Source organism: Cucumis melo, chromosome 4 (assembly GCF_025177605.1).
Source record: "Cucumis melo cultivar AY chromosome 4, USDA_Cmelo_AY_1.0, whole genome shotgun sequence".
NCBI classification, from domain to species: domain Eukaryota; kingdom Viridiplantae; phylum Streptophyta; class Magnoliopsida; order Cucurbitales; family Cucurbitaceae; genus Cucumis; species Cucumis melo.
In genome coordinates this window covers 11,088,726-11,160,814 of record NC_066860.1, presented here as the reverse complement: position 1 = coordinate 11,160,814, position 72,089 = coordinate 11,088,726, and the positions used below count along the sequence as shown (strand labels likewise).

Sequence of the window (72,089 nt, the reverse complement as noted above, 5' to 3'; positions counted from 1 at the left end):
TTAAACGATCAGTGTCTTTAAACGATCGTTTAATTTATTATATACGATCGTGTATTTGTGTTAAACGATCGTTTAGTATTTATTAACTTCTTTGCACGATCGTTTAGTATTCTCTTATTACATCTAGCTACTTAATTATATTTTCTTTTTTTCCATATTAGAATGTTTATTTCTATTGTTGTTTTTTATGGAGGTCAATGGAATGGCTGCAATGTTTATGAGAATTACTCAGTGTCTGGAATTTTAGTAGATATACAAGTCAGCTTTAATTCTTTGGTTTCTTTGATATATGAACAACTTGAATTGGATGAATCAGTATAATTATTTGTTCTATTTGATTTTGGTAAAAGTAATGTTCAAACTATGCTGTCGATAAAGAAGAACAATGATGTTGTTTGATATTTAGCTTTGTTAAAGATGCAACTAGTAGACATCGATTAGTTGTGCATGTAAGTGTTGATTGTTTGGGAACGTCTTCTTCATCTAGTAGTGTACGGGAGAATGTTGATATGTCACTGAATATAGGTTTTTCTTCTTCTGTTTCAATGATGAAATTATAAGAGACATCTCTTATTATTCTGATTTGAAGGAAAAAAGTTTATTTGAAAGTAAAGAAGTGCTTTTAAAGTGTTTTTTGCATAATAGCAGTGAAGAACAACTTTCAATTTAGGACTACAGTATCAAATTTGATATCTTTTGAATTTAGATGTCTGTAAGAAGGATGCAAATGGTATGTAAGGGCATCTCGTTATAAGAAGAGTGATTTATGGATGCTACGAAAATACACTTATGAGCATGATTGTTCATTGAGTACTACCCAAAGTTCTCACATGCAAGCTTCTTCAACAGTAATTGACAATTGTTTGATAGATGATTTTAGATTCATGTCTATTGATCATTTCATACCTAAAGAGATTGTGCATAAGGCTCGTACAAATCTAGGAGTTAATATAAGTTACCAGAAAGCTTGGAGGGCAAAAGAACATACGGTAAAGATATTACATGGTGACACAGTTGGATCGTATGCATTGATTCCAAGATTCTTTGATAAATTGGTTGAATCTAACCCAGGTATGATCAATTTTTTATATCAAAATTTAATTGATTTGCAGATAGATGTGGTTAGACTAATATAACAGTCTATCTAGATAGACCAATATTGGCATCTTTGATATTCTTTATGTTCTTTTTTGTTTGTGCTAATAGAAATGTGTTTTTAATTATTATAGGTACATGCACTGCTTTAGAAATGGATGATAGTGGTCATTTCAAGTTTTGTTTTATGGCTTTTGGTGCATCAATTGAGGGGTAGAAATATTGTAGACCTATTATTTCTGTTGATGGGACATTTTTGAAGTGTAAGTTTGGTGGCATTCTATTAACAGCTTCATCATGAGATGGTAACAATCAAATCTTCCCTCTTGCTTTTGCTATTGTAGATTCTGAAAATGATGCGTCATGGACATGGTTTTTTGAGAAGATACGAAGTAGTTTTTCATAGCGAGCTAATTTAGTCATTGTTTCTGATAGGCATCTTAGCATCTCCAAAGGAGTTTTAAGAGTGTTTCCTAATGTTGAGTATTGTGTGTGCACAAAACATCTTTTAAGTAACTTCATTTTAAGGATCTACTACTTGATAAATATTTCTTTAACTGTGCTTATGCTTACACTATTGAAGAATTTGAGTACCACATGAGATGCATGGAGTCTGTTTGTTCAAATATTAGAGATTATCTTAGTAGTGTTGGTTTTGAGAAGTGGTCTAAGACATATTCACGTAGACGAAGGTATAGAATGATGACATCAAATTGTGCAGAAGTGTAAATTCTTTGTTTAAAGATCTTAGAGAACTACCTGTGGCAACGATGCTTTGTTCAATTAGGGATGTATTGCAAAAGTGGTTTTATGAACGAAGTAAAGCTGCTTCTACAATGAAGAGTCATTTGACTTCTTGGGCCGAGAACATTCTACATTTAGAACATGAAAAGTTGAAAAGATTATTGGTAAGATTATTTATTTATTTATTTATTTTTTATCTCGAACAGTTAGAGATATATTGCTATCTTTGTCTATCCCATAGATAAAGATAGCAATTTATCTGTTCCTGTCTCAGATAGGTACTGATAGATTAATATCTATATATATCTGATGTATACAGAGATTGGAATCTATTTATTCTGATGTTATTAATTGTCTTTATTTGTGTTATGTATTAGGTTGATCCAATAAGTACAACTGAATAGCGAGTAACGGATGAAAATCAACAGTTTATTGTGAAGTTAAAGGTAGGATGTTGTAGTTGCCAAGTATGGGATGTTGAAGAAATTCCTTGTGCACATGCTTTTGTTGTTCTACGAATGCTTAATTTAGATACCTATTCTCATTTTGATTGGAGAGTTGTAGATTTTGTCATGAAAATATTACCTCCAGTTTTTAAACGACAGACTGAAAGACCAAGAAAACAAAGAATTCCATCTGTTGGGGAATTTAGTAGTTCAACCAGATGTTCCAATTGTAATTATAAAAGACATAATAGTAGGACTTGTAAGCAAGGCAATGTTTGAACAATTAATGAAAATACGTAATATCTTTCTTTCATTATTATGTATACACGTTTGATATTAAATTTGATGGAGAGTTGTTATCATTTAGACATTAGATATATAAACGATCGCTTAATATTTTTTATGTTTATTAAGAAGATCGTTTAGACTTTGCTAAACGATCGCTTAAAGATATATGCACGATCTTTTACATTAGTGTGATATATATAAACGATCGCTTAATATTTTTCACCTGTACTTTAGGAAATCGCTTAATATTCTTTTAGATATTAGTGTGGTTTATATAAACGATCGCTTAATATTTTTTTATGTTTATTAAGAAGATCGTTCAGACTTTACTAAACGATCTCTTAAAGATATATGTGCGATGAGTATTTCTGTACGCGAATGTTTTTATATTTTTATACAATTGTTTTGTGATATGTATCTAAACAAATACAAACATTAACTCTAAAGTACAAGAACGAAATATATATTTATTTACCAAAAGTATTTATTTGCCCAAAGTTTCAGTACATACTGTTGTCTGAACAGTTTCATGTTTTTGACAGTTAGATAATCATGGTCAGCAATTGTTGGAAGGCATTCAATAAATTTAGAACATAAAATGGCACAATCCAATGAACGCCCTTTCTATAATGTGGTAGTTGATCTGAGTACTAGCCAAGGGCCATATTTGAATCGTTTTGAATGGAGGTCCACTCCAATTGCAATTGCGAGTGAGGCAATGCATGCTGCAGGCATTTCAAGAGCTTGATCAACAAGTTTCTTATCAACATAATTTGACATCGAGTCGAACACGTAGATCTTGTATTTCCTCATATCAGCTGCAACAGCCAACCAATGTTCTTTTATGTTGATGCAGCCAATCACATGGTTGACATCTCCCCACCCTGGCTTTTCTTGGAAATCACCAACAGCTGTTTTAAAATAGTATTCCAAATCTTTTTCTGTCCATAGATTTAAGTGTGCTGTTGTGTCTTTCCAATAAGCTTTCTTATTGTCCGCTATCAGCAGATGAGTATAAAAAAGACGTTGCCAAACTATGCAGTGTGGCTTATTGATTCCAGTCTTGAAGAACAAGTAAAAAAATTTCGTCAGAATATAATTATGCAGTATAACTTCTATACAAAAAAATAAAATAAAATAAAGAATAACAACTTACTATAAACGCGGAATCTATTGCTCTAAAAGTATACTTGCAAAGTTTCTTGATATACAACATTTTTTTTCTGCAAGTGGGATAATAGCAAATCCATGATCTACAAAGAAAATTAAACGATTGTTTAGTGAATGAAAGAAGAGTATAAGCGATCGTTTAGAAAATACAAGTGATCGTTTACTTACTAAGCGATCGTTTAATATATATAAACGATCTTTTAGTGAATAGAAGCGATTGTTTAGAATATACGAGTGATCGTTTACAACATTTTTTTTCCTTACTAAGCGATTGTGTAATATATATAAACGATCGTTGGTTTAGATAAAGTATGTTGTACTTGATCATGTATTTTTATATATAAAATAAAATTTGAAAAGAGTACTTACGTCTCCTATTATCCATGTGTTTTCTTCAAGTTTTTTGAAAAAATCTTTCTTTCTGGTTATGGAGACTACTTTCCTTTCTTCATGAGTTGTTTTTCTTGATCTTTTCCATCCCAAGTATTCGTTCCATAATTTTTCATCCACTTGCCACATGGGATATATGTATCTATATCAATGATTTCGACATCTAGTACAGGTATTGTCGGTTTTGATATGATCTCAGTAGATGTTGTGGGTGGATTAACTTGTTGATCTTGATCAGACACGTTTTTATTTGCTATTTTACATAGCTTTCTTCTCTTCATTGGTTTTTGTTGATCTTCATTTGTTTTTTATAATGCACAATGTTGTTAACTAAGAAAAAAATAAAAATCAATAATAATTGATGCAAAGTACTTCAGAGTTCTTTTATATACATACCAATATAAGTTTTAAATCAATTATAGAACTTTCTTTCTACATTATTGGTTCATTTTTAACCAAAGTAACCGCTTCATTATTTTTTTGAATCTCAACCTGTTGTTTTGTTGTTTCCTGCAATGTATGATATTAGACAAGTAACAAATTATTAATTTAAAGGACTACACATTTTGTTGTGTATACATACCAATTGAGATTCTATTTTTTCAGTTGAGGTAGATTGCTGCACATTTTCAATTGTTTGATCCTCAGTTACTTGTTCATTTCCATTTTTTTTTCTTTTTCTATCTCAGCCAAAGTAACTGCTTGATCATTTTTTTGTATTTCCTACAGTGCATAATATTAGATAAGAAACAAACTTTTAATTCAAAGAACTACATAGTTGTTGTGTATACATACCAGTTGAGATTCTTCATTTACAATCGAAATTGATGGTGGCACCTCATGAATTTGTACATTTTGATCCATGGAACCATTGCAGGTTGGTTGAGAGTACTACTTGATGATAGTAGTATCTCACAAAGCGGAAGAGGTTGGCTCCCAAGTGGAAGGGTAGTAATCATTTCTGGCAGGTATTTTTCTTTCTGACTTTGAGCATTTAGATTATCCGATATATCTCTTATAGTTAGTAGCAAGTCTACATCCCAGCCGTCTATGCTTATATCACTACCAGATTCCTCTTGATGTTCCCTAAACAAAATGAGAAAAAAAATGAGAATAAGAAAAAAATACAATTGTTACTTATTCAGAATGTAAGCAAATTTGGACATTATAAAGCAGTAAACAATGAATGAAATGTTAACCTTTGAGTTTCCATGTTATGATCTTGAGTATGTTGTTCTTCAACATATGGTTGGTCATTGCTCATCATATTTTCTCTATTCTGATGATCATCATTTTTGTCCATATTGTCTTGATTAATTCCATCATGAAGATCATCTTGGAAGTGATGAGTATCATCATTGCCTTGATTTTGATTTTGATTTTGATTCTAATAAATAAATAAAAATAAAAATAAAATTAAAAAAATGATTGCTAAACGATCGTGTAACTATGATAAACGATCGTTGAAATTTGATAAGCGGTCGGATATTTTAGTTACACGATCGTTTATTTAAACAACTGATAAACGAAATACTTTCTGAAAACGAAGTTTACCTGGAGCAATCTCTCCAGTATTTGCTTCATTTCAGACAGCTTCAATGACTGCTTTCTTATTGTGTCATCCATCCTACAAACTATAGAAGTTAATGCGGATACATCCTTATGAACTTCTTTGATCTTCTTTTTCAGTCTTTTGTAGGATTTTGAATGACTTTGTTGTTCTTGGTCATTGGATCTACGACTTTTCTTCTTGGTCATTGGAAGATTTCGGACTCATCAGCCATTGTTTGTCTATTTTTCTTTCGTGGTGACAGTTGTGGAGATGAGGTTGACTGCAAGTTATTGTTGTCCAATGATTAATTATTTATTGTATAATCAGGAGTAGTGTTATCACTGTTGTTAATATCTGGCATGGATTCATCGTCCTTCATTTCCATGTTATCATCCCCTTGAATTCAACTTTCCATGAAAGCTTTCTCTTGGGTTGATAGCTTGAGCTTAGCTTAACAGTCTGCAATGTGAAAATAAAAGAATTGTTAATACGTTGTATATCAAACAAGCTAGTAAACAATCGTTTATAAAATAATATGATACTCAATATGGTATTTGACATAAACGATATTGCATTAAGCTAAACGATCGTTTAACAAATGTAAACGATTCTGTAATTGGTTTACACGATTGTGTAATTTTTTGTTAAAGGATCGTGCAATTGTTTTAAACGATCGTTGAAAAGTTTTACTTACATTCTTATTGTCGAATATATTCTTCTGCAACATTTTGTAAGATGAAGCTTGTGTGCAATTCCATCTTAATATTCTAGGGATTGATCTCTTGCTGTTTTTTGTGGCTAGGTGCTCACTTGCAGTTGAGAGTATTTCATAAGCCCACACCTAAAACATTTAAACAAATATGTTAAACTTTAACGTTTAATTTGAATTTAATTAAAGTGTATAAACAAATAAAAATTACCTGAAAAGCAAGTATGTAGCCTTTTATGTTGTAGTATGCCACGACTTTGGAACTTTTTGCCCTCCTTAACTCGTATGCTTCTTTTTTCCTTGTAGAATTGTCCTCAAATTGTTGAGCAAACGAGTGTAGAAGAAAGTTGACCAATCAAAGTTCTTGAAAACTTCTTCATATCATCATCAACTTTTCTCAGAATATCCATATCAAACTGTGTTTTTTTATCCTTCCCGACCATCACAATTTCTATAAAAAGGGCCAGGGCAACCTTCACAGCATCTTCATCATTTGTAAACTCAAAGTTTTTGAAAATTTCTTCAAGTTCCAAGCACATTATTTTTTTGTTCTCTGATCCAAATAGAAGGGTCTGTAGGCGCTTATTATCACAGTCTTTCTCCAATGTTACTCTGGTTGGCCACAACCCGATTATGATGTTGAATTCATTTTGGGTGAAACATACATTCTTTCCCAAAACAGGAAAACAGATTCCATTTACGTTGGCTTCTTCAGGTATCTGCATCAGCAAGAAGTGATGGATCAACTGGCTATCAAAGACCATGTTGACATTTAGTAGTTGACCGAAAATTGATTTGTGGAACATCTGCAGCTGTTCCTTGGTTAGTTTATCTTTAATAAGACAACCAATCTTGTGCACTTGGCATGAGACAGTGGCAGGAAAGTATTTGTTGATAGGTACTTTCGTTATGTACTTTCGTTAATATACTTTCGTTATATATATGATCTTTATAAAAAACTAAACCATAAACCCTAAAATTAAACTATCGTTTACTTGATGTAATAGATTGTTTAATCCAAACAGAAAGTAATAATAAATTGAAACATTTATCAATCTGGAGAATAGAAGTTTAAACGAATTTGAAAACCTGAAACGATAGTAAGAACAGAATGATAGTTTTTCAAGACAGAAGTCGAAATGTTTGAAATATAAAGAAGGAAAAGTGTAACGTTATAGTAGGAAAAGTTCGGCAAAATACCTTTTGACGTTGAAGAGAAAAATGTACTGATAGAAGAATAGAATTGGAAATCCTTGAGACGATATGCTGAGTGATTAGTGCATTTGTGTATTGCAAAGTGACGGAAAATGAAGAAGGCGGAACATATATATTGGTTGTTTTTACCAAAGGGGTAATATTGTAAATTTGCGTACATTTTTTAAAATGTTTAATCGCATTCTTTAGTGTTAATATATATATATATATATATATATATATATATATATATATATATATATTATAAACAATCGTTTAGTTAAGTCAAAACGATCTTTTAAAAAATTTAATTGATGGCATTGTTAAACGATTGGAAAAACATATAATGTTAAACGATGATGTTGTACAACTAAACGATTGTGTAGGATATCATTTATAAGATGTACGATTTACGCGATTGTCTAGTATATTATTTAAGCGAATATGTATATATGCGGTTAAACGATGGTATTGTTGAATATGAACGATCGTGATAATAAATGTAATTGATCCCTTTGTATGTTTTAAAAAATAATGTAGGATATAAAGAGTGAAATGGAATACAGATTTCTCGAGTATAAAATAAAGAAGTTTTTGAAAGTTAAATTTAATGATTTGAAGCTTTACAAAGATTATAAATTATCTCTATAATATTGAGAAATTTGTAGGTCGAAGGATGAAGCAGTATCAATGTATTCTTGGGTTGACATTCTTCTTTCGTTTCTCTTGCTGCTTTCTCCTTGTGTTGAGACTTTTGTCTTTTTTTGCTAACTAACATTATTTTCCTTTTGCATTTCTTTAATTTCTCTCTTGTTTCAACTTGATCTTCTGGTTCTTTACTGCTATCAGTGTCAATTTCTTCTTGTGGTTCTTGACTGCTATCAGTGTCAATTTCTTCTTCAGTTTCAGTTTCATTATTATCAAATTCATCTTCATCAATCAATTTTTGTTTTCCTTTTGTTGTATCTTTTATATTTTTTCCCCTTGTTTTTCTATATTTTTTCTTCAACGATTACAATATTTCCCAATTGAATCTGGCTTCGTTTTGTTTTGTCTTCCTGGCTCCTTCTATTTTCAACTTCTTCTTCTTTTTCTCCATCTTTAAATTCAATTATCTGAATGTAAAAAAAGAATGTGCTGTCAAAATGATTGTGCAAAAAAATGTAGACAATCATTTTGACAGGCATGCAATATAAAGATCGTTTAGTTATATTAAACGATCGTTTAGTTATGTCAAACGATCGTTTAATTATGTCAAACGATCGTTTAATTATGTCAAACGATCGTTTAGTTATGTCTCGTTTAATTATGTCAAAAAATCGTCTAGTTGTGTTAAACGATCGTTTAATTATATTTAAACGATCATGAAACCAATTGTATATTAAACAAATTAAAACCTGTGTCAATACGTGTGTTTTTGGTGTTCCTAAATGAATAAGCCAATTGTTGTTTTTGTCTTCTTCATCTATCTGCAAGCACATAAAGTAAGAATGTTCAGATACATCATGAAGCAACACACATCCAGACAGATAAATTGTATTTGTCTATACGAGTTATTTTTATTGTTTGGAAAAGAGTTAAACCTACGACAATATTTGTTTTGGGTTTTTCTAAATTTGTAGTTGCTATTGTTTCCAAGCTACTTTGTGTTTCCAAAACAACAGTTTCCTGTAAAAAAAATAAATAAACAACATAATCGTGTTTTATTTTATTTGGAAAGTGAGGAACATTAAACAAAACAAATGAGTGGAAAATGAATAAGGCATTAATCGTAGGGCAATTTGTTGTTGCATACTTCACCATTGTATTAACTTCTTCATCATCATCAAGAAGATCAAGGCTACAAGTAGGTGGTTTATTTTTCTCCATGACTTTTGTATATGCAACTTCTTTCTCTTTCTCATTCTATTGTTGTTGAAGTTTGGTTGATGGTGGTGCTACATTCAAGCTTGTCATAACCATTGTCAACATGCATTTTATTTCTTTTATTCCTTGTCTTAATAATATTTGTTATATTTCTATTTTTTCTTGATTTTTTATGATTTCACTTATTTCATTTTAAGATTTTATTTGTTTCATTGTTTTTTCCATTTCTTTCTCTTTTTTTTTTTTGTCGTTGCTCTGCTTTTTCTTTTCTTTCTTGCTTCTCAATATTTTTTAAATATCTCAAAATTGTTTGAGACTTTTCTTCTGATGAGTCTAGAGGTGTCATGGAGAACTACAAATAAAATGATATTACCTTATTAGTGAAAAAGTAGTAGCAGCAAAGGTATTGGTAAACAGTGATATATTTATATCATCATCTATTCAAGATAGAGATGGATAGAAAATCTTTCATTGTCTATCTGGATAGACATATATATAAGCATGCTCTAAGTTTACTTAAATTTTTAGATTAAAAAATGTCGATGTTTAGAGTCCTCCAGTCCTCCAGTCACTTGTTTCCAAACATTCCCATGTTACAATTGGTGGCCCTTCCTTTGCAAGCTTTCTTCCAAACCCGACATCTAAATTGAAAGTCTTAGTATTTTCTCAAAAGCCCAATAGACTAAAGCTAGGGGATCCTTGAAGGTATACAACATCCTTTTGTAGGATGCTTTTTTCAAGAAATGATATGTTAGGATGTATGATAACCTCCCCCATGGATAACCTTTAAAGATTTCTTCATTATCCAATATGTCTAGATGTAGGAGATTTATGTGGTTGTGTTGCTGTTTGGGAATTAAAAATGCTTCCAAGATATAGAGATTAACTAGTTTTTCTTTCAACGAGTCTTCCTCATTGCACAACGCTTTGAAAGTTCTTTCTATATCTCTTCTTGTTATAAAGTCATCATGATGGAAAAACGCATTTTTCAGACCATTTTCTTTTCTTTCTCCTAGATTTAACTCAGGAAATTTTTGACCTTTTAGTCCAGTCACAAAACAAAAGTCTTTCAGCCCAAATTCTGCTATATGTCCATTGAAGTTGAAAGCAAGGACATTAGTTTTTTTTGTATGGCATTGTTTTCTTAATAAAAAAATTCAGGAATTGTGTTGGTATTTGGCCATTTTAATGTTAAGGAACTGGCCAAAAGGGTTGTTTGTCAAAACTCGAGACAGAATCCTTTTGTCTATTTTTGACTTGATCTAATTCAATGTTTCTAAGCTGTAGTATAAAGTAATTCTAAGGTTTTTTTTGTTTATCTTCCATAATAATGTCATTTGGATACTGTTTCACCTGTTGAATGACATAATAAATAGTATATTTCAAACAAGGGCAAGTTTAAACAAACTTACAAATGCAGAACACTATAAAGAAAAAGATACAGAAATATACAATGCTATACCGATAGATATTCACATTCTAGCTTGTTACCTTTTTTTATTTTTCTTTCTTTATTTTTCTTTCTTCTGTCTTTGCTTTACACCTTATTAATTTGCTACACGATGCTTGTTGATTCGTGCTCACCATCTATTTGTAAAAAAGAAAACTAATATAGAAACAAACATGTTTGTATGTGGCATAGATCGCGATAGATATAGATTGAACGAAATGAATATAGATTAAGGCATGTTTGTATGCGATATAAATCGTGGTACATATATGTGGATGATGGAGATAGATCGAAATGAATATAGACTCAAACTTTTTTGTATGCAATATAGATGGTGCTCGATATATATGGATGATGGAGATAGATCGAAATGAATATAAATTTAAATCTTTTTGTATGTAAGGAAGATCGTCGATCGGAACAGTTCCGTTGAAGTAGTTACCAGAATGTAAACGATTGACGACGAAGACGATGAAAGAAAAAGTCTGAGCAAGTTCCTGTTGGAATTTATGTCCTAAAACTCGTACTTTGTTATTTGATTCAATAAAATTTTTTATTGAATGCTATAATCTTAAAACCAATAAATTAAGGTCCTGAGGCTATTTTACTAAGTTTGTCAAGACACTTGAACTTTATGTAGAGACATAAACATAGATTAAGTTCGAGTTAATAACCCAAATAGAGTATAGTGTATGAATAAGGTTGGGCGCCTTATTCTAGAAAAACATTATGGATGCGTCCTGCTCCATAGTTAGTACAAACGATGTAATCCTGAATCGTTCATGTAGAAACATGGGAGTGGGGGCGTCCTATGTAAATGGTTTGCATAAGACTGGAATCACAAAATAGTCACTTTTATTTATAATGCCGTAAACTATAAACTCACTATTTTACTTTTAATGACTTAGGCAACTTGATCTTAATCTTGAGCTAACTATGAAGTTTTGTTCATTCGGTAGTATCCTTAGATCTACATAGGTGAGGCAGCTCATTATCGCTAGCCCAATAAGCCTCCCATTTCAGGGATACGACCGAGTGGATAGCTAGGGACATAGGGTGCAAGACGAAATTCACTCTTACCCACTTTTGGGATAGTAGATAGGTTGTTCCCTTAAGGACTGAATCCAAGTCTTGAACAAGGGGCCCTACCTTCTCATTGGCCCGAGAAGGATTCAAGTTTATAGGTTAGACCTTAAACCAATTGTTCAATAGTGGACCAGTGGGTCTTAAGGAGCAAGATGTAATCTCGAGGGTAAAATGATATTTTGACCCAACCAAGATTACAAACAACTTGTGGAGGATCAACTTACTCATCATGGTTATATCAGGTGGACAGAAATATATCTATAGTGAAAGGAGTGCAACTAAGAGTCTTTAGTGGAATATGACTTTTTAGTAAACGAATGTTGATTAAGCTTGGTCTAAAAGAGTTAGTTAATCTTGAATCGTTGGAGCCCATGATCTATAGGTCCATTAGGTTCCCCTACTAGCTCATATGGATTCAACTAAGAACAATATGTTGGAATAACTCGAATTGTTCGAATTAGGTAAAAGAGAGAGAAACCGACAAGAGTATATGATATAAGTCGGTAAATATAAACTTCAAGTTTTATGTTTAAATATGATTTAAATAAATAATATAAATAATAAAAATATGAATATGGATTCATATTTAGAAGCTTGGAAAGTTTTGAAACGATCAAAGTTGTAAAAGTCAACATGTTGACTTTTCACTTTGAAAGACAAAAATTTGACCGGATTTATATTCAAATATGATTTGAATTTTAGAAAAATGAATGCGAATTTATACTTGAGAGGTTGAAATTAGTCAAGACGGATAAAATAGCAAAAAGTCAAAAAGTTGACTTTTGACTAAGAAAAGTCAAAGTTTGATTTTGACTTAATTGGTCAAATGACCAAATTGTCCTTTGACTAATATATTTATTACTAAATGTTAGTGGGAAATGTGGCAGCTTGTAATGAACTTATAAGCCACTAATTCCATTAATGGTTAATGGATTAATTAGGTGTAGAGATTATATAAAAGAAAATTGCATGTATTTTGCATGTAATTTTCTATATAAACTTTCATTTACAGAATGAGAATATGATGATGAAAATCTCATGAAAAACCTCTAAACGATACACCTTCCTCCTTCGATCTCTCTAAGATATCCTGCATAAAAATGAATCCCACAACTCGGTTCTTAGTCCTGAGATTAGTAGGTCAACATAATCTTTGTCCTTTGCTCGTGATCTTCAGGCAAAGAAGAAGTTTTGGAATGAAGAAGAAGTTGAGAACTACAAAAGTAAGCTCATCGTTTACCTTCTACATTCTTCGTTTAGGTCTGTCGTTTAGTTACAGACCATCATGTTGACAACCATCATGTTGGATATCCGCAAGTGGTGCCTCTATTTATTGAGTAGATATTTGTTTTATTTGTATTAAAACAAAGGGTGATCACAAGGGAATATCAAAAAGGGATTGCAAAGCTTCTAGGATATGATTTTAGTATTAAATTTAAACGTGGTTCTCAAAACTCACTCGCTAATTCTTTATCAAGATTACCTTTAGCCTTGGAATTTGGATTATTAAAAGTGGTCGAATGGTTGAATATTGTCGTCTTTGTGAATCAAGTAAATGTTGATCATGATCTAAAAGCTATTAAGTAGTCATTGTCGCTTGGGCAAGCCAGTCCTAATGAGTATTCCTTTACAAGGGCTGTTTGGTTTTTCCAAATACCTCCTCCACTATTCCACTTTTATTGGGCGAATTTCATAGAGTTCAATTGGAGGGCACCAAGATGCTTTGAAAACCTATCAATGTTTAGCTCTCAAAGTGTTTTGGAAAGCCTAAACGGTCTATTACATGAATAAGCACCTTATTCTAGGATACTATGACTGCGACCTGCTTTGTAGTTAGTACAAATGATGTAATCCTAAATCGTTAATGTAGAGAGATGAAAATGAGGCATCTTATATAAATAGATTACATAAGTCTGGAACCATGAAATAGTTTCTTTTACGTTATAACACCTTTTATTGTATAAAACTAACTATTTTGTTTATGGATGACCTATATAACTTAATCTTAATTATGAGTTAATTAGGAACTTCTATTCACACGAGATTATCTTTAAATCTACATAAGTAAAGGTAGCTCATTAGTGCTAGCCCAATAAGCCTCCTATTTCAAGAGTAAGACTGCGTGAATAGTTGGAGACATAGGATGAAAGACAAAATTCAATCCATCCTATTACAAGGTTAGTAGATAGGTTGTTTCCTTAAGAACTGAATCCATGTCTTGAACAAGGGGCCCTACCCTTTCATTGGCCCGAGAGAGATTTGGTTTATAGATTGAACCTTAAACCAATTGTTCAGTAGTGGATTAGTGGGACCTAAGGAATAAGATGTAATCTTAGGGGTAAAATGGTAATTTTGACTCAAGAAAGATTATAAACAACCTATAAAGGATTAACGTACTAACTATGGTTATATCAGATGGACACAAATATATCTATAGTGAAAGGAATGCAACTACGAGACTTTAATGGAATGACTCGTTAGTTAACAAATGTTGATTAGCTCGGTTTAAAAGAGTTTAACCAGTTAATCTCATATCATTGATGTTGGGTTGTATGTCCTAAAGCTCGTCGATAATAAATGTAATCCTTCGATCGTCATTAATAAAGTGTTATTTTTGTAATTTCAATAAAGTATTAGTATGATTATTAATTTTTTTCTTAATAACCTAAATTCAATAAACTAACATCCTAAGCTATTTGATGAGTCTTGAGCTGTACGAAGAGACATAAAGGGTCTATAGGCTAAGTTGGGTATCTTTGGGTACCTTATTCTGGTAACACTATGAATACGACTCACTTTGTATTTTTGTATTTGATACAAATACATTGATCCAACACATTCTTGTAGGTGACATGTGAGTGAGGGTATCCTATGCAATGAGTTTACATAAGACTAGACCATGAAATAGTAACCATTAGATGTAACTTCGTTAACTAGTTAGGTTTCTATTTCATTAGGATGATATAAGTAACTTCTTTGTCTTAATCCTGAGTATATAGTTAGGTTTCTATTTCTCACCCGTACAAATCAAAGGACACTGCAAACAAAAGTTCATAATACACTCAGAATTAAGACTAAGTTACCTAGGTCATCCTAATGAAATAGAAACCTAACTAGTTAACGGAGTTACATCTAGTGGTCACTATTTCATGGTCCAATCTTATGCAAACTCATTGCATAGGATACCTTCACTCTCATGTCACCTACACGAACACGTTGGATCATTACATTTGTATCAAATACAAAGTGAGTAGTATCCATAGTGTTATTAGGATAAGGTACCTAACCTTATCTCTATACCATAGACCTTTTAAGTTGTATCATGAACATTTGGTTCCTATATGTCTCTACATTCTGTTCAAGACTCATCAAACAAATTAGAATGTTAGTTTATTGGATTTAGGTTATTAATAAAAAATTAATAATATAATCAATAATGACTTATTGAACTTTTAATAATAATACTTTATTAATAACAGTCAACGAATTACATTTACTATCTACAAGTTTTAGAACATAGAACCCAACTGGTTAAGGGCTCGATAGTTGACACAAGATTACCAACTACCATCTTTCTTATTGACCAATAACACATGACTAGAGAATGGTTTTTAGCTAGGTTGAAAAATTTAAGGCATCAACATTTCTCGAATCATTCTTTCAATCATGTCTTTTTGAAATTAAGAATATCGATATTGTTGAACACTGATAAGTCTCGTTCCAAGTTCCAACTCTATCAAATGATCATGGTCTATTTCGAGAGGTAGTGTAGTCGTAGCAAAAAAAAAAAAACTTATTCACGCTGCTGAAGCACAACACGAATTGGCTCTGAAATTCCAGACATTTGTTTATGAAACTCAACATTGATGTCTTTCTTTATCTCCATATCCAAAGCACTAAGTTCAAATCAGCACATCTTGATCATCCTCCCCGTTTTCATTATAGACTTTAAGGAAAATTGGGATTTCTTAAACTACGATCACCTGTAGTTGAACCAGCCATTCCCATACCTAAAATTTCATAATTGACAATTGATATCTATTTCAATTGTTCCCAAGGTCTCCAATCATGTTACACCTAAAATCACATGCACACTTTCGAGAGGCAGATCAAGGGAATTATGAATTATGGATAAATCAGAAATAGAAAGAAAAACACCTCTTCAAAATCATGTCGCTTGAATAAATCTACTCGTTCTAACACCACGCTATATTCACCCGTGTGTGATATAAGAAGCTACAAATTTGAAACTAATTCCTCATCAATAAAGTTGTGGGTGGCTCTTCGATAAAAATTAATACAACCATCTCTTTTCCTTGAATGCTTCCCTTGATCTCACCGTCTTAGGGAAGTGGACTCCAACCATTGAACTTAGAGAAAAAATTGCCATCTTCGTTGCAATGGGATCATTTTCGTCCTCATCGCTTTCTTCTGTATTGTTAAGTCCAACCATTTTGCTTTCATCATCGAGCGATATGTCTTCTCCCTTATGAACGAACATAAACTACAAATCTTTCTTCTTACACTAATGATCGAAATTAAGTTTTCCATCACAGTTAAAGTAGATTTTCTTTTCTTTTTTTGCTCTCATATGTTTTTCTATTAATCACCAATAAGGATGGTTGTTTCTACCTCTAGCCGTTGAATCATGATTAAGCATGATTGGGTTGATGATATAGAAGTGCTACGACTAGGTCTAGAAGAAAAAGATAGTGAATACGATTCGCTTGCACTTGACTCGCTACCACTTGCCAAACTTGACACAACAATTCAGGATGTTAGTTTCAAATTTTGACTGATGCTCGTTCAAGCCCTTGAAATCTCTTTTGTTGGATTAGCTCGATTTTCTTTAATCAATTGGACCATTATCATTTTTGTTGGGTTTTATGTCCTAAAACTCCTAGATAATGTAATCCGTAGACCGTTATTAATAAAATGTTATTATTATAATTTTAATAAAGCGTTATTGATTATATTATTAGTTTTCTCTTAATAACCTAAATCCAACGGTCTAACATTCTAAGTTGTTTGATGAGTCTTGAACAGTATGTAGAGATATACATGGATCAATTTTCAAAATACAACTTAAAGGGTCTATAGTATAGGGATAGGATTTGCTACCTTATATTCTGGTAACACTAGGGATACGACTCACTTTATATTTGATACACACGCAATGAACTTATGTTTACGAGGGATTGTCCTTTAATTTGTATGATGAGAGTGGCTGAATTGTCAACTCAATATGCTAATCATTTTGAGCACAAGATCGAGTGGGGAGCTGAGAACATAATCACACAAGATGGAATTCACACTTTAGAGTAAGTAGATGAGTGTTTCCTTAAATGATGTCTTCGGGACTTGAAAAAAGGGCTCTACTCTCTCTATGGTACAAGATGAGTTCTTTTTATTGTTTGAAAAATAAACAGGTTCTTCATTAGAGGAGCACTAGTATTTAAGAACTAAAAGTAACCAAAGGGTAAAACAATAATTTGACCCAACTAGTGTTACGAACACTTGCGAGAAGGATTAACGTATTGTTATTGGTTTATATCCATGGACAAAAAAATATATCTATAGTGAGACGAGTTCAACTGTGAGTCTTTAGTGGAGTGTACACATAGTTAACGAATATTGATTAATGTGGTTAATGAGTTTAGCTAATTAATCTCATATTGTTGTAATTTCTTCTAATCTGTAGGTCCATTAGGTCCCGTTCCTAGGGGAACTGAGGTTTATATATATTGGTTGTAATTTGAAATGTTCGAATTTACTTTGGAAATTAATAGAAATATGGTGATATATTAAGTTTATATTTTAATTAAACTTTATTATATAAATTTAATTTTGTATATGATTCAAAATTAATTTATGAGAGAATAAAATATTTGAATGAGTTCAAATATTAATTTAATGTGAATTAGATTTATATTAAAACTATAGGTTAAAATCTAATATGTATATGGTACACATTAAACTATAGGTTAGGAAAGAAATTTATATTTGGATATGATTCAAATTTAGATTAAATTAAATACATGATATTTAATTTATCAATTAATTAATTAAAAAATTAATTAATAGTTTAATTTATTTATTTAATTAAGTTTGATTCAATTAAATTAAATCTATAGGTTATGTGAGAGGTATTGATTTAAATGAAATATTAATTAAATTAAAACTATAGGTTATTTGAGAGGTATTGATTTAAATAAAATATTAACTAAATTAATTAAATTAAAACTATAGGTTATGTGAGAGGAATTCAGTTAAATGAAATATTAATTAAATATGATTTAATTAATTATTTTAATATTAATTAAATTTAATTAATAGAGAATATGGGTTGTTCCAAAATCTCACTAACTCCTGATGAAGAGGAGGGGGCAAGGGTGTCATAGAATATATAGTGGTTTTGAATATTTTGCATTTTCTTTAAAAAGAAAAAAAAATTCCTCTACAAAATTTTTATTCCAATTTTGGTTTCCACAAATCGAATAGGAGGTTTTTAAGTGGTGGTGTCCAAAATTGGTGATCGGTAGATACAAAATTGAGACGTAAGTAAGTTCCAACTTTATGTAATTTCCAATGCAATGATATTTTTAATTAAATTAAATTTAGGGTTGTATTGAATTAAGGACTTTGGGAAATTGTCAAAAATAGGTTACTACTAATTGAAATGCCAATTGATACTAATTGAAATGCAACATAGAGAATAATTGAAAAGAAAATTGATACTTGTGATTTATGTAAATATTTCAATATATAGAAGTGTTGGTCCATAATTGAAATGCTAATTGTTTTCTGAAGTAGGACATGTTTTCTTGACATAATGTATCTAAACCAACACCAGCAGCTATGTACTCAAAATACTTAATTGTGAATACGCCACAATCACTATTATTTCGTTAAAGTGGAATTGAGTCAACAATGACAACTGGCCAAGGTTCCTTGTATGTCGATGATCTACCTCTCCTATCAAAGAAGCCAGTGCTATCTAACAACTTTGACACCAACTCTCGAATGGGCAGTAATATGTTTGTCATCTCTTCGGCAGTTGTAAGTGACGGAAACGAATCCCATACCTTGACTTGACAACTTACCAAATCGAAGCATAATAGAACCCAATGGTTGGTATGGACATTGAATGGAGAGTAAACGTAATCAACACTTGCCCAAGGATCTTGGAAGTCCTCTTTTGACCCGACAACATAGTCAACCAACCTATACTCTTCCTCCCAGTCAAACGGGCGATTCTCTTTAATACATTCTTTGTATAAGGGCCACTTCGCAACTAAAATGCGCTGCAAAGAAAAACATACAAACGCAAATATCAGAGCGAAAGACAAATATCAAACGCAAATACATACATAAAGTAACGTGACGATTCCAAACCATAAAGATTATGTCTGCAGTTGTGAAGTTCTGAGAAGAAGGTATCCCGGCTGCCTTAATCTTCAAGCGAATGAAAAGAAAAAGTGCATCTAAATGCTAATAGAAACAAAAGTAAGCAGTAAATGTATAGAACCATTACAATAAAAAAAAATTATAATGGCATAAATGATAAGATAATCCCTTACCTCATCTGCCAACCACGGCGACACATAAACAAGTATCTGAAAAAAAACCTTCGATTTTTTCCCATGAAAGGTTTCACGTACCTCATCGTCTGTACACTTGTCTGTAATCCAAGCTCGAAGTCTATCTAAATGGACGTCAAGTATTTTGTGCATAGGATCATAAATAATTGGTTCAGACTGAGAGGTGGTGGTGGTTGATGTCACAGACCGTTTAGGTAGAGTTGTGAATGGGGTTGATAGGTAAACACTTGCATGCTTCCTATGGGCGAGCCGAACGTGTGTTCGTTGAGTGGGAAATGGTTCTACCTCTGTGACGTCTTCATCAAAATGAGTACGAAGTTTTTTCCCACTGTCCTCAATTTCAACCTAATCGTCAACGACATCTATTGGCTCCTCTAAACCAATATCAACCTTCTTCTCCAACATATCGATTGGCTTCTCTAACTCAATATTAAACCTCAACCAAGGAGGTGTACCGACGATGTGAACATCTTCGTCGCCCTATGGAAGCTCATAATGCATTAATCTGGATAATGATAGAAATTAAACATCAATATTAGCAAGAACATGGAACCAAACCTTCTTTTTAAGTTCAACGTGTTCATCCTCCTTTGGCATCCTCAACGAATTAGGGGTACCGCCTGTGTCAACATCTTCGGTCTTAGCATTATCCACTTCTTTACTTTCTAATGTATGATCTACTAAGCCTTCAGACACCTTGCGGTCTCCTTCGTCACCCTATGGAACCTCAAAATGAATTAGCGAGAACATGCAACTTAACGTATGAGTAATTACCAAATATGAAACAACTAACGTCAATACACTTAACAGTTTCATTCCTAACCTTTCTTTGAAGTCCAATGTGCTTCAATATGGTTGACATCATGCCTTTCAATTCATCAATATCTGATTTTATACTAGTAAGTTGCCCTTCAACAACTGCTACTCGATCTTGGAGATTCCGAATAGCCTTTTTCATCTTAGTCTTGGACTTCTGTTTCTTACTCTTTTTGAAGTCATCTTCACAACTTCTCTTCCTCTTTTTGAACCACCATTCTTCGACTGAACAATGGTAGATGAGCGGAGGTTTTCAAAAAGTTCACCTGAAGCAATTTTCAACTGCTCCTCTTCAGGTGTCATCTCAATGACCGCCTTAATTATCAACTACAAATAGAAAAAGGCAAATTTATTCAGGACAAAGAAATAAGCACAAAATCATGCGATCCTTAAGTTAGTTACTATTGCTTGCTACTTACCATTGGCGAGTCAAACACCTGGCTTATAGTTTGGGACTTTGGTGATTGTTGGCACACCCGCCTCAGCATTCGTGGTATGGCATGATCGTTTACTTTATCTACACCACATCCAATGATGGTTGATATAGACTCATATGCCCAAACCTATTCGACATTTGACAAACAAATTTAGGAAGTGCCACAAAATATATATAGATATATAAACAAGTGGTTTTACAATCATTTGAAAACACCTAAACGATTGTTTAACATAACTAAACGATCGTTAAAAAACAACTAAACGATTGTTTAAAATAACTAAACGATCGTTTAAAACAACTAAACGATCGTTTAGAGATCGTTTAATTTTAAATGTATGCATAAGTTTTAAAGTAAGAAGTAAGAAGTCACATACCTGTAATGCATGTGGAAATCCATTGATAGTATATTTTTTTGTCTGTGTTGATTTCTTCTTTCCCTTGATATATTGCTTGTCCAAGGCTCTTTTCAAGGCACTTAGCGTGCGTCCAAAAACAATTCGACCCCAATCATAATTATTAAATGTATTCCAATCATCAGCAATCTTGAAAAAACCAATGTCGACTTTGCTTCGCCTATCGTTTCCCAACAAATATATCTCTATAAAGTAGACTAAAGCTAATTTCACAATATCATCGTCATCACCCTCGTATTCCAAAAATATATCCTCTAAGTCGCTAACATAAATACACTTCTTGTCTTTGAAAAACTTCTCCAACAGTCGACTATTCCCAACCAACTGAATATAGTCCTCTTTAGGACCCCATAGTCCAGTTATGATGTTAAACTCTCTCCTACCGAAAGTACAAACAACGCCCCCTAGTAAGAAACTTATAGAATCCTTTCCTTCATCTTCCACCTCCCTTAACAGTAAGTAGTGGATGAGTGGCCCATTAAAGACAATATTTAGGTCCAAAAAGTGCCCAAACTTTATTTTCCTAAATAAGGCTAATTGATCCGGTTTGAGTTTGGCCTTAATATTAGGGGCAACAAGAAAAATAGCAAAATCTAAGTTTTACTTTGGATAAATGACAAATTTATTTTTAAATTGTCAAAATAGCAAAACAGTTAATTTCCACATATTAAATGGGATAACTATGTCTTAAATGTCCCTACCTACTTTACAATATAGACTCCTAAATACAATAGTAAGAAAAACCACAAATACCCTGTAATTAATACATACTATGCACTCCCTTCAATTTCCTAATTTTCCCTCCCAAAAAAATAAACCATCTTCTGTAAAGGCTTTCCGGCGCATTTCCACCGTCGCTTTTCCACTGTAACTTTCTCTTCCATTTTTCCACCGTCACTTTCTCTTCCGTCACTTTTCCACCGTTTGCACTCCCTTCCTTTTTAATTGATTTGCACCACCCAAAGTATGGGTGAGTTGTTTCGTTTCACGCTTCTGTTTCTTCTTCAACCTTTGGATTTTTCCTCTGTTTTCTGCATGTATCGGTAAAAAATACCGAGTTCTCAAAATTTTCTTCAAATTTTCTCCGGTTCTAACATTCTTCAAATTTTCAAATGGCTTTCCACCCGCATTTGTTTTCCACCCGCACCGTCGCTTTCCACCTTCTTCTTTTAGTACAAATTTTCGTTTCCCTTAATTCCGGTTGGTTGGCAAAATTAAAGATGAATCACATTTTATTTGGCATGAATTTAGGGAGGGTTGGGATTTGATTCTAAACTTAAGTATTTCCATTATATTTGCCATAATTAAATCACATTTTATTTGGTATGATTTTAGGGAGGGTTGCGATTTGATTCTAAACTTAATAGCTAAAATTTGAATATATAATTATTGAAGGTAAAAATCAGAATAATTAGAGAATATTAAAACCAATTGAATATATTTAGGGATCTTTGAAAGAATATAATAATTTTTTGATTTAGTTAATAATTATCATAAATGGGTGTGTTCACAAATACACTGTAATCAAATATGTGATATTTTATTTGATTTTTGGATCTCCTTAAATATACCGTTTCTCATCCGTTGAGGGGTAATTTCGGACAAAAAAAGTGGAAAACTATTTCAGGCAGTTAGTTTTACCATAAATAAAAAAATAACAGTTTGCTATTTTTATAATTTTTATTCTTATATTTGTCATTTACACGAATTCCCCTAAAAATAATATTGTAGATGAAAAATTTAGTTTTATTTTTATAAAAAATATAAAGGAAGGATGAATATTAAATTAAATTATTGTTTCATATATTATACGGGTAACATTTGTAGGGATCACGTTTTAATTTGATGTAATGGTCGGATATTACGAAAATATGGTAGACAAGGGCAAAGAAATAAAATGTATATAGCATAATCTTATGAATATAATGTTGGGAAGACAATATTAGTTATTTTTCTAAAGTAGTTTAGAATATAAAGATGTTAAAATTTCAAAAAGAATATGTTTTGCTCCGTTCTTCGTTGAAATTTATGTTTTAATGGCCATGAACGTTCCGTTGAATTTTGTATTTTCCTAATATATTCAAATTTGAGATTGTCTTTAGGTGAATCTTGTGTTTTTGGTTTCTATTAATTCCAGTTTGTTGGCAACATTAAAGATAGATCACAATTTATTTGGCATGATTTTAGGGATAGTTGAGATTTGAATCTAAACTTAAGTATTCCCATTATATTTGCCATAATCTTAGGGAATGGTTGGAATTTAAATTTGAATTTTAGAGATCTGAATTTTGAATGTTTTAAATGCTTTTCCGTTACTTTTTTTTAATATTTTTGTATATGGTTAATTATTGCATCATGTTTATCATTATTTTAGGAAGGAAGAATTCATTGCATTAAAATTTTAGAACCTATTCATTGCGTGAATAGCTATTGCAGGAAAAAGTCGGTAGCTAAAGTTTGAATATATAATTATTGAAGGGAAAAATGGGAATAATTAGAGGATATTGAGGTCAATTGAATATGGTTAGGGATTTTTGAAATAATATAATAATTATTTGATTTGGTTAATAATTATCATAAGTGGGTGTGTTTACAGATACACTGTAATCGACTATGAGATAATGTTTTGTTTGATTTTCCGGGTTCCTTAAATATACTGTATTTGATTATGGACAGTTTTCATCCATTGAGGGGCATTTTCGGTCGAAAAAAGTTGAAAATTATTTCAGACAGTTAGTTTTGCCATAAAAAAAAATAACAGTTTGCTATTTTGACAATTTCCATTCTTATATTTGTCATTTTCACGGATTCCTCTTAATATTATGTGTTGTCTTTTCTAAATGAGACAAACAACTTACTAGGGAATAAAAATGATGGGAAGGATTAATCTTGTACAAGGGTCCGTCGGTCGATGTCGATGTGATGATTGAAACCTGAAGAAAAAGGAACAAATTCCAGCAAATAAGTCGATTCCAAAACCAAACATTTACAGAAAATATATTGAAAAAGGGTTACAGATAAAACTCACTGAAATAAGAGAAAACACTCAAAGTTGATTGAATGGTTCAAAAAGGAGAAGCGACGAAATGCACTAGAGGACCGACGAACAGTCTGAGTATCTTCGAAGAGCAGAGCGGGAAATTTCAAAAGCCAATGAAAGGAGATGTTTTTTTTTTTTACTTCAGGTGTTCTACGCGAAAGAGAAGGAAAAGCGAATGTGGGTAGTCGAAAAATTCAATGAAGAGGGATAGAAATTTAATGAAGGGCATTTTTGTCAATTCACACCTAAGTTGTCCTAAAAGTCTTTATTTTGAAAACTTGTCCCAAAAGTCATTTAAACCTCTTTTTTAACCTATTTTTGGCAATTTTCGAAGGACTTTTGTCTCATCAATAGCCTTAACCGTTGTGTTCAATTTTCTCATTTCACTTCGAGTCTCTCTTTTAACTCACGGACATATTTGCTTTAGAGGGATTTTTTCCAAGCTACTTTTTAACATAACTGAATGTTGCTCAAACTAGCGTCGACACTCCCTCACTGTCGTTTTTTGTTGCAGCCTCATTAGTCGCAGATATTGGTTGTGTTTATTCGTTGGACAAAATTGATTCAACAACAGCTCACGACCAAAGTTACCCACTGGCTGCCAATCTTTTTCCCTTTTGGTAATTTGATCACCTTTCTTTCCATACACAACATTGTCACATCCAACATGTCCTTCTCCGTTAAGCAATTTACGACAAATAATGTTCTACACGGTGCCAACCGTCAGGGTTCTCACTAATATTGCTCAGCTTCATGTCAAACTACGATATCTCTTTATTTCCAGATGCATTAATTTCACACTTACCTTCTCCCTCATTCTTCGAATCGTCGGTGTTGAATTCATAAGTTTTTTTTTCCTTTGTTTGACCCTTTCTTTTCCGGTGATGTCGATCCACGTTCACCCATTAAAACATCCAAACGCGATAACACTACACTTATCGGTTTATTCTAATGAACCCGTCCTTTGCTTCCTTGAATCAAGCCTTCACCTTCGTATCCAATGCTGATTGCTTCTCTCTGGTTTCCTTCATCTCTCCTCCAACGCACTTACTTTACTTTTCATCTTAACCACCACGCTCAAATCTTACGCTTCGATACCAAATTGATAGGTCTCAACCTCTACAATTTCTTTATCAGCACAGTGGAAAATTTGAGAGCCCCAATCTCTTGTCAGCCTCTTACAGAGAGCTATTACAAATTTACAACCAAGAGAAAATAGCAAAAAGATGATTGATTCAAACCCTACAACCACACGACATATATATACTCCTCTCATCGGCCCCTTACCAAGAATATTCCTCTGGGCCCATACCACTCAACAATTTCCTTACATGTATGACACCCCCTCTCTTTCCTATTACATACATGCACCTTGGTGATCCGAAGTCTATCGGTTATGTGCCCATCAATATAAGAAAATCTAAAAATTTAGGATCTACCCCTAAAAAAACCATAAATTAAATTTTTGGATATTATTTGTTATCCACGAGTAGGGGCAAATTTATTAAGGGCCAACGAGGACACTATTGGCTATGAATATTTTTTATAATCTATTTTTATCAATGGCTTTATTTCTCTTTCTAACTTCATCAATATCATTTTATTATTATTACTCCGATTTCTATTATTTCTATTTTCTTTCTGTTTCTTTTGTTAAACATAGAGAGTGAATGAATTTGAATCTCCACATTTTGATACATACCAATACATACCTCAACCAGTTGATCTATGAGTATGGTTATTCCAATCTCACATTGCTCTCATACTTCTTCCTAATATAATTCATATAACCAATTATCACATGCATCTAACGATTAAGTTCTACCTTCCTCTGAAAATCCTTTTTCGGGAAAAAAGAACTAAATAAAAAGATTATAGAGAATAAAGCTTTTTTCTAAAGCTAAAAGCAAAGTAAAGAAATGATGACAACAGACTTCCCACCATATTTGAGACTGGTTTAAATAAAGCATTAATTAGCGATTAAATCAGCGTGCTCAACAACACGGATAGCACAGCAGAACCACTACTTGAAATAGAGTTCTAGTAGCTTTTTGAAAGTATCAAATACACTTGTGAAAGGGTTGAGTTCAATAGGAGCCTTTAGCCCTAAATCTGGAAACTGATTTGTCAAAGCCTGTTGCATTCCACTCATTGACATCATTGCAGCTAGCTGGCTATTTGACATTACTTCACAATCTTGAGGTGTGTCCTTGATTTTGCTTGGATCGTACCCGAAGTTCGCCAAGTATGATTTATACTTCTCTATGAAATCACGTCCCGGGTTTGGCGTTCTTGAGTAGATCTGTTAGATTTCATGATCAAAATAATCAAAATAATCAATCAGAAGAGTTGCAGATGGGCAGACAATGGCGTTACAAGTTAGTATTAGTAGGCCAGTTGTTGCTGCTCTGTAGTTTATCATTCACCAAAGCAACAATTTCAGCAAAAGGAGTGTCCATTTATCCATTTGAAGTTTAAAACTTGATAATTCCAAGCTGAATGGGGTTCGAAGAGCTAAAAACTCTTAAAAAACAAATGCCATTCTAACCCTTATTCAGGGATCAAATACATATGTTGTTCACCTTTCTGTAATTTGCACCAATGTATGCCAAAAATGGTCTCAAACATCTTTATAGTTTGCAAATCATACTCTCCTGTTTGCTAGTTTTAGTGTAGTCAGTACACGCGTTGCAGACATAGAACAAGTCACAGCTATCATTTCCATTGAAGATACACTAAAACTAGCAAACAGGAGAGTATGATTTGCAACACGTGTACCGACTACACTAAAATCTAAAAGAAAAGTATGGCTTAATAAAACCTTGCTTATTAAAAAAAAATAATAAGAACATATAATAAGAAAACGAAGGAAAAATCAATTTATACTTCCAAGCTTTAAATGTTGTATTAGTTAAAATCCTAAACCAATAATTATATCAATTTAAATTCAAATTTTTTACAAGTGTATCAGTTTACTCCTTCCTCTGGATTTCTTTCAACCAATATCATGAAAATTCTAAGAGTGTAAATTGATTAACTTATGAATATTTAGGGATTTAATTAATACAATTAAGAGTTCCACGTGATGTTTCCCAAAGGCATCTTAATGGAGGGTTTACATTGATAAACTACAAAAGTTCAAGGTTTAAAACTTTAAACTAATACAATAAGTTTAGAAATATATATTGATACATGTTTCTTCCTTTTTACAAGTTTGAATGTCAAATCAATAGAATAGAAAAGGACAGTAAAATTGAGAAATCTCGTTTATACGTTTTCATTCAACAATCTCTAAAATTGAACTTAAGGATTTTGCGACAGAAAAAAAAAAAGAAAAAATCCTATCATTGGAGTTCTAAGCCGTTTTAATTGAGCAAATGGTTTGAAAACTAAACTAAATATTAGTAATTAGTCCATCTGTACATACGTATAGCTGTTGGAACGTTTTAAAACTGCAAGTTATAGCATCAGCCACCAGGATCAAAATGGTATTTAAACCAAACTAAATGTGCACTGAATCTTTGAATTTACCTGAACAAAGCTAAGGTCTTTGGCTCCAGAAACTATAGCAAAGTTGTCATAATCAGTTGCAATGACATCATATGGCTCCTTAGGGATAAATGGCAATGTAGGAAAACGCAGGTAACATTTCTCCTTGATCATCTCCTGCTTCTCCAGCTCAGTTGCGTTTTTCTGTAAATCTTCCTCTGCAAGACACTGAACTCTTCCTCTTATCCCAGTTATATATCCGTTGGGGCTTCCATGAACACAAAAGGTATCTACTTGAATTGCTGGTGTCGCCATATCAAATGTGTAAACACCCTACATATTGGTACAGTGTAATATCTTATTCGTCAGATACATTAACTCAGTCATATGGCTGTTGGACTGTAAATGATTAATAATTAACATCATTGGAGTAAATGATTAAGCTTGCCCAGGCCATTTTTGCTCTACTACGCAAAAGGCATGCAGGACTGGTTGGCGGTTTGAAATATATGGAGTAATTGTTCAGATTCCAAGAGACAAACGAAACTATAAGCTACACCAACCAGTCAGGTTCACCTGGGTGCAGTGGCAGTCTTCCTGACCTTGGCCAGCAAATCCTCTTTTAAGTGATGCAACTTCGAACCATCTTCCTGAGTATCGAACAGGATCAAAATTTTTGGCTGTCATCCCTCTCATCATCATCAACCTGCCCCCTCCATCAGAATCATTGACAAAAGGAAGGCTTGCAGCATTCTCTGCATTTGCAAGCTGACACAAGTTTTCGTGGCGAGGTATATCTACTGAGATAGCCTGATCAAGAAACTAGTGTAAGACAGGAAGCTCTGCTTGTATTCATAAAGTTTGTCACGTAATCCTGTATACGTCCTCTCCTATGACATGAACTAATTAATCCCAAATACCATCGGATCTTAGGAAGAAACTCTATATTCATTCAGTGTAACGTTATGAACAGAGAGCTAATTGCATAACACAAAACATATCATATGCTTCTCAGAGCATTTGAACCTATTATTTGCAAATAAATGATGGGATCCAAGCTTTTCAATGCAATCTGAACTGCCGGCAGTCTGATGCCATTATGCAAGTTAAATGCACACCAAACGAGTCAACATTGGATTGGATACTACTCGAAGTTGACTACTTAGCTATCTTTAGAAATGTTCTTACATTAACGTCTAGCAGTAATCAATAGACCCACTAACCTGGTTTGTTTGAGTGAGAAATATCAATGAAGCAGCAAATCCAGAGAGCACATGCTGGGACACAAGCTTTCTAAGAGCAGATTGCTCAAAACTATTCTTCAACATTACTTTGCCAGGCATTCCCCTGATTATGAAAAAGAACAAAATAATAATAATAATAATAATAAAAAAAAAAAAAAAAAGTCAGGCTGATAAAATGGACCATCAGTTTGTTTGAACCAACAGTTGTGAGAGAATAGAAATAAACATAAACAAAGAAGCACTAAACATTGATACTGAGGTCTAGCCATCTCATCACTATCATAAGTAGTTGTTCATTATATCGATTACTACTTTCAATATCATGTGTCCAATTCAACCACTGATGTCAATTGCACATCAAACTCAAGTGCCCAGCCACTTTCAATCCATGAACTCGGTCACCCAACTGAATGCAACCTCAGTTCAAATGCAAATTCATTTCTCCATTTTTCAAAACCTAAGAAAAGACTCTTGAATTAAACCCACGGATCCCATTTTGAATATACAGTCCAACAACGCACAACCTAGTTATGAAATTTCCTAATGCCAACGCAAATACCCGGAAACTACAGCAGAAATCGCGAGTTTGATCACAAATTGACATGAACACAGAAAAATATAAGTAGAATTAAACAAAAAGAAAAAAAAAAGAAAGTGTAGGGACTAATGGAGAAAGAATAATGAAATGGAAAATTGTGATACCGGGAGGAAGTAGGAGGAGGAGGAGGAGGAGGAGGAGGAGGAGGAGAGCATTGGAGAAGAATCTGCACCATTTTTCAATAGGAAAACCCTTCCTTCTAGGAGTTTCAAACGTCCTCAGAGATGGATTTACAGAGCATCGCCATTTTAGGTTGCTTGGTTCAGCTTCGAGCCTTCTTCAACCATATACTACGCTACTCATTAGTCAATTGTCGATCAAATATCTCTACTAGCAAACGGCGACGTATCAGAGTTGCATCTCGTATTATTGTTTTCAACCTTTTCAACACGACATTTACCGAATTGAGTTTTGAAACGGCGAGTTATTTTAAAAACTGTCTAAAAGTTTTTTATTTCCCTTTCAAAAAGAACCATTTTGCATCAAAATTAACTTTTATTATTTCATATGATGTTTTATTATTTAAAACAATTTATACTACAAACGTATGTTATTATAATTTAAACTTATAAACTATTTATAGATATAATATTAGATAGTGATAGAATTTGAGTGTATAAATGAAGGGTTAAAAGTTTAATTAAAAAGGTTATCATTTAGTTAATCTGTTAGGACTTGTTATTAATTTTGTTATTTTTTTAATGCCCTATTCACTTTCTCTGACATACATATAAATACTACTAGGTAACACCATTAATAAAGTGAGAAAGTCTTATTATTTGTTTTCCTCTAATATGGTATCAATTGCAGCTTCATTCGAAACACAAAAAAATTCCAATCCTTCCCCTCACCCGAAGATGCTTCTCCTCAACCCTCGGTATCTTAATCTCTCTTAACTACATCTCAACAACAACACTAACATTGTGTTAATCACTAAGCTATTGACTGAAGAGAACTACGTTTCTTAGAGCCAATGATGGTTATTGGACTATTAGTCAATTAAACTTGGTTTTGTTGATGGATTTGTACCTCGTCCGAATGGTGATCTTCTCTATCATTGGGTTTGGAATAACAACATTGCTATCTCTTAGATCGTAAACTCAGTCTCTAAATTGATATTGACAGGTATCTTGTTTTCAAACTTTGCAAGAAGCATCTGGTTCGATCTCAGATAACGTTTTTCAATGAAAGAATGCTACAAGGATCTTCTAGTTGAAACACTCTATCATGGCACTGGCACAAAATAAAGACTCAATCAATATGCACTTTATGAAGTTAATGCTTATTGATGAGTTTAACATATATTGTTCTGCTGCACCAGTGGAATTTGTTGATGTGGAGGAAATCGTAAAGTTGTTGAATTCATTTAGTTTGAGTATCTCATGAATTTTCTTGAGACTCAATGAGTCTTTTGCTATAGTTTGTGTTCAACTTCTCCTCATAAATTCTGTACCATTAGTAAGTCGAACATTCTCTCTTCTTCTCCAAGAAGTATAAGAGAGATCCATTGGATCTTTCTCATCTTTAACTCTTAGTTGTAGCTCTTATTGTTACTTCAAATACCTCAAAGAATAATTCAACAAATAAGTCAAGAAAAGAATTGCCCCGTTTGCATTTATTGCAACATTACAAGGCACACTACTTAGAGATGTTACAAAATCCATGGATATCCATTGGGCTATAAATCTAAGTAACAAAAACGTTAAAATAACAACAATACAAACGCATTTGACAATAATGTGAACTCTTTTACTATACTCAATCCAATGAAAATTAGTCTCTAGACACAATTGTTGTCCCTATGATGAGTAGTACTACAAATCCAACAAATCCAACAGAGGCTATATTACAATGTCATCTCCTTAATCAACTTTAGTCTCAATTTGTAACATCCTCGAATGGATCCCCCTCTCATATAGCAGATAATATTTCTTCAAATTCTTATTGGATTGTGGATTTTGGCGTGTCAAACACACATATGTTGTTCTAAAGGTTACTATACTACCATGGTTTACTTGTTCTAAATCAATTAGTTTACCAAATAAATAGTTATTTGAGGTAAAACGCATTGGTCTTGTTAAATCATCTAAGTTTCTTGAACTTAACAATGCCCTTTACATGCTTGATTTCACCTTCAATCTTCTTTCCGTGAGTGCAATAACAAGGACTTATCAGTAAATGTTCAATTTCATACTAACGCTTGTATAATTTAGGCCGACAAGTACACTTTGAAGAAGATTGACAACGCTAAGCTTTTACATGGGCTATACATCCTCGATTCTCTAGCCACTCTCCCTAAGAATTCACTAGTTTCTGCTCTTATTGATAATAATTCTTTATTGTGGCATCAAAAGCTTTGACATCAATTTGCTGATTGTCTAAGTAACTTACATACACATGCTTTACATTTGAAGTTGTCCTTTGATTGGAAAAACTCTCCATGTATTGTGTGCCCTCTAGCCAACAAAGAAGATTACAATTTACTTCCAATAACAACTTGTAAGACCCATAGATAAGACTCGTAGTTAAGACAAGTAGTTAAGACCAGTTGTTAAGAAAAAAAAGTAAAAATTTGACTAATTGTCCTAAATAGGCGTTTTGGGTGGTCTACACGAGAAGAGGTTGGTTAGTCTGAGAGAAAGTTTATGCGAGAAGACTTTTGAAATGTTAGGCGATTAGAGTTCTTCGCGAAATGGAACTTGGCGAGAAGAAGTAAGGAAACTTCCCAAATTTTTTTTAAGTTTGATTATGGGCCACATGTGGAGATTAAGTTAAGCATGGTTAAGTTAAACCTTAAGATTACATGTGTACCATTAAGAAGCAGGAGGTGGCGACTTATCAAGAGCTTATGAGTGACTAAGCTTGTTTAAGGACTAGTATAAATAAGGGTCTTCAGCCAAATCATTTGTAACACCCCAAGAATTTGGGATGATTTAGCTTCAATTATCTTAAGTGTAATTACTAAAACTTTGGATGTAATTGAGGAAACTTGATTAATTATATTTTTGGTTGTGTAATTAATTAAGTTTTGAGAATAATATAATTATTTTATTTGGATAATAAAATTGGTAGAGATATTTGTTGAAGATAAAGATAATTGAGTTGAGGAGAGAGAAAATTGAATTATTTGGTTAAAGTTAATAGTGATATTCTTATTTGGAAAAAAAAAGAGAAAGAAGAGATTGATGTGTTGGTTGAATTTGATTTTAAAAGGGGATTTGGTGAGATTTATTTGAGGAGAGAGAGGAGTTGTTGTTGGAAATAAAATAAGGAAAAGGGAAGAGTTTTTGCCACTACCTGTCAGAAGGTCGAGCGAGCCGGTACAGTGGTGACAGGTACGCTCCCAATCTTGGGACACTATGCTTTTGTGCTGTTTGACTCTGGGTCATCCCATTTGTTCATATCCTCTGTGTTCGTTCAGCGTGTTGGTTTAGAGGTAGAACCGTTGAATGGTGTTTTGTCTGTTTCTACTCCATCTGGGGAGGTTTTGTTGTCTAAAGAAAAGATAAAAGCATGTCAGGTAGAGATAGCAAACCAGATGTTAGATGTGACCTTACTAGTGTTAGACATGCAGGATTTCGATGTAATCCTAGGCATGGATTGGTTGTCTGCTAATCATGCAAGTATAGACTGTTCCCGTAAGGAAGTCGTTTTTAACCATCCTTCTGGGGCTAGTTTCAAATTTAAGGGGGCAGGAATCGTATGTATACCCAAGGTCATCTAAGCTATGAAGGCTAGTAAACTACTCAGCTAGGGTACTTGGAGAATCTTGGCAAGCGTACTAGATACTAGAGAATCAGAAGTTTCCTTGTCCTTCGAACCAGTAGTAAGGGAGTACCCCGATGTATTCCCTGACGAGCTTCTAGGACTCCCGCCTCCCAGGAAGATAGACTTCGCCATCAAGTTAGAGCCAGACACTGCTCCTATCTCGAGGGCCCCTTACAGAATGGCTCCAGCTGAGCTAAAGGAGCTGAAGGTACAGTTGCAGGAGTTGTTGGACAAGGGTTTCGTTCGACCCAATGTGTCACCTTGGGGAGCACCGGTGTTGTTTGTGAAGAAGAAGGATGGATCGATGCGCCTTTGCATTGACTACAGAGAGTTGAACAAGGTGACAGTCAAGAACTGCTGCCCTTTGTCCAGGATTGATGATTTGTTCGATCAGTTGCAAAGAGCCACTGTCTTTTCTAAGATCGACAGTTTTTTATTTGTCTTTCTCTCTCCCGGTTTCCTTCATCCAACGGGTCGCACAACCCGATTTTGAGTTCGGAGGATAGTAGGTCAACCATAGTGGTGGTTCAAGCATCAATTGGAGCTTCAAACATATGTTTTTTTTTTTAAATTCTATATTTAATCTTATTTCGGTTTAGGGTTTATTGTTAATTAATTGCAATTTAAGGTAGAATTTTGGTCTTTCTTCCGCCCTACTCGTTTAGTCTCTAACAACTACCACATCTTCAAACCCTCTGAAATACAAACAAATTCAAAACACAAAAGGATACCATAACTGCAGGATAGCCATCCCAAATCAACAACACAATTATTCAAAACTACTGAGAAATAAACAACTAGAATTGAACTCAAGGCTACCATAATTGCAAGATAGCCAAAACGAATCTTAACACAAAGTACGTAATTTTTAAACAGTAATAACCCTTGCCCCCTTCAAAATTTCATCATCAACCCCCTCATTTTAAATTTTCAACCCATCCCACCCTTTTGAAAAGTTCAATTTATCAATCACCCTTTCAAAATTCCAATTGAAGTCCTACTCCCCCAAATCAAAATTCCAATTCAACCCCCTTTAACCTCAAATTTTCAAAATTTTCAACTCAAAATTTAAATTCCTCAACCCAATTTCTCAAATAACCCCCCCTCCCCCAATTTTCAATTTACATTCCAAAACTAATTCAATATTCAATCTTAAACTAACTTCAAAAAACAAAACTATAAACTAACTAACCTAAACTAATTTCTAACCTAAACTAATTTCTAACCTAAACTAACTTCAAAACTAACAAAAAAATAGTTTTAAACTTACAAGAAAAAAAAGAACGGCGGCACGACGGCAACGGAACAATGGTAGCGAGGGCAAGGACGACAGGCGCAGGATAATCATTTTCGTCTTCTCCTTTTTCTCCTTCGCTTTAGTTATATCTTTCATAGAACAGAAATGAAATATATAAGGGAACTCTCGACGCACCATGAAGACGTTTGGAGTTCTGCCCCGTACCCGATGCCATTAGTGAATTGTCGAGAATAGTCTAAAACATTCATGACGAATCACTAAAGGCGTCGGGAACAGGTACAACCATTCCCGACGCCATGCATAGGTCGTCAGTCACCCTGTTCTTACATAATTAATGTTCGACTTTTTTTTGACGTCCCATGCAAGTCGTCGAAAACTAGGTTACCCATTTTTAACGTCGGAGGATAACCGTCGGGAATAGGTGTTACCATTCTCAACGCCTTACATGGGATGTCGGAAAACGTTATTTATTTTTTTAATTGTGAACTATTCGCGATGCCCTTCATGAAACATCGGGACAAGGTAATATTATAATAATCTTTTCGCCGTGTCTTGACATATGCAAAGCAGTGTCAAGAATAGGCTTTTGTCTCGGTGTTCCCTCTTTCGACGTCGTTTTGTGCGTCGGGAACCCCCCAATTTCTTGTAGTATATGGCGTCTAATATATCGATCACAGTTGCTAACTATCGTGGCTATCAATCCACCACCAACTAGTCCTCACTTTTTATGCAAGTTCATTCCTACTACCATTATCACACGTAACAATTAGCATCGTATTGTCAGTAATCAGAGACTACTATAGTCCTATTGTCCGTAATTACTATAGTCAACCACTACCAGTAGTCAACAATCAATCAAAGTGTTTTAAATATAAATTTGAACTCTAATGTTCATAATGTTTGTTAGTACTTTGACTAATACAACATTAGCAACAACATTTTGAGTGTAAACAAAATGAATTGGTGTAAAAACACTATGCGAAAATAAAACTAAAAGTGATCAAACAATTTTTGTTCCAAAAAAAATTTAAGTGAAAATAAATCTCTTCTCAATAATTAGTTATTTTACACAACTTTATAACAAAATGTGTAGTATGAGGTTATGCTCACTTTGGTTGTTTATCTTTTCTAATTTGATAATAATTTTCTAAATTTTTTTTTGTTTGTTTTTGAGAAACAAAAAACTATTTTTGATTTCTCACTTTTAAATTTGTGTGAGAAATTTTGGAAGCAACACCATCATATAATCTCTTTTGCAAAATATGAATATAGAATAAATTTATGATTTTTACATCTAAAACGTGTTCTAAATATTTATATTTTCATGTAATTTCTTTATCTTTAAAATTGCAAATTGAGCAAAAAATAAAAAAAGAAAACCGCCAAACATATTTATAGTTTTTCACCGGAGATGAAAGATTAATCAAGTAATTACTACAAAAATGCATTTCCATTTTTCTTTATGGTAAAGAGGAACAAATCCTTAATTTCTAACTTACCTTTGGTGTATTAAAAATTGTCAATTTGGTTTGTTTGGTTCTTTATTTTATATTTTTTTTGGTCAAAATTTGTAACGAAAGGTTTATGGCTATGTGTGTTACAATTTTATTAGCATATTTGGACATGTAGTCATGTGGTTTGAAAAAAAATAGATTATATGTTGTTAACACATCAATAAACTTGTTTTTCACAAATTTTAGTAAGAGATAAAAATGTGTATACCTTAACTCAAGATTGGAGACTATTGTGAATATCATGTTTTTGAGATAACACCAAATAAATAATGAAATTAATATTGTTGATATATGTTTGTTTGTATGCTCAATTAATATCTCGCATTCTTATTATATTAATTTATTGGTATCTCTTCATTTACTAAAACATTAAACAATCCTTTAGTTAATATGTTTAGAGTAATATATAAAATTAGTACTTAAATTCAACAAGATTTTACTAAATCGTTGATTGATTGATGACTTAGTCATATAAGATGAAAAATGATTAAAAAAATTGAATATAAACTTGGTTGGTATAAGACATGATTTTTCTTAAATGATTAAAGAATGGAATTAGATTAAGAGAGTAGCTTTTCATACCCCAATCCAAGCCTCGTTGACATTGTATACCAAACTATAATATATTTATATATATAATAATATTTTTATATTATGATGTAGTTTATTGGGTTTTTATTTCTTATGCCCAATACTTTGGTCTTTCTCACCTACTACGTGACCAAAATGCAAGTTAGGTAGAATTTCAATTCAAACAAAAATGGGGTAATGCCATTCATTAAACCAAAAAAAAAAAAAAAAAAAAAAAATCCCTCTTTTTCTTTTTTCTTAATTTGTATAAAAACCACACTTCGTTTATATTTGTCAGGCCCTTGAATATATTTTATAAATATCTATCGCTTTTTCTAGAAGAAATTTTTAAATATAGTAAAATAAATTAAAATACTTATAACAAAATTTTAGATCGACTTCTATAAGTATCTATCGGTGATATATATAGATCTATCAGTAACTATAACATATATTATTTGTAGAATATGATTTTTTTCATATAAATATTTTCAACGGTAACCATTCTTCTTATACTAAGAAATATTTTAGGATATTAAAAAAAACTATTTTCCATCCTCTTTGGTGGTACTAAACAATTTCATCAGTACAACAAACTATGGAGATATAGATATTTATTTTTGAGTGAATAAGTATATCTACCTAATTTACCAAAAAAAAAAAAAATCTGGAAATTTTCATTCAATCTCTACAACATATTAATTTTAAGAATATAATTACTTTTTTTTTTTTTTTTTGCTTTATTTTGTAAAAGAAAAATTAATTGAACAAGAACCGACGATTATATGGATGCAAATAGTTAAATTGCAAACACGTGAAAGGAAAAACCATTTTCTTCGTCTACCTATATTTCTTTTAAATGGATTTTTAATTACTACTGTACTTATTGCATGCACAATCATTAAATTAAATTAATTTAATGAATCAAATAAAGTACGATTATATAAACAACATGTATTATTGTGATATAAAAATATGATGTACGTTTACATGGTCATCACATTCTTTTTAAGTGAAAGATGGCTATGACATGCCTCTTTATTTTTTATATCTTTTGTCTAATTTATATAGATTGGGCAAATGTTTATTATACATGCATGCAAGAAGACAGCCAAGTTTAATTTTGTTTGCAACTAAACAATAATGAAAGTCCAACTTTTTATTGAAATTCACAGGGCAATTCTGGTTGTAAATACTCCAATATTTTAAAATTAGTAGGCTACCAACCAATCACTCTCTTAATATTATTCTCAGGGGACATTTTCAAAATAACACATATCAAACTCTCTCTATTCTATTTAGTTTTTTTTCCCCTATATTTCTTAAATAGTTTTAATATTTTGTTATTTTGGACAATTTTCCTATTTTTATTGTTACTTTAATTTGACCATTTCAATTTCAACTAGTTTTTTTTTTCTTTCTTAGAAAAATTGTTGTCTGTTGTTTGGTTTTTAAGTTTAACAATGTCAAGTGTTGTGAAAGATCAAATTATTCATTCTTCAAATAGGTTATTGAATGCCAAAATCTAGATAGAAAAAAACGCTCATGATTTTCAAGTCACAACAAGAAATTTATTTTTTAGGGAATATGTCACCTAGAAAACAATTAGACTAACACATTGATGTGGTGTCTGCAATAGAACTCGGATGCTTAAGTTAGTTTTCCCCACATGGTTATAATAAGCTTTTAGGGAAAGGGATAAACTAACCTAACGACGAGTTATCATTTTCTACAAAAAATGGAGTTAAACATACGGTTTCCTCAATCACGAAATGACTCCAAAAGGTTAAATCCAACTTGCACTGGTGGAACTAGCTAGAGTTGGCTAGCCTCGGCCTCAACTTTGGAGTCATAAATTGAGTTGGGATTTACTTAGTGAATTTTGTTGGTCTTGGCCTCAATATCGAGATTGAGATTGATTTTTTTTTCATCCAAACATGGGTAATTTGGTTGCCAAAGGGGGATTTTTAGGCCAAATGGTCAACCTAGGCAATTTGGTTGATCTGACCTTGGTCTTGAGGTCGAGAAGGGAAGTCAAAAGACTTAAAACATACCAATTTTGCCCAATAAAGTCAAAGTATGGCTAAATCTCCAGAACAAGGAAGAAGAATATTAAATTTCCCTAAAATAGGGCTTCGTCTAGGTGTTGCACTCCAAATCGCGAGCATCATTTTCGAGAGTGTTTCTTGCACGCCCCGACCTTTCAGCCACATCACGTGACTAGGAGGAGGCGTGCCGCCTATACATCCAAAGTGTATCTCTCCACAAGATAACAAGTTGAATGCCTAGTAAGCAGAATTCTCACTACTCCATTGTAGAGTTCCAACTTGAATTCTGAAGATCTTTTCAACTTAACGTAACAAAAAACTCTAGTCGAACAATTTAGCTTAAACGCCTAGCTTTCAACTCTTAACTCAACTTCTAAACAATAAGCACCAAGGAAATACAAACGTAACATAGCGGAAAGATAAAGATATGGAAAACACGCTCATATTTTATTACTTGGTTACAGTTTACAAATACATCTCTTCTTTGCAAGCCACTTAGAAGAAACCTAAATCCTAAGCCTCATGTCTTCCTTCACCCACTGGATTGCTACTCTTCACATCAAAGTGTTCAGAAGTATAAGAACCCCTTTCTTATCCTTCTCCTTGCTCGCCTAACAATTCATCTCCAAGACTCTTAACCTATGAACAAAATTGTGCTGCAGCGTCCCTTTGACACCATAACTTTAAACCATCCGAAGACGGATAACTTGATCAGCTTTTTCGTGCCACAAACCATCTTACCTCTTCTTACTTGACCTCAAAGCCTCATGACCTGATGACGAAAAAATTAAACACGTAAGTAGAATACTTAGTGAATGAGGATTTTAGAAAAATATTTTTGGTAATAAAGTGAAGCACAAAACATTTTCTTGTCTCAAACGTGTCTTCTAATGCCTCACTTTGTAAACCACGAAATCTCATATTAGCTCCTCTTATTCATTTCCACTAAGAACATGAATCCTTCCCATCGCCAAGCCTACTGCAATTCACTTTTGCCAATATCTTGCGATTAAGCTACTGCGATGTTCACTCCATTCACAGCCTCTGGGAAGTTTCCTGATTCACTTCTTTTTTGTTGCATCGGCCGTCCGCGCAACGCCATTCAAATTATAAGCACACGGCGTAAGCACTGTTCACTTGATAGGAATAAGGCTAATGGTTTGCATGCCTTCACCACAATCATCACATAGAAATCAATCATTTTCTCTTTTCAAACAACAACAACAAATAATAATAACACATAGATACAGAACGCTATACGTAATTCAAACTGAGAAGAATCAATTACGAAAATGTTTACGAAACATTAGCTTTACAAATCACCCTTGCAGTGTTAAGAAAGATCATCCATCCAAGAGTGTTTAGTTTAAGAAAGTCACTCACGCAGGAGTGTAGAGTTGAAGAATGTCACTTACGAAAGCTTTTGGTCATTTCCTTCTCTGACCACTTTTCCTCGCCTAGGATTCTCTCAAGAGAAACTCAATTCTTTACACCTTCTCAACGAAACTTCCCAATAACAACAACTCTCTTAGATCCTTGCTCCTATTTATACTACCCCTTTGGACCTGTTACTTTCTTTACTCGTCAGTTTAGAACTACAACTTTGCATGTGTCACTTCACCATTTTGCCGCATTATGCAGCCAAATCAAGCTTACACATAAACTAACTTTCAATCTTTCAATGTGACATTTCCTCAAGATGCAAACCTTATCATCTTGAGAAACCATACTTTCTCTCGCCTTATCTTTTCGGGAAGATGAACTCCTTTTTCCTGCCTCTTTTTTCCTCGCTACAGGCTACAATCCGCCTACTACTTTTCTACCTTCTCTTCGTATCACTTCTCCCAATGGCCTAACTCTTCCCGCAATAGGACTTCTTTGCCGTACCAACTTTTCCTCCATCGCCTCCTCTTAACGCAACTTCCTTCCCTTGGAATTTTTATCTTTAGAATGATCATTCCTTTCAATTTGGAAGGATCACCCCACTTCTCGACAACTTTCTTCTTCACCAAAACTCCCTTTCTTAGATCAGGGACTCACAGTTTCAATGCTAGGTGAGAGTGTTACTATTGATAGCATCAAAAATGTGTTATTCTCACTCCGTTTAATTAAGATTATTCTTTGGTTTTATGTGTTTATTTCATAATATTACACGTTTTGTGCATAAAAAAGTAAAAGAGGTAAAATTGAGTGTTAGAGTCAAAATGGAGTTAAAACTAAAAGATATAATTATCATGCAACAGAAATAACTGGATCACATTTCCTAACTACACTAATTTAGTGGATTAAACATGCTTTCTAAATAACCAAAAACAAAGTTTAAGTGTTCATACCTCTATAGCTTAAAATCACACTTGTTTAATGTTGTTGTTGATAAAAATTCTACTAAAGACAACCACCTAAGTCTTCTCCTCTACTCTCAAGATTTAGAGCTTGGTTGTAGGACTAAATTAATGGTCAATTTTGTGGGGTCTTGAGTGAGAGAGAGCTATGAACACAAGTGATTTCCTAGCAAAATTCACTCAAGTTCATTGTCCTTTTTTACAATCAAAATGTGTAATTATATAGTCAAATCATATGCAAATCTTATTTGCAAATTAATTTGACATTTAATAATCACTAAGTGGATTTGGTGGATCATTTGTTTGAAGAACAAAACATCAAGCACATAGGTTATTCACCAAATAAGGGATAATTTCACCAAGTGTGGAATTTTTCACTAACTTAAGATCAAAGTCAACCTTTAATTTTCAAGGGTCAAAAGCCAGTATCTTGACTTATGATTTTCTTTGACCTAATTCAAAAATTCTTTTTACCCTTGATGCACTAATTTAGAATTAATTTTAAAAAATCAATTTTAAAATAATTAAATAATTAAATAATTAATTAAAATTCAATAATGCTCAATCAATCTGATTTTCCTAATTTGAATCTCTATTCAATTTTTCGATATTTAAATCCTATTCAAATACTATTTCTCACTCAATTTATAAACATTAATAGCATCAAATATTATTATCAATTATACTTTTAATAAATTTGAAAAATTTGAATTTCATGATCATCATGTTTTAAGTTTAATTCCACAAATTAGCTAGTAAAGGACCTAATGGACCTACAAATCATGAGCTCCAACGATTAGAGATTATAGAATTAAACTCTTTTAACTAAGGTAATCAACATTGGTTAGCTAATCGGGATTGTCCACTATATCTCGTACCTACACTCTTCTCATTGTAAATATATTTGTGTTTACGTGATATACCATGATTAGTAAGTCAACCCATCACATATTGTTTGTAATCTTGGCTGGGTCAATTGTCTTATCTTCAAGATTACATCTTGTTTCTTAAGCCTCAATTAATCTCTAATGAATATTATTGGTTTTGGTACAACCTATAAATCGAATCCCTCTCGAGTAAATGAGAAGGTGGGATCCTTTTGTTCAAGATCTAGAGTTAGCACTTAAGAGAACAACCTATCTACTAACCTTAAAAGTGAATAAGAGTGAATTTCGTCTTGCACCTTATGTCCTCAACTATCTACCCGATCTTACTCTTGAAATGAGAGGTCTATTGGGCCAGTGCTATTGAGTTGTCCTCACTTATACAGATCTAAGGGTAATCTCGAGCAAACAGAAGTTTATAGTTAGATTAGGATTAAGGTCGAGCTACCTAGGTCATCAAAGTAAAAAGAAGTCATTTTTAATTAGTTGACAATGTTATAAAGTAAAAGTGACTATTTCATGATCTGGTCGCCACGTACAACCCCAAGGTTACTTCATACGACCAGATGGGGGCATACCGCCTAGACGTCCATCGCGTACCTCCCCGCGAGATGATACGCGAATGCTTAGTATACAAATCAACTTTTTCGCTTGTCTTTTTGCTTAGCTCTCTTCGTTTTTTGCTTTAGAGACTTTTAGAACTCCTTGCAGTGAAAAACATCTGTTTAACTTAGCTTTGTCATTTAACACTTTTACATAGTTCACAAATTACAACGTACGACCTTTAAACTTTGCTTTACATAAAATACAACCTTGCTGATCTTCACGTTGTCCTTCTTCTTTCCATCGAGGGGCTTCAATTTGTGCCAAAACGTTCATGAGTATAAGGGTTGTTTTTCTTTTTTGTCACTTCAATTACTTCTTTGAGGTAAGACACCTAGAGGTGTAAAGTCCTTCTTCCCTACTTCACCTTTGTCGCCCAATAACCTCAACGTAGAAGACAAGGCTTCCTTTCCTTACCTCAGTTCTTCAACTGTTTAGCTCTCTGGTATTAACCTCACTAGCCTAGGTGTGTACACTCACCTTCCCATTGAACTGACTCCTTAAACACGAGATAAGATGACATGGCTATCATGCAACATAAGGCTACTGAGTAACTCTCTACCTTCCCTCATTAACTAGGCTTCAACGCTTGAGATCCATCTTTCAGTTGGCTTTAACGCTTGACAACCTATGGAGGAAAAAACTTAAAACTAAGTCAAATAAACTTAGTGAATGATGAGTTTGAGAGAAAACCTTTCTGGAGAAAATACAACAGAATCAATAATAATAAGGTCAAACCACATTGTATAGATCTTATTGCATGAAGCCATAAACAAATCAACCATCACTACAACAAATGTCACAAGTACCACACGCTTAGATCCTCTCATAATTCATGCTCATCATTGAGATCTAAGATTCTCCCCTCACCTGAACTTGGGATTCACACTCAACCAATGTCGTGCGAGTTACTTGGGATTTCCACCAGCGTCTCGTCACATTCAATCTTTGTCGGACCTGGGATTCACATTCAACAATTGTTTCATCACCATCTCGCCTAGACCTGGAATTATCCTCTCGCTGAGATTTGGGATTCACAATCAACCAACATCACACGAGTTACCTGGAATTTTCACCAGCGTCTTACTATAGATCTCACCTTCTCACGTCATTCCATCATTAAAAATCGAAGGGTAGCTTCCTAGCTTACTTTTCTTACGCACAATCACAATAGCAACAATACCATGTAATAAGCATCAATGATAGGATACCTTTAAGTAATCATCAATAGAATACATCATTCACATGTCAAATTTATAAACATAACATTAACTATTTATGAAGAATTACTCTATTCATTACTCGTATTGAAGCATAAAAAACAATTAACCATAAATAACAACTTAGAAATCACATTGAAAATTTGTTTTGTCATTCACAGAAATACTTAGCCTCAGTTCCTCCCATCTAAAGGTTCCCTTGATCGACGGTTTAGCTGTAACGCCCCGAAGTTCGAGGTAAAAATTTTAGCATTTTAAGTGAATTGTTCGGAAATTTGAATTTTGGTAAAACGATAAAATAATAATATAATATTGATTAGATTATTATTATCGGGAATTATTATTACAATTTTTAATGTTAATATTTTCTTTTTATTTATTTAAAATAAATATTAATATTTTTATTTAATATTATTATAATTAATTAATATTAATATTTTATTATAGATTTATATTAATTTTATTCAATATATATATATATCATTATTTATTTTTATTATATTTAATAATATTATTATTATTATTATTATTATTTATTTCTATTACATATATTATTATTATTAATATATATATATATATATATTTTAAAAAAAAAAAAGAAAGAGAGAACGAAACCCTACCTCGCGCGCGCCTCACCCTCTTCCTCTCCTTCACCGTCTCTCCGTCTTCCTCTTCCGCCGCGTCTCTCCGTCTTTCTCTTCCGCCGCGTCTCTCCGTTTTTTTTTCTTCTCTTCCGCACGAGTCTCCATCACCCATCCTCTCCGTCTCCGTCCTCTGTCCCTATCTCCATCTTCGTCGGCGTGCGTAGCTTCACCGGTCGTTCGCCGCAGCCACCATCCGCACGCCGCGGCCCCGTCCATTTCGGATCTCCCCTCGGCTTCAAATCATCCGACCGTATCTGCCGTTGAGCCGTCGTCCTCCGCCGCGTGAAAAACAGAACCGGTCGTCGAACGCCGAAATCCGTCGCTCGTGGTTGCTCCGGCTTCAATCGGACCCGACCCGAATCGCAAATCCCAGCCGACCCGAACCGGAGACAGAGCTGAGCTGGGCCACGAGCCGCGCCACAAGCCGAGCCGCGAGCCGAGCCGCGAGCCGAGTCAAGCCGAAGAACCAAGCCGAGCCGAGCCGAGCCGAGCCGAGAACCAAGCCGAGCCGAGCCGAGCCGAGAACCAAGCCGAGCCGAGCCGAGTTGAGCCGAGCTGTGAGCCGAGGCCGAGCCGAGCCGAGCCGAGAGTGAGCCGAGCCGTGAGCCGAGGCCAAGCCGAGCCGAGCCGAGCCACCTAAGCCTTCCTTCCTCCACTTCGGGTCACGGTGAGTCTTCGGTAAGGATTTGTTTGATGAATTCCCTAATGTTGCCATATCCGATTCGAGTTGAGAATTGGAATAAGCTTTGATCCTATCTTTCACCCCTTAAAGGTAGTAAAGAATTGACGTTTAAGCTATCGGGTTCTGCGGCAGGCTTGGTTGGAGATAGCTTCCTTCTTTCCTCGGGTAAGTCAACGGATGTGCTTCGGACCTTCAAAAACGACTTCTACTAAAGTCATCAACTAAAACCTTCGTGTTTTCGTTTTAGGTTGAGCTGTTGAGCGTGGATTCGATCGAGGGGCATAACCGAGTATCAGGTAAGGGTTCTCCTACTACTGGACCTCGGGTCGAGGCCGGAAGCGTAGTAATCCACAGGGGAATACACGTTAGTGACTATACTGAATAAGTGTATCCGTGTTGACTGTTGAGCACTGTTATTATGTTTCTGTCTGATGTAACTGAACTGCATCCGCTAATTGTAGATTGAAATTTTAGATTGATGGACGTTGATCATGGGATTAGACGGGGAAGGACAGTGAGTTCAGTTGGTTATTTAGCTGTTTGAGTCTTGGGGCTCTTCCATAATGGTATGCGAATAGTTGACGCGTATAGCAACTGAGGGTGTAATGGTTTAAGCTTATACTACCTGGCCAGTAAAGCCTTTAGGGGAATTGTAAAATGATTGATGTTTGTGGTATGACTGTGGTAGACGATTTAGTATAGACCGAGGGGTAACGGTTAGCTTCATCTATGGGGTAGTGTGCCTTACTTATATGTGCATCCTTCGGGAGCACTAGACTGATGTGTGCATCCTTCGGGAGCACTAGACTGATCTGTGCATCCTCCGGGGGCACTAGACTGATATGTGCATCCTTCGGGAGCACTAGACTGATATGTGCATCCTTCGGGAGCACTAGACTGATATGTGCGTTCTACGGGACCACTAGACTGTTATGTAGGGTACCCCCGAATAGGAAGTTAACTGTTGTCCCCTAATGGGCCCAGTAGTGGGTCCCTTACTGGGTATGTTTATACTCACCCTTTTCTCTTCCTTAACTTTTCAGGTAAGGGCACAGCGAGGGGCAGACCGACGAGAGGCAGGAAGGACGCGTGAAGGCCATATGGACGCGTCTGGTTTTCTTATCGCTTCCGCTATGTATTTTGTCAGAATATTTGACTTGTGCTTTTGGAACTAATGACTTGAGTTTTTGTTGAGACTTTTTATGATTGATTTAAAATAGGGCCCGAAACTGTCTTTTTGTAATGTTTCTAATGCTTTTAATGAATCGTAACTGGTCCGTTTTAAATTTTATGTTGAATGGTCGAGTTTTGGTATTTGGTAGTGACCTCAGCTTAGTCCGGAAAGTTGGGTCGTTACATTAGCATTCATAACTTTCCCTTGCCATCTTTTTTCAAGAGTTCTAACACTTCCAAACAACAACCTGTTCTCTTTGGCCTTTGGTCCTATTTATAATGAACTCTCTCATCAAGCGTCACTTCCATGCTCTACACGTGCAACCTTCCTGGTTCATCGTGCCATGCAGCCAATCCAATCTCGACACGTAGGCTAAACGTCAACGGCGATTAGACATTCTCTTGAGACGCACACCCTATCTCTTTGGGAAGCTAAGCTTTTTAATTGTTTGACTTTTCCTTACCTTCTCGAAAAACAACATACATTTACTTTTTCCTGGCGAGTTGTCAAGTTAGCTTAATAGGACACCTACTTTTGTTGGAATTTATCCTAAAACTCGTAGTTTGTAGTTTAAATTATATTCTATTCAATAAAGTTATTATTGAAGACTTATTAGTGAAAATAGAATACTATAATCTTGAATCCAATAAACTAAGGTCAAGAGGCTATCTAGTGTAGACTTGAACTTTATGTAAAGGCATTAATGTAGATCAAGTTCGAGTATATAGCCCAAACGGTCTATAGTGTATGAATAAGGTTGGGTGCCTTATTCTAGAGACACTATTGATGCGACCTGCTCTATAGTTAGTACAAATGATGTGATCCTAAATCGTTCATGTCGAGACATGGGAGTGGGGGCATCCTATGTAAAGAGTTTACATAGGACTGGAACCATGAAATAGTCACTTTTAAGTTATAAAATCGTTGTCTATAAAAATTGATTGTTTCGACTATGATGACCTGGGTAACTTAATCTTAATTCTAAGTTAACTATGAACTTTTGTTCACACAGAATTATCCTTAGATTTACATAGGTGAGGGCAACTCAATGGCGCTGGCCCAAACGGTCTATAGTGTATGAATAAGGTTGGGTGCCTTATTCTAGAGACACTATTGATGCGACCTGCTCTATAGTTAGTACAAATGATGTGATCCTAAATCGTTCATGTCGAGACATGGGAGTGGGGGCATCCTATGTAAAGAGTTTACATAGGACTGGAACCATGAAATAGTCACTTTTAAGTTATAAAATCGTTGTCTATAAAAATTGATTGTTTCGACTATGATGACCTAGGTAACTTAATCTTAATTCTAAGTTAACTATGAACTTCTGTTCACACAGAATTATCCTTAGATTTACATAGGTGAGGGCAACTCAATGGCGCTGGCCCAATAAGCCTATCATTTTAGGGGTAAGATTTGGTGGATGGCTAGGGACATAGGGTTGAAGACAAAATTCACTCCTACCCGTTTTAGGGTTAATAAATAGGTTGTTCCTTTAAGGACTGAATCCAAGTAAAATTTTGATCCATTTATCCGTTGCGCATGTTTTGTATTCCATTAACTTTCTTGCCTCATTCTCTTGGTTGTAGACACTTCTTCCCACTTTGCAACGCTTAAATGCCTAACTCTTGGCATCCAACGCAAGCTTCTTCCTTGATAGTTGTTCTTATTGATGGATACGAAACAAGAATGAGTTTTACTCTAATTGCATCTAACTTAATATGTAAATTACCATAATGAAAACTAAAATTAGGGTTAATAGAAGATCACACCTGAAGGGATGAAAGCCCTTGCACAACGAAAGAATTATAGAACTATTACCCAATTTTAATTAGAACCTAAAAATACATGTACATAGGCAAAATCTAATTTATTTAAGGTTAAGCTTTTCATAGAAATACAAAGAACAGGAAAATTACGCACATTGACGTCTCTGAATCTACAAAACTCTAAATTGAGGCACTACCATTTGGAAACCTTCTTATTCTCTGGGTTGAAATTTTGTTTGTGGAAACCAAAATTGGAGAAGGGAATTTTGTTTTGAGAGATTACCTTGAGAGAATTCACAATCCATAAATCACAGAACTCTTCAGTTCGGTACTTACCATACCAGTATCTCCGAAAGTTGAAGAGAAAAATGAGAATCGAGGGAAAACCACCCACGTTCCCTATTAATTTAACCAATTAAATTAATATTAAAATAAAATAGTTAATTAATTAAATAATTAAATTAATTAATTCATATTTAATTAATATTTAAATGAATATCTCTTACCTAACTTATAGTTTTAATTTAATTAATTTAATTAAATTAAATTAAACTATACTATTAATTAATTCTCTAATTAACTAATTGCTAAATTAAATATCATATATTTAATTTAATTAAATTTGAATCATATTCAAATATAAATTTTTCAAATAACCTATAGTTTTAATGTGTATCATATACACATTAAATTTTAACCTATGTTTTAATATGATATAATTTACATTAAATTAATATTTAAACTTTTTCAAATATTTTATTCTCTCATAAATTAATTATGAATCATATCCATAATTAAATTTATTTAATAAATTTTAATTAAAATATAAACTTTATATTATGATGTATCATTATACATTATATTAATTCCCAAAGTAAATTTGAACACTTTAAATTACAATCAATATAATTAAATCTCATTACCTTTTACGAGCTAGAAAGGGGACCTAATGGACCAACAGATCAGAAGCTACAACGATATGAGATTAATTGGCTAAACTTATTAATCATATTAATCAATATTCGTTAATTCTGAGTACACTCCACTAAAAACTCACAGCTGAACTCTTCTTATTGCATATATATTTTTGTGTCCACGGATATAGACCAATACCAGTAAGTTAGTCATTCACAAGTGTTCGTAACACCAGTTGGGTCAACTTACCGTTTTACCCCTAGGTTACTTCTAGTCCTTAAACACCAATGGTCCTCTATTGAATAACTTGTTTATGGTCCAACCAATAAACAAAAACCCCTCTCTTGCCATAGAGAGGGTAGGGCCTTTTGTTCAAGTCTGAGAGACACCCTTTAAAAAACACTTATCTACTTACTCTAAAGTTGGTTAATAGTGAGGCTTGGGAAGCTGAATTTAAGGTATATTGTATTTTTTCCTTTTCAATTATATCACCGTAGGCATTTGAAATCTATTTTTATATATTCAACGAGTGACTTTGGTAAATGATTTTTGTTCAGGGTGTTATTGTTGAGGTTCTTGAGTTCATACTAAGATGTATAAGTCGGGATGAAGCTATTCTTGTTGTGGCTCAAAAGGTTGTTTAATTTTATCTTGAATTGAGAGACGATTGTCATTTTCTTTTTCTCACCTCATTTGTTATGCACACTACTTTTGCACGAATGTAACTTCATACTTATAACTTTGGACATCCATTCACTTGATGTAACTTCATACTTATAACTTAGGTTGATATTGTTCGAACTCTTTATGAAATTATCGAAGTTTCTTGACATATATTTCTTGTGATAAAGTTGGTGGTATTGCTTGTTTCCTAGTGATAGTTCCTAAGGTTATTATATTTAACATTTTATTACAGGTTTATTTAGTAAATTGGATATTATTTCATAAAATACTTTTACTAGCGTTTTCAATTATGTCGCAAATGCATTGGTTTTTTAAACTAAAAAAACTGTAGAAATTTTTAGTGGCGCTAAATATTGATTTTAATACGTCGAAAAAGATGTTTGTAATGGTCACAAATTAACCTTTAACAACAATATTATTTGTCATTAAAACATCACCTTTAGTGACGAGTGCACTATATCACTATAAAAATAAATAGTGACAAAACATATGTTACTAAAAGTAAGCATTTAGTAACGCGCAAATATCACTAAAAGTACACCTTTAGCGGCACACATTTGTTATGTCGCTGAAACTTTTAGCTATGCGAATACAGCGACAGTCCTAATGACGAATGACATTGTGTCGCTAATACTTTTAGCGACGTTTTTTTTGTTCTAGTAATGTTTTTAGTACGCCATTAAAAACTTAATTTCTTGTAGTGCTTGGATAGACTTTGAAATGTTCAAATTCGTTTACAAAATTAATATAATGGATGGTGATACATTATAATATAAAGTTATATGTGAATTAAACTTTATAATATAAATCTAATTTTTGGATATGATTCAAAATTAATTTATGAGAGAATAAAATATTTGATTATGAGAATTCAAAAATGAATTATGAGAGAATTAATTCAAATATTAATATAGTTTTATTTAGATTATATACATTAAAAATCTCTTAAATTATAGATTATGAGAGAGATATGCATTCAAATATGATTCAAATATAGATTAAATTAATTTTTTAAAAAATATATAGATTAAATTATAGGGAAATTTACATAAATATAACAAAACTTCAAACAATTTACGGCCCGTATTACAATGCCCATAAAGTTAGCCATTTTTTAAATATTCCAAGTTTGTCCTTTCATCTTTCTTTTGCGATTCGTCTTCCTCCTGCTATTTCTTTCATCGTCTTCCTCCTACGATTTCGTCTTTCTTCTTTCCTATTTTTTTATGCAATTTCTTTCCATCATATTTCTTATTTTTCAATTATTTATTTACGTCCTTTAATCTTTTCATCGTTTTTCTTCTTTTCCTTTTTTTTTTCGCTTTTTAATCGTCTTTCTACTTTTCCTCTTCTTTTTTTTCGCTATGTTTTCTTTCCATCGTCTTTGTTCTTTTCTTTTTTTACTTCGTGTACAAAAAATAGTAAAGTCTAAAAGATTGTATATAAAGAATCTTGAAAAAAATCATTTAGATTGGATTAGCCAAATGTAATAAAAAAATAAACAATCGTGTAAAAAAAATAAAAAAATCGTGTATAAAGAATCTTAAAAAAAATCATTTAGATTAGAGTAGCCAAATGTAAACGATCATGTAAAAAAGTAAACGATCGTGTAAAAAAAATTGTGTATAAAGAATCTTGAAAAAGAATCTTGAAAAAGAATCATTTAGATTGGAGTAGCCAAATGTAAACGATCGTTTAAAAAAAAAGTAAATAATCGTGTAAACAAAATAAAAGATCGTGTATAAAGAATCTTGAAAAAAAATCATTTGGATTGGAGTAGCCAAATGTAAACGATCGTGTAAAAAAAAGTAAATCATTGTATAAAAAAAGTAAATGATCGTATAAAGAAATCTAAACGATCGTGTACCAAAAGAATTAAAAAATCGTGTACCAAATTTTGAAAAACAAACAATTTAGATTAGGGTCCCCAAATCTAAATGATCGTGTAACCAAATTTAAACGTAACCAAATTAACAAAATTAAACGATCGAATTGAAAAGATAAATTGTAGCCATATCTAAACGATCACGTATCAGACAATAACCAAATCTAAATGATCGCAAATATATTACGCGCGCGTTATTGACAGCGTGGTTAACGGAGTATTTTTGGTATTTTACACGGTGGACCTCTAGGCTTTTTCCGTTTTTGGAATTGTTCTATGGAATGTAAATATTTTGCCGTTTTTTTTATATTTTTGAGAAGACCCCTAAATTATATATATGATATTTAAACTAATAATTAATTAGTTTAATTAAGTTTTTTTTTTAAATGAAATAAATTGAATTAAAATTATAAGTTATATGAGAGTTATTCATCTAAATATGATTTAAATGAAATTAATTTAATTTAATTAAGTTAAAAGAAATAACTCCCTTACGTGAGTTATTTAGAGAACTTGAGTTTAGTCCTCCGTAATCTCCTTTTCTATTTTCATCTCAACTGTTCTTCTTCTTCTTTGAACCTACAGAAAATAAAAGAAGGTGAGACGTAAGCTAAGACAAAATACATAAAGAGTCATTTAATTTTTCTCTCTAAAAGATTCCCTAAAATCCCAATCCAAATTTTTGGTTCCCATAAACCAAATCTCAAAATTGCTCACATATATGGGGAGGTTTCCATTTTGATGGTGTTCTGAAAAACTTTCAAACAATTGATATTAGAGCGAGGTTGCTCCTCTTGAAATTTTAATTTCTTGATAAACTTTATTGTTTAAGCATTATGGTAAACCTATTGGCAAATTTGATTGTTGATCAATCTACTTCTAGACCTTCTTATTTTGATGGTTCAAATTATGCATATTGGAAAGCTAGATGAAAACTTATTTACATTCTATTGACTATAATTAGTGGTTAATTGTTGCTAAACATCCTTATATACCCATGAAAAAGGTTGATAATGTTGATTAGCCTAAATTAGAAGAAGAGTATGCTGAAAATGAAATGAAAAGTGTTCTTTTAATGCTAAGGCTATTAATTGCTTGTATTGTGCTTTGAGTAAAAAGATGAATTTAATAGATTATCCACGTGTTCTTCTGCTCAAGAAATTTGGAATACTCTTGAAATTACTCATTAAGGAACAAATAAAGTTAAAGAGTCTAAAATAATTAGCATGCTTGTTCATAATTATGAATTGTTTAAGATGGATACTAATGAGACTATCACCAATATGTTTACTAGATTTACTAACACTATAAATGCTTAAAGGCCTTGGTAAAGCCTATAGAACTACAAAAAATGTTAGAAAAATTCTAAGGTCTCTACCTAAGACTTGAAAAGCTAAGGTGACGGCAAACGAAGAAGCAAAGGATTTCAACAAATTTCCTCTGGAGGAGCTCATTGGTTCACTCATGACTCATGAGATTATTATGAAGGAGCATTTTGAGGATGAGTCCAAAAAGAAAAAGAGCATTGCATTAAAGATCATTTCCTTGGAAGTTGATCCCGAATATGAGGATGGGCTTGATGAAGATGACCTTGGTTATTTGTAACGACCCAACTTTTCCGGACTAAGCTGAGGTCACTACCAAATACCAAAACTCGACCATTCAACGTAAAATTTAAAACGGACCAGATACGATTCATTAAAACAGTATAAACCTTACAAAAGACAGTTTCAGGCCCTATTTTAAATAATTCAAAAAAATCACAAGATAAAATGTCAAGTCACCAGTCCAAAAAATCACAATCAAAATATTCTGACAAAATACATAGCGGAAGCGAAAGAAAATCAGACGCGTCCATATGGCCTTCACGCATCCTTCCTGCCTCTCGTCGGTCTGCCCCTCGCTGTACCCCTACCTGAAAAGTTAAAGAAGAGAAAGGGTGAGTATAAACATACCCAGTAAGGGACCCACTACTGGGCCCGTTAGGGAACAACAGTTAACTTCCTATTCGGGGGTACCCTACATAACAGTCTAGTGGTTCCGTAGAACGCACATATCAGTCTAGTGCTCCCGAAGGATGCACATATCAGTCTAGTGCTCCCGAAGGATACACATATCAGTCTAGTGCTCCCGAAGGATACACATATCAGTCTAGTGCTCCCGAAGGATACACATATCAGTCTAGTGCTCCCGAAGGATACACATATCAGTCTAGTGCTCCCGAAGGATACACATATCAGTCTAGTGCCCCCGAAGGATGCACATATCCGTAAGGCACACTACCCCATAGATGAAGCTAACCGTTACCCCTCAGTCCAAACTAAACTGTCTACACCAGCCACATCCCAACGACATTCATATCACAGTCCCACCATAGGCTTTGTCAGTCAGATAGTATAGGTTTAAACATCTACACCCTCAGTTGCTTTATGCATTACCGATTCGCACGCCCAATAGGGAAACCCTAGGTCCAATCGACTAACCAACCAAAACCGGACTCACTGTCCTTTCCCGTCCAAATTCCATGAACCACATCCAGACCAGTGCTTTACTACATACTAAACCGTAACTTTAAGGTCCATCAACATATAATTTCAATCCACAAATAGCAGTCACAGTATATTTTCATCAGACAAAATATAATATCAGTACTTAACAGTCAACACGCATACAGATATTCAGTACAGTCACTAACGTGTAATCCCCTGTGGATTACTACGGTTTTAACCTGGACTCGGGGTCCAGTAGTAGGAAAACCCTTACCTGAAACTCGGTTATGCCCCTCGATCGAAATCCACGCTCGACAGATCTACCTAACGAAACACGAAAGTTTTAGTTGATGACTTTAGTAGCAGTTGTTTTAAAAAGGTTATCCGTTGACTTACCCAAGGAAAGGAAGTTATCTCCAACCAGGTCTGCCGCGGAACCCGAGAACTTAAGCGTCAACTCTGTACTACCTTCAAGGGAGAAAAGTAGGGCCATATCTTAATCCAACATTCAAACTCGAATCGGACGAGGTAACATTAGGGAATTCATCAGAACAATCCTTACCGAAGACTCACCGTGAACCGAAGTGGAAAAAGGAAGGCTTAGGTGGCTCGGCTCGGCTCGGCTTGGACTCGGCTCGGCTCGGCTTGGCTCTCGGTTCGGCTCGGCTCGGCTCGGCTCGGTTCTCGGCTCGGTTCGGCTCGCGGCTCGGCTTGGTTCGGCTCGCAGCTCGGCTCACTCGGCTCGTGGCTCGGCTCACTCGGCTCGTGGCTCGGCTCGCTCGACTCGACTTGGACAAGGATGGCGGCTCGGCTCGAACAAGTATCGCGGCTCGGCTTGGACAGGGATTGCGGCTCGGCTTGGGCAGCGATCTCGGCTCGGCTTGGACAGCGATCTCGGCTCGGCTTGGACAGCGATCTCGGCTCGGCTTGGACAGCCGGCTTGGAGCCGATTTAATCTTCACACTCCCGGCGGCGGAACGCGGCGGCGATGGCAGAGATGGTTTGCCCGGTTTCTTTCGTCGACGACGGTAATACGACGGCTGACGTTTTACCACCAAGGCAGAAACGGCCGACGGCTGGCCGTGCACGCGGAACTGAGAAGAAGGGTAGTCGGGGACGGCCGTCGCTGATGCCTCCCGCCGGTGATGTGCGAACACCGAAGTGGACGGCCGACGAAAGCGCGCGGGCGACGTCTGAGTGCCGGATGAAGAAGCCGAAGAGAAGAAGACGAAGGAGAAGAGAATGAAGGGGAATAGATGGCCGGCGGCGTGCGGGAGAGAAAACGGAGATGGAGGGGGCTGTGCGCGCGCGAGGTAGGGTTTTTCTCTCTCTTTTATTTTTTTTTTGTAATAAATATATATATATATAATTCTTAATAAATTTATAATATTAATAATTTAAATTAAATAATAATATATATATTAAATACAAATAATAATAATAATAATAAAGTAATAACAATAATATATTAATAATATTAATATTAAATAAATAATAATTTATTTTATTGTTTTAGAAATAACAATATTTCTATAATATTAATTAATAATAATAACTACAATATTAATATTATAACAAATAAAATAAATATTAATAATAATAATATAATCAATATTATATCATTATTATATCAATTTGCACTTTAAATAAAACGAGAAAAATTTTACCTTAAAAAAAATTTCGGAGCGTTACAGTTATTTTTCATGTAAGTACAAAAATTTCATAAAAGGAAGAAGTATCTCAAGAAACACCTATCAACCCAAAAAGAGTTAAAAGATGAGAAAAGTAAAAATGATGAAGTGATTTGTTATGAATGCAAAAAGTCAGATAACATAAGAATGGATTGTCCTCACCTCAAATCATCTAAGAAATCCAAGAAGAAGGCAATGAAGGCCATTTGGGATAATAGTAGTGAAAGTGGAAGTGAAGTTGAAGAAATGGCACACCTTGGTCTCATGGCTCATAGTGACAAAGAAGATGAACATGATGATGAGGTAACTCTAGAACCTCCTTCTATTGATGAATTGTTTGAAAATTTTGAAAATATGCAAAATGACCCAGAAAAACTTAGTTCTAAGTATATTTTGCTTAAGAAGAAATACAATGTTTTAACGCAACTAATGAAAATAAGTCTTTACTCGATAAAATTGCTTGCTTTAAAGAGAATAGAAATGTTGTGAAAATTGAATAATTAAATGTATCTTGTAGTAAGCATGTTTGTAATTGTAATGAGAAAGATGCTTTGCTTGATAAAGTTAGATTTTTTTAGCATGATGGTTATGAAAAAGATAACTAGGTTAAAGTGCTTAAAGAAAATAAATTAAACGTCTCACAAGATCTTGATAAAGCTAAGGAAACTATTAAAAAGTTGACAATAGGTGCTCAAAGATCGGACAAAATTATTGAAGTAAGAAAGTCTTATGGTGACAAGAGAGGTTTAGGCTATATTTATGAATCATCTACTCCTTCAAGTTCTAAAACTACATTTCTTAAAGCATCTCCTTTTGTGCCTAAGCTTAATATGTCTAATGATGTGTCTAATCATGTTAAATCTAGCTTCGTACCTATATGTTATAATTGTGGTGTTGAAGGTAACATTAGACCTAAATGCTTTAAATTGAAGTATGTTCACATTACTTCTTCAAGAAGAAATTTTACACAGAGAGAAAGTTTTACAATGCTCCAAGGAAGAATTTCTCCAAGAAAATTCGACCATATAAATTGGTCGTGAAAGATAAATCCTTGCATAATTTTTTTTATTTTTCTTTGAGGCAAGTATGGACATAAAGCTTATTCTTGTTACTTATCTATATCCAATGTTTGTAATGTCTATGGAAAAATGAAATGGATCCCTAAATATGTAAATGGTAACATTCTAGGACCCAAACAAGTATGGATACCAAAGGATCAAGACACATGACATGTCATGCCCCACCCCAGTTCACTTTATGCGATGGAATAGAGGCGCGACCACCTAGGTATTCTACGCAAAGTAATGTGTGGAATGCCTAGTAAGTAGAATGAAAAGCAATCACAAGAAATTTGACTTGGAAATTGGAAAATTTTGAAGAACTTCATTAATTTTTCAATAACAAACACCTTCAGTGTTGTTTTCAACACTCAGTTACCCAACCTTATCTGTATATTATAAATCGTTTTAGCTATCTACTTGAACTTGATTCATTTTTATGTCTCTACTTAAAAGTTAAAGTACTCATACTTTTAGCCATGGATTTTTAGTTTATTGGATTTGGGGTTCTCTAATGCCAAATAAGCAATTCACATGTTCGATAACAATTTTATTGAATAAACCTCAATGACTAATATGTTTATCGTTTACAAACGACAAGTTTTAGGATATAAAATGTAACGCCCCAAAAAAATTAAGATAATTTTGGAGTTAATTATCTTAATTTTGTTTAATTAGATTTAATTTATTGGGCGTTATTTTTGAATTCATTTAATGATAATTATTGAATTTATGTGGGAATTGAAATTAATTAAATATTTCTTGGATGAATATTTAATTAATTAAAGGTTTTGGCATGTGGTGTTTGTTGAGTTTTTGATTAAATGGTAAGTTAAGAGAATTAAGTAAAGTTGTGGATCTTTAGTGTTGTTGAACTTGAATTTAATTAAATAATTATGGATGTTATTTAATTAAATTGTGGGGTGAAAAGTTTGTTGGACATTTAATAATTATATGCATACGTGGAAATATATATATAATTATTATGTTAAAGGAAAAGATAATTATATTTGTTGAAATATAATTATTTAAGGAAAAGATAGTTGTGTTTTGGAGAAAGGATTTTAGTAAGGGAGAAAAAGTAAAATAATTATATTTTGAGAAAATATAATTATTTATAAAAGGATAATTATCTTTGGAGAAAGATAAATAATATTAATTATTGTAGAAAATAATAATTAATTATTGTAGAAGATAATTAATTATTCTGCAGAAAGATAAATCTTGATTCTGGAGTGAAGTTGTTATGATTGGTTTAAGATAATTCATTTTGGAAGTTATAAGTGATTTATTGGAAAAGATTTGATTGATTAAATTAATTGAGGATTTAAGTTAATTTGAGATTTTGGAGGGAAACGTTAGTTTTGGTGGAATTGGATTTAATTGAGTATATATATGTGGATATATATATTTAATTAATAATTTGAAAAAGTGAAGTTAATTATATTATGGAATATAATTATATTTGTTTGGAAAAGAAGATAATCCATGAGAAAGAGATGGTTGATTTGATTGGACGAAAAAGATATATATTTATTTAAAAGAGAGAATAATGGTTTAAATAAATATATATGTTTATTGTAGATTTTGGTGAGAGAAAAATAATAATAATAAAGAAGTATTATTATTATTATTAATGGTTATAAATGACTAAGATTTTGTGCATTTAAGGCATTTATTTAGGAAAGATAATGAGAATAAAGATATATGTATATTTTTGGTATTATATATATATATCATAAAAGGGAAAGAAAATAATAATAATAAATATTATTATTATTATTTGGGTCTATAAATAGCATTGGAATGCTTAAGTTAGAAAGTAAAGAAAAAAAAAAGGTCTTCATCTTCTTCTCTAAGATAACCCTCTGTTGCCGCCGCCTCATCAGTTGAACTTAAGATTGGTCTCTTTGGAAGCTTGAAGATTTAAAGTGATGAATTTTTTCCATCAAGGATAAGAGGATTTTTCAACCTCCATCTGAGTAACCTTGGTAAGCCAATGAAATTAAATTAATATTTTATTAATTTAATTTCGGATCTATTTGGAGTTTCTTAAAGGGTTCAATTGGCTAATTTTTAAGATTTAAATCTTGGATTTTTCCAATCAAGGTTGAATTGGTTTCAACCCCTTTCGTTTGAGAAGTTAATTAATTTGGGAGGATTTTTGGATGTTAGCCAATTGCTAATTTCATTAATTAAGATACTGAGTTTTCCTTTATGATTAGGATCAAGTTAATTGGAGAATTTTTACTCTCAGCTAGGGAGTACCTTTGTTTGGCTAAAATCTCCAGGTAAGAGATTCTCCTACTAGATCTTCGAACTGAAGTTAAGAGACTGCATGTATTTATGATTATGCATTGATGGTAGCTAAAATGCATGACTTGATGCTATTGATAATGACTGTCATTTTATGGATGATTGATGATGATGACTGATGTTATGTTAATGACTGGTAGATTGTTGTTGATGATTGTTGATGCATGATATATTAATCACATGATTAAGGACGTTAAGATTAATATTCATGCCATGTTATGATGTTATGTTGTGCTACATGCTATGGATAGGGTGTTCTGTTAACTTTGTCTATTAGAGTCGTACCTGCATGGGTGTCCTTCGGGATCACCACCTATTTAGGACTGCGTAGTCCGACAGGACCGCCAGTCTAGCATGGATATAGATATGATTCAAGTGATTCGACAGGATCCTCGCAGCCCGATTGTCTTAGAGTTTCCTCTGGGTTCGATACAGACGAGTATGTCCTAGGTGCTCCCTCGGGACGCTGAAGACCAGATTCTGTTCCTACGGGAGCGCATGTTGCACGTATTCGAAAACGTGCTAGTTATTAGGTACCTTTTTCAGGACTCTAATGGGAAGTTAACAGACACCTAGCGGAACTAGTAGTAGGTCCCTTACTGAGTATATGTTTATACTCACTCTTTCTATGTTTAATATTTCAGGCGAAGGTAAAGATAGAGGAAAGCTAGCAAGCGACGGAGAAGGATCCGTGACATGCCATATGAGGACTCAGTTTTGCTTCCGCGTTTATGTTTCAGTGTTTTAAGATTTCGTTTTTAATGAAAATTTAGTCTTCCCTCGTTTAAAGAAAGTGTCTCTTGTAATTGTTTCTTTTTAGTAATGACCTCAGCTTAGTATAAAGAGTTGAGTCGTTACATAAAAGCCAGTATGACATAGTTAACTAGTTTGAAAACTCTCATTTAAACTCTCATTTTCACCTATGTGGTTATACGTAAATTATACTCTTCCTTTATAGTCACGTGGGATTACATGTAACTCCAACTGCTTGTTTTCAGCACTCGGGGTTGTAGGGGTGTGTCAAATTAAACACAATTGGTTATTTTTCTATTAGTACTATTTACCGACTTGGCTGGTGTGGCCCAAACAATGAAACTTTGACCTTTTTATCTTTTAGGTCCTCTTAAATTCCATTGGGATTGGATCCAACCCATAAATTTTAAACCTTGTTTTATCCAGCCTTTATTATGAGTCACCACAAGACCCCTCTGAATATATGTTGTTAGAGCTTACCGATTCAAACTATTAAAAATGATTAAGAATGCAGAAGATTCATCATTATCTATACCCAAATGTTTTATACCATATATTTTTTTAATCATTTCAAGTGAATAATTATGTGGGATATAATATCACAATCAACATAAATTATATCATATCATTATATGCAATTAGTCCTTTAATTTCAATATGTAATTATTTTATCAAAGTATGCAGCTTTCTTTTTCCCTTTTTCTTTCTTTATTTATTTCCTTTCTCCCCTTTATTCTAAAAGCATTGTATTCCTTTTGATCTAGATCCGCCAATTAAAAGAATGCCCTTTTTTTTAATCTCTGTATAAGATGAATAGTAAATTGCTTACAATTTTGATAACTGCGCACCTTTAATATTTATTTCAATTTCTTTTTTATTATACCTATAATTACTGTTTGTTTTTAAACAATGTTTATACTTTACCTATTTACCACTAACATTGTTTACTAAATAGTTGAATAACATGTCTATGAATAGTGTATTTCAAATTATTGTACCATGCTTTTAAAAACCGAGTTTATGTAGTTTTTTTTAATGAAAAATACTTGTACGCATCTATGGTAATTTTTAATCTTATCTAATTGTCTAATGATAGTTTATTCTTTATTATTATTATCTTTATTGTGATATTAGAGATTGGGGTATCTTACCATACACACAACTATTACTATTTCGTTGTATAAATCTTTTTTTCCAACTTCTTTAATCTTGGATGAGGAGTGCATCTTCTCTCTCTTACACATATCTCTTGTTAATAGTGTTTTTCTCTTTCTATCTAAAGAATTGTTTTTTTTTACTCTAAGTTCAATGATATTTCAATAGGAATTCCAACTTGTGATCTTTTAATTGAGAATACTATATTTTAACTAATCATTTGTATTATATCAAAGTTACCTCTAACTTATTTATCTTGTGCTTATATATATCTTGGTTAAATTATTGACTTTATGTCTAAAATGTAAATAAATTTTAAAATGTATACCGCACCTTACTTAACTTTTACATTTTAATAAGTACTCCCCGACAACATATTCAATTATAGGTTATTTTCAAAAATATAAAAAAGCAATAAAATATTTACATTCTATAAAACAATTCCAAAAAAAGAAAAAAGTTCAGAGGCCCATCATGTAAAATATCAAAAAGTGCTCAGTTAACCATGCCAACAACAACGCACGTAATATATTTGTGATCGTTTAGATTTGGTTATTGTTTGATACACGATCGTTCAGATATGGCTTCAATTTATTACGCAATCGTTTAAATATATATGGCTACAATTTATACGTAATCGTTTAGATATCACTACAATTTATAGGCGATCGTTTAGATATGACTACAGTTTATCTTTTTAATTCCATCGTTTAATTTTGTTACACGATCGTTTAGATTTCTTAACGCGATCATTTACTTTTTTTACATGATAATTTACTTTTTTTACACGATCGTTTGCATTTGGCTACTCCAATCCAAATGATTTTTTTTTCAAGATTCTTTATACACGATATTTTATTTTTTTTACACAATCTTTTATTTTTTTTACATGATCGTTTACATTTGACTACTCTAATCTAAATGATTTTTTTTCGAGATTCTTTATAGACGATCTTTTAGGTTTTGCTATTTTTTGTACACGACGCAAAAAAAAAAAGCAAACAAAAAGAAAGACGATGGAAAGAAATCACAGCGAAAAAAAAGAAGAGGAAAAGTAGAAAGACAATGGAAAAGCGAACAAAAAAAAGGAAAAGAAGAAAAATGATGTGTAACGACCCAACTTTTTATACTAAGCCGAAGTTATTACTAATTTGAAAGATAAGTAAATTTCTTAAATTTAAAAATAGAAAATAAAACAAAACCTCAAATACTCATTAAAAATCATAAACAAATGTACTTAAAGGCAAAATTAAATAAAATCCTAACTTGGGCCCTATTTACTTTTTAAAGAGAAATAAATAAATAAATAAATGTGTCTGATCAATGTCATAAAGCGAAAGCAAAAATGATCCCTATGGCTCGCCACGGTCACTTCTTGCCAATCGACAGCTTCCCTCTGCTCTTACCTCTACCTCTTCCTATTTAACTTCCTATTAGAGTCCTGTAAAGTGGTACCCCTGAACTGACACGTTCCCGAACTCGTGTAAACTTTGATCCCATAGGAACAAATCTAGTCTTCGGTGAACCTAAAAGAACACCTAGAATAATCTGGTCTTTAGTGTACCTGAAAAAAACACTAAGACAATCGGGCTGTGAGTGACCCTGTCGAATCACTTGTAATCATGTCTATGTCAATGTCAATGTCATATTGGACTGGTAATTCCGTCGAACTACACAGTCATAAAAAGGTGGTGATCCTGAGGGACACCCATGTGGGCACGACTCTAATAGAATAAGCTAACAGTAACCCTATCCATAGCATGTAACAAGACATAACATCACTGTAAACATGGCATAACATAACAATCTAGCATACTTAACCAAATATCGTAACCATAAGCATAACGCAGTCGTCTTCATTAACATACAACCAGTCATAACATGACATTCGTCAATAACATCAATCATCAATACAATGTCGGTCATCATAAATAACATCGAGTTATGCAATTTAGCTATCATCCATGCATAACCATACACACATGCGATCTCTTAATTTCAGACGAAAGTCTAGTAGTAGAATCTCTTATCTGGAGATTAGTTAAACCGAGATTTTCCTAACAATCGTGGTCAAGTTTCTCAAGGGAAAAACCCTAAGCAACAAGGGTAAGTAACTAAGTTTAAATAATTTAACTCGCAGTCGAAATCGATTGAGACTTAGTTGGACAAATTCTCAGCTCAGTTTTCAATTAAATCTAACCAATTTAATCCAACATTAAAAATTTCATTAGTTAGAGTCCAAAAATCAATATTTGTTAGGCACTAACCAAAACCTAACCCAAACTTACCAAAAAAAAAAAAAGGTCAAAAAGACCAAAATAGGCTAGGTGGCTTAAATGGCTTGGAAGACAGGGATCGACTCGGCTAAGGCAGGGAGATCGGCTCGGGTAGGGGGTTGGCTTGGGAAGAAATCGACTGGGACATGTTTCAGAGGAGTCGCGGCTCGAACAACTTGCACAGGCGCACGCGGTTCACTCAAGTGCGGCTCGGACTTCGCACTGTGCTCGTGGCTCTGCTTGGGCGCTGCAAGCTTCGACTATAGAAGTCGTGTGCTGGGTGGGTTGAGTTCGGCTACAGCACACTCGATTCCTGTGGGGATGCGGTTGACCGGCGACGACCGTGCGGCTTGCTACGATCAGCGTGGACGACAACTCTTCGAACACCGCGGCGATACTCGCAACGGTGAGATGGAGGTGGACGACTAAAGCGCCCGGTCATTGGCTACCCTTGACGACGCTTGATGGAGGAGGCGGGCGACTTGCGAATGACGATGGAAAAACATGAACGCTAAGGCGAGGGCGAAGATGGCTCATCTTCGAGTTTCGGTTAACGACGAAGACACTAGAGAATGGAAGGGGATGGCGCGGGTGGAATCGAACTGATTCGTTTCCATAACCATAAAAAAATCCTTGCGGCGGTGCAAGGGTTTTTAGGAATAGGGTTTCTTTAGGGTTTTCTTGAGGAAGAAGAAGGTGAATAGGCTTTCACGCATCCCAAAGCCTATTTAATAAAAATAATTCCATTTATTTTCATATACCTTATTCTTGCTGTGTGATCTAGAATAGAATGTCTCATACTTGCTTATTCCGCTTACTAGGAATTCAATGTGTTGTCTGACAAGGAGATATGCATTGAGTGTCTAGGTGGTCATGCCTCCACATGGATGCATGGAGTGACCTTGGGTGGGGCCTGAGGATTGAGAAGGAACCCTGAAAATATGAATTGAAGGAAGAGGCACTATAAGAAAATGAAGCATTCCCGACGCCAAAAAGGACGTCGGCATAAAGAACGTCGGGAATAAGGACTTTCTCGACGCCATTAACACTGCGTTGGGAGACGCGTCGGGAAAACACTCTTTCCCGATGTATCAAGAAGGCGTCGGCAAGTATTCGTCGGAAAAAGGATAAATTAATTTTAAAAAATGAACTATTCCTGACGCCGTGTACAGTGCGTCGGGAGCGGGCGTCGAGAATAGGGGTTTTTCCCGATGCGTTACGGAGCGTCGGGAAAATCGTTTAATGGGCATCGGGAATGCCCCTTTTCCCGACGCCTTTTGGGGGATTTTCCGACGCTGCGGCACTGCGTCGGGAAATTCCCTTTTTAATCGTTTCAGTTCTGTATTTTACATAACCAAAACTGAGAGGGGAAAAGAGAGGAGAAGCCAAGAGGGGAAAAGAGAGATCCATCGTCATTTCCGTCGCCCTTCTGCCGTTGTTCCTCCGTCGTCCCTCGCTGCTATCTGCCACTTTAGGTAAGTGGAAAATTAAAATTTATTTAGTTTAAATTTATGTTTTAGGGTTTTTTTTAGGAAAATTATTTTAGGATTTTCCTTTAGAATAGATTTTTGTTTGTTAAATGTATTTTTGTATAGAATATGTGTAATTTGTGGTTGAATTGAAATTTGAATGGTTTAGGGTTTAGGGTTATTTGGAAAATTGAATTGAGGGGGGAGTTTATAGTTAAATGAAAATTGAATGGGGGTTGAATTGGGGGAGGGGATTTATTGTTAAATTAAAAATTTAGTTAAATTGAAAATTGAATTGGGAGGAGGGTTTATATTTGAATTGAAAATTGAAATTGGAGGGGAGGGGATGGGGGATTAATAGTTAAATTGAATTTCGGAGAGGGGGGGGGGGGGGGAGAGAGAGAGAGAGGGATTTATAGTTAAATTGAAAATTGAATTGGGGGGAGGGGGTTTAAGTTAAATTGAAATTGAAATTCGAGGGGAGGGGGGTGATTTATAGTTTATGTTTTGAATTGAAAATGTAATATGTGTGTTAAGATTTGTTTTGGCTATCCTGCAGTTATGGTAGCCTGTTTGTGTTGAATATTTTTATTGTTGATTTGAGATGGCTATCCTGCAGTTATGGTAGCTTTTTTGTTTTGAATTTGTTTATGTTTGGGATGACTATCTGCAGTTATGGTAGCCTTTTTTGTTTTGAATTTGATGGTTTCAAGGGGTGGTAGTAGGATAGCTTGAAGTATTTTGTTGTTAATAATTAGGTTGTGTTGGCTATCCTGCAGTTATGGTAGTCTCTGTAGTTTGGAGGGGTTTGTAGGATGCGAAGATTTTGAAGTATTTTGTTGTTATAATTAGGTTGTGTTGATTCAAGCTATGTGTTCGTATTTGGTTATTGAATGTTTGTTTTCTATGTCCATAGTCATTATGTCATATCGACGATCAAATTTTATGGAGACGGACAATATATTCCTCCAGTTTGAGGACGATTTAGATAACATTGCGGGAGGTTCGTCATCTGTGGCCGACAATACGGATGAGTCTAAGAATTTTCTTCATTTTAACTTACAAATATTTCATGTTCTTTTTTCTAACTTTATATGTTATTATCAATTTATTGAGCAGGGTCTTCTTCTCAACAAGCGACTCCGACTCCTAGGAGACGTGCGCAGTCTCGACTCTTGGAGTTAGAGTGCCATGTTGCAATAAATGGGCGCATTCCGATGACGATCGCCCCTGGAGCGGAAAAGCCTATTTCTCCACACGTCGTTCGCTTCAGCCAGGCGATAGGCGTGTGCCTGCGAAAGACATTTTCTGTCCCCTATTTTAAGTGGGCGGACGTTGGGAGAGAATACATTGAGGTCGTCAAGAGCGACCGCTAGGTAATTAAATGCACTACACATTTATATATGATTTCATTTGAAACATATCTAACTTTAACCAATCTAATGTGTTATGTTTGTAATGTGTAGCGATTGTTTGTGCTTGATTTCAATGATCAAGCAATGAACAGGTTTGTTGAGCATTAGATGCTCACGACCTTTAAAGAGTTCCGGGCCGACTGTCATAGACATTTCAAAAAGTACAGCGACCCGGAGGAGGCTCGTGCCAACCCACCAAACGCATTGGTTGGACGTGATGAGGATTGACACTTCCTCTACGATCATTATATCAGCCGTGCATTCCAGGTATTTTTCATGATTAATTATGATAACAAGTTTTAATATGTATAAGAAATAAACAATATAATTGTTTTAATGCAGGAGCAATCACGGACGAACAAGGCTACTAGACAGAAGCAGCCTTACAATCATAGTAGCGGGTCCAAGTCGTTTCTACAACGACAGTATGAGCTCGCTGAAAGAAAAGGAGAGTCGGTCGATCGTGTGGAATTGTTCTGGGAAACACACGTTCGAGCTGGGACATTCGTGTCGCAGGCTGCCAAGGATGCGCATGTAAGTTATGCCCTTAATAATTATCCACTTTCATTATATATTTTTGCACGTTACCTAACATAGTTTTTAAATTTGTTGCAGAATCAAATGTTGGAACTCCAATCCCAGCCTACCCCAGAGGGTCAACCACTCTCTAAGGATGAGATATGCGATCAGATGTTGGGTAGATGACCAGACTACTTAAAAGGCCTTGGTTGGGGACCCAAGCCGAAGGCCCGCAAAACGACGAGTGCAAGCAGTTCGTCGACATCTTGTTCGCAGTCCACAAAAAAAGAGATTGAATTACAAGCTAAACTTCATGAAGCTTTAGAACTGATTGAAGTACAAGATAGAAATCACCAAGCATTAGCTTCACAAGTGAAAAGTATGAAAAAGATGATAGAAGAACTAACTCGTACACAACAAGGACCACCACATGATCCATAGCTCTGCGGTACGTATATGTCTCTATTATTCTTAAGTTTTTGCAATATATGATTATGTACTAAACTTAGTTATTTTTATACCATTTTTAGGACCGAAGGTGTAGAATAACGCGCATACGCACGTCGTTGGGAGACTTTTTCTTAATGTTTATGTTTTTTCTATTTTGAGAACTATATTTTGTTGTAGTGAACTTATTCGTATTATTAACTTTAATTCTATTTTTTTAATTTATATTTAATTTGTTTTAATTTAATCCAAAACATCGGAAATTTTTTTTGAGCAATCTGAACATCATTGTGAATGTTTGAGCAAAATATTATAAGAAAAAAAAGTAGAAATAAAATATTTAAAATATATATATAAAAAGGAATTCCCGACGTAAAGAAACGTCGGGAAAAAAACGTCGAAAAAGAGGTTTTCCCGACGCCGAAATACGCATCGGCATAGTCTACGTCGGGAATGAGGTATTCCCGACACATTTCTCCCGACGTTCTTCCCGACGTCGTTTGGTACGTCGGGATATCCTTTTCCGACGTACTTTTCATTTTCACCGACGTTTTTTGGAGTGGAAAGTACCCCCGTCTCTTGTAGTGAGGTAAACGTCGTTCCTAAAAGAACTTCCACTTCCATTTTGAAACCTCGGTTGAAGCCAAAGGAAAACAACATGAAGGTTCAAAGCTGAGGTCTCAACAACCAATAAAACCAAAAGAATTAAAAACTTGAGTCATGAAGTATGGTACAAATTCTCTTTTGCAATTGTAATAAGCCGGTCATGTAGTTATAAATTGTAAAAGTCGTTTTGCTGTGCAGGTGAACTTAATAGAGGAAGACTTTGTGCCATGATTACAGAAATTAATGTGATTGAGGTTCTGAAGGTTGGTGGCTAGACACTGGTGCCACACACCATGTCTGTCATGACCTTAGCCTCTTTAAAAACTATAATGAAACTAATAATTAAAAAAATACTTTTAGGGAATCATCGCACAACTAAGGTTGCAGGAATCAACAAAGTGGAGCTGAAATTCACCTTTAGCAAGACAATCATTTTGAAGGAAGTTCAACACACTTCATAAATAAGGAAGAATCTAGTCTTCAGTTGTCTTCTCAATAAGGTGGGTTTCACTCAGACTATAGGAGAAAATTTATTTACTCTTACTAAGAATAATGTCTTTGTGGGGAAGGGTTATGCAACTAATGGAACATTTAAGCTTAATCTCAAAATGAATAAAATTCAATTTTTTGCTAATTACATGTAATATTCTTTTAATACTTGACATGCTAGACTTCGTGATATTCATAAACGTATAATTAGCAATGTGTGTAGATTGAATATGATTTATAAGTTATCGATTAATGATTTTGATAAATGTGAATATTGTAGTCAAGCCAAAATAACTAAGACTTCGCATAAATGTGTAATTAGGAATTTTTAAACCTCTAAAAGTAATACATTTAGACTCATGTGAATTTGATGTTGACTAGAAACAGTAAAATATATTTTAAAAGCTTTATTGATCATTGTTCTTATTGATGGAATACAAAACATGCACAACAGATGTATGGATCGAAACTTTACCCTAGATGCATCTAAACTAATTTAGAAGTTAACATGCTAAGAAGGCCCTAATTACACTAGTTAGGGTTAAGGAAAAAATTCACTTACCTTTGAAGCTTTTCTCGACTTCTTGAAATCTCCTCACGATCACGAATTGAGACCACCACTAGTGTTGACCCTCTATTCTCCAGACTAAGAACCGAGTTGTAGAACCTATTAAGTAAAGGAAAAATGAGAGAGATATGGAATTATGATGAATTTTGGTTGAGATTTTTGGGAGAGAAACAAGTTGGAATTTTTTTTTTTTTTTTTGTTATTCATAAAACATAAATTTATCAAAAAGTTTCAAAAAATTTGAAAAATTTTGAAAAAATCCCTTTAAATAGACTAATTACAAGTAATTTGCATGTAATTATTTTATTAAATCTTAACACCTACATTACAAGAAATCAGGATTCTCTCGACGTAGAGAAAGACGTCGGTAGAAAAATCGTCAGGAATAGCTCGCTCTTCCGACGCTAAGCGTTAAACGTCGGGAGCTTTATCTTTTTCGGATGCATTATCCTAGACGTCGGGAATAAGGCCCATTTCCGATGTTGTTTTGGTGCATTGGGAAAGCCCCGTCGTAATTTATGGCAAATTAATTACGATGGACATGTATCCTCAATGCTTTGCCTTATGTGTTGGGGACGACGTCGAGAATAAGAACCATTCCCGACACCGTTATGGTGCATTGGAAAAGCCTCGTCGTAATTTACGATGAATTAATCACGACGGACATTTATCCCCAACGCTTGCCTTATGCGTTAGGGATGGCGTTGGGAATAAGGACCTAGGATCTCCCGATGTTTTTGTGATGCATCGAGAGATCCCCTATAAATTCATTTCAGTTTTGTGAATTACAGAACCAAAACGAACGAAAGAATTAAGAAAGGGAGAGATGAACCGCTACCGCCGTACCCTATCGTCGTTGCCATCGCCGTTGTCTGTCCTTGCGCCGTGCATTAAGGTAAGTTTAAAATCTAAAATTTTTAGGTTTAGGGTTGATAGTTTAGGGTTTTTTTTTTACAAAAATTGTTTTAGGTACTTTTCTATTTTTGTATTGAATGTGTGTTGTATTTTTGTATTGAATGTGTGTTGAATTTGTTGAATCAAAATTTGAATGGGGGTTTATTGTTGAATTGAAATTTGAAGGGGGAGGGGAGTTTGAATTGAACACTTGTCATGTGCAAGTGACAACGATGAATTATAGTGACAACCCACGTACCCACATATTTATGTATTTTATATATTTGATTGTAGCTATGTGTTCGTATTTTCTCATTGACTGTTTGTTTTCTATGTCCACAGGCATTATGTCATATGTACGTAATAATTTTCTGGAGACGGATGCTATATTCCTCGAGTTTGAGGATGATTTAGATAACCTTGCGGGAAGGTCATCGTCTCTGGGCGACAATGCGGGTGAGTCTAAGAATTTCCTTCATTTTAACTTAGGATTATTTCATGTTTTATCTCTAACATTATATGTTATTATAATTTATTGAGCAGGGTCATCTTCTCAACCATCTGCAACTCCGACTCCTAAGAGACGTGCGCAGTCTCGACTCTTAAAGTTGGAGCGCCACATTGCTATCAATAGGTGCATTTCGATGACGATCGCCCTTGGAGCGGAGAAGCCTATTTTCCCACACGCTGTTCACTTCAGTCAGGCGATAGGTGCGTGCGTGCAACAGACATTTTCCATCCGCTGCCTTAAGTGGACGGACGATGGCAGAGAATACATTGAGGTCGTCAAGGGTGACCTCTAGGTAATTAAGTCCACTATATATTTATGATTTCATTTGAAATATATCTAAGTTAACCAATCTAATGTGTTATTTTTGTAATGTGTTATTTCGGACGATGGCACCCAAGTCGAAGGCCTACAAAATGATGAGTGAGAGTAGTTCCACGACGTCATGTTCTCACTCAGCCACCGAAAGAGAGATTCAAATACAAGCTAAACTTGATCAATCTTTGAAACAAATTGAATTGCAAGATAGAAATTACCAAGCGTTAGTTTCAAAAATGGAACAAATGCAAAAGCTGATACAGGACATGACTCGGGCATAACAAGGACCACCACATGATCCTTAGCTTTGCGGTACGTATATATGTTCCCATTATTCTTAAGTTTTTACAATGACAGTATACAGTGATGCTATGAATATATGTACTAAACTTAGTTACTTTTGTATTATTATAGGACCCGCGAAGTAAAATGGTGCGTACTAGCCTCGTTAGGAGTCGTATGACTTTGTTTGCGCTTTTTTGTATTATGAATACTACATTTCTTTTATTATTAATGCTATTATGTTTTTTGAATTATGAATATTACAAATATCAAATCTTTTTTTTTTTAATTTATGTTCGTATTTCGTAATTTATTAATTTATATTAAATTTACTTTAATGTAATCCAAAACAAGTGGCATTATTTCACAAAATTAGAAAACTTGTTTAAGCAAAAAAAATTTAGAAAAAAATTAAAATTACATATTTTAAAAAAATTACATATAAAAAGAAATTTTTGACGTAATGTGCGTCGAGAATAGGACGCACGACAAGTCGGGATAGTTCTCCCAACACGTGTTCGACGAGAAAACGTTGGGAGAAGGCATTCCCGACACAATGTAAAGCATCTGCATAAGGGACGTCGGGAGAGGTATTTTCGACGTCGTGTTGGTCATGCGTCGGGAATTCGTCTCTCGACGCATTTCTTTCGACGTGAGTCCCAATGCAGTAAATGACGTCAGGAAAAGATATCCCGACGTTTTTGTAGCTTATTCCGACATCGTTGTGCGTCGGGAGTCCCTCTTTCTTGTAGTGCTAATAATCCACTAACTATTAGTGGAACTTAGTGGGCTAGGTATCTACATCTCATGTAGCCACTTATCCCACTAAGTATTAGTGGAATTAGCCAACAAAAGGGTTGGATTTTTCCACTAACTTAGTTCAAAGGCATTTTGGTCAATTGACCATTAAACTCAAAGTCAAACTTTTACTTTTTTGAAGCCAAAAGTCAACATTTTGACTTTTTACCATTTTGTCCATCTTGACTAATTTCAACCTCCCGAGCATGAATCCCATTCATTTTTTCAAAATTTAAGTCACATTTGATCATAAAGTTGATCAAAGTTTGACTTTTCAAAGTCAAAATTAAATATTTTGAGTTTTCACAACTTTGACCATCTTGCATCAATTTCAAGCTTCCAAATATGAATCCATATTCATATTTCTAATATTTAAATCACATGTAAACATAATGCTCTATAATCGACGGCTATATCACATATATTCATCGGTTTCTCTCTCTAC

The 72,089-nt window shown here is 33.9% G+C and overlaps 1 protein-coding gene across 1 annotated transcript; it reads right to left on the bottom strand.

Annotated features, from left to right (window-relative positions):
- Positions 1-26,244: 26,244 nt before the first annotated feature.
- LOC103494915 (chloroplastic lipocalin) lies at positions 26,245-29,981 on the bottom strand. The gene is made up of 5 exons (XM_008456297.3): positions 29,735-29,981; positions 29,012-29,135; positions 28,365-28,598; positions 27,831-28,121; positions 26,245-26,601 (listed from the first exon to the last, which is right to left on the bottom strand). The coding sequence occupies exons 1-5, from the start codon at positions 29,803-29,805 to the stop codon at positions 26,323-26,325; spliced, it is 999 nt and encodes a 332-aa protein (XP_008454519.2). The 5' UTR covers positions 29,806-29,981; the 3' UTR covers positions 26,245-26,322.
- Between the last annotated feature and the right edge of the window lie 42,108 nt (positions 29,982-72,089).

Excerpts from the sequence above, each read along its gene's own strand:
- LOC103494915 (XM_008456297.3), bottom strand. The coding sequence starts at position 29,805 with ATGGTGCAGATTCTTCTCCAATGCTCTCCTCCTCCTCCTCCTCCTCCT. Across the intron at positions 28,122-28,364 it reads AAGACTGCCACTGCACCCAG|GGTGTTTACACATTTGATAT; the intron begins GTGAACCTGACT and ends ACCAATATGTAG. Across the intron at positions 26,602-27,830 it reads AAGACCTTAGCTTTGTTCAG|ATCTACTCAAGAACGCCAAA; the intron begins GTAAATTCAAAG and ends GAAATCTAACAG.